General features: G+C 41.3%; 1 pseudogene; it reads right to left on the reverse strand.

Annotated features, from left to right (window-relative positions):
• Positions 1-28,949: 28,949 nt before the first annotated feature.
• Positions 28,950-34,990, reverse strand: LOC132238837 (nucleosome assembly protein 1-like 1; annotated as a pseudogene).
• Positions 34,991-72,089: the final 37,099 nt, after the last annotated feature.

The raw sequence follows: 72,089 nt of genomic DNA on the forward strand, positions 1-72,089 counted from the left end.
GCCGGAGGGTCAGTTTCCACCTTCTCGCATAAATATGTAGCCTGCTTTCAAGAAATCTATATATATTTTTTTGATTTTTTAAAAAATAGAAATATATTTGACATATGATGCGTAAATTTAAGGTGTACAACGTGCTTATTTGATAGATTTATATATTATGATATGATTGCTATTGTAGCAATAATTAGCACCTCTATCATGTCACATAATTATTATTTCTTTTTAGTAATCGGAATAATTAAGATTTAACAAAACTAAATAAAAACACATATATAAAAGAAACCTGTATGTGAAAATACCATTTTTAGTTGTGACTATTCAGCCTAGATAATACACCACAGATTTCAGTTAGAGTTTCAAAAATATAGTATTTTCAACAAAAAAATTTTTGGAAGTAAATCTGTCAGGAAGTAAGATAAATTTTTATGTGTTGCCTAGTTTAGGTTTTGTAAGGCTAGGTCCAATTCATCATAGATTTTGTGTTAACATTTAATGTATCAGCCTGGTTTTATCTCTGAACAAGTAGACTGAATTAGAATAACAATAATATAGAAGTAGGTATATTTTTTCTTTTAGTTTTTTTTTTTTTTTAACTTTTTAGATTGAGGGATGTTACCAAAAAGCAGGATTCATTATGCTGGACTATGAGGACTGGAACAAGAAACTTAGTGTTGGAAAGAATATTCAAAGGAGACTCTGATTAGAATAACATTCTACTGGTTATAAGCATAACTTTTTTCCATATAAATATTTGGGGAATACTCTGCTTTAAAAAGACTTTGAAGAAATTCAGTTTTGGAAGAAGATACTTTTTGCCAGTTCACAAAGGAAAATATAAATATGAGAGGTAAACAGTGTTTCTCTGTGCTCCTGCTGCTCTTACTTCCCCTCCTGCGCCTCGGAAAATGGTCCCATTTATATAAGTGTTAGCTGATAGTAGAAGAAATGTCATAGGCACATTCTCGAACTCATGAATTCGTTATCACACGTAGTCAGGCTGCAGATGTGAGGTGAATGTAATGCCCTTTTCTCTGGGTTCCCCCCCCCCCGAAAGATACACTCTGTTGTCAGGACGATTTCATTTAGACCTAGTTTCCCCAGATCTTTGAATGTTGCAGATGACTACCTCTGTTCTCTCCACATTCCCTCTCCTGACTTACTAGAGACTATAAATGTTATTAATTTGAAGTGTTACTCCACAGTCCGTCACCCTCTCTTATCCCATCCAACGAAAGTTGAGGTTTTCAGTTTGCACATTGGAAACAGCCCTTTAAAGTCTTTTTCAAGCTTGAAGCAGTCCCACTGCACAACACACCCCAAGGGGCTGAACGCAAACATCGGTCTTGTTTCTGCCCCAACAGCAGCAAACCTCTTAATGCAAACTTCTTGCCTGCGTTTCAGTATGGTTGTGTCCTTTACACCACCTTTCATTATTTTTCTCCCTGTTTAGCTTGATGTTTTCCACCCCAAATGTTCTTCATCACAACATATCAAATTCTCAGGGGAAGTTGGGGACGTCCTATGAAAACACTCTGGGTTACAGAATTCACTTGGGAAGTGTGGGGATAGGCGTGCTTTGGGATACTTAAGCAAATTCAAGGCCGTGGTAATTTCTTCACCTAAACACTGGACACTTCAGGATTGTGAAACCCAATTTATTCTGCCATTGCCATTGCTTGCTGGGCTGTAGCAATGCATGAAACTGCATCTGCTCTCTTGGATCCAGAAATGGGATCCGTGCATGGAGAATAATAGAACTACTCTACCAGCCTCTGGACTGTTATTAGATTAAATAAATACCTAATTCTGGCTTAAGTGACCCTAGCTTTTGGGACTCTGATACCTTAGCCTGCACACTTACACAATTCATATGAAAACTGAGTAGGGAAAACCATACTGTGGATTGTGCACCGTGTTTGAGTGAAGGCAGGAGTTGGATGGGCATATGGGTATCTGAGGCTGGGGGCAGGGGTTCAGAACTACAGATCAAACTAGTGAGGATGTGTCTTCTGATACATTGATAAGCTTGGCTCTCACCCACTCAGGATTTGGAAAGGTTTAGCTGCTGGAAGGCAGCTCTTAAAAACCTGCAGCTGTGCAGCCAGGTACTGACATTGGTAGCAACTTGTGCCTTGTGTGGTGTCACCATATCACTTCATGTCTTGTCTCATCATCTCAACTAAATTGGGAGTTACCTGAGGCCAGGCTCTGTGTCTCCCACTTGGGTATTGCTTATAGTGCCCAACATGTTTTCCATTTAATAGGGGCTCAATAGTGATGGTCTGTTACATTACTTAAGTGGGTGATACATACATTAGAGCAAGAGTTAAATAACTATAAGTGCCCAAGTCCATTGCTGTCTTCCTCATCCATAGAACTGAAAAGAAACAACTTGCAGGACCCTCTATTTCCTCCTTAATTTTACAGATGAGCAAACTGAGGTCTAAAGGGTAAAGTGATTCACCCAAGGTCAAGTAGTTAGGAGCAAACTGAGCACCACTACCCAAACCTCCTCTCTTATAAGAATAACTGTTCACTCTAACTGTGGTTCCATTCAGAAGCTGCTCATGGGCTAGCTAGCAGATGTAGGACTAGCCTGTTCTGTCCTCCACATTTAAAGCGGCAGCCATATAATAAAACATATTTAAAGGGAACATTCTTTTTAATATTTAAGCAGGAGAAAGTGATTTTTCCAGAGTAGTTATAATTTGGCAAAATTAGAAGGATTCTTTGGGGTAAAATATTTTTATTCCTTTGGAAGAGGTCTTACCTAATGGGCTCTTGCTTTATTTATACTTAGCTGGATTCCCGAGGAAGATCTCTAAGAGGTACCCTCACAGCAAGAAGGACTCCTGTAACTCTTAGCATTACAAGGCCAATGTTAAGATGTTTAACGATGTGGGAACATTTGGAAGGGGGTGTTAGTTGAACTCATAATCAAAATATTCAAGATAAAGTTTAGTAATAGTCCAGAGATAGGAAGTCAGATTGTGGCACTTCAGAGCCCTTAGGAATCCTGAGCAGTGTCATGTCTAATCATGGGAAGGCTCCCACTTAACACGGAGCTACAGTCTAGGACTCTGTACTTCCCAGTGCATCCCCTGTCTCTTTAGTGGGCTTTGTCTTCTGGAAAGTACTAGTGCATTAAGGAAGCAATGAACTGTTACTTGGATATATGACCTCTGAAGGGCTTTTTGAAAATCCCCACTGGACCTTTATTTCTCAGAGACTAACTTGGCTCATATGAATATTTAAATGTTTCCTAAAACTTGATAGCACAGGACATGGTTTACAATAAAAATAAATTTAAACATGAATGCTTTCTGACAAAGGGGTGGTGGCAGTGGGCAGTGCTGAGGAAAGGGAACCAGTGGGCACTTAAAACCTTAAACTTTAACAGGAAAAGTACATTCTGTCAGTCAAGCTTCAGGAAAAGTAGGTATCCACCGACAATGGTTTTTACAGATAGAAGCATGTCTAAATGAAATCCAATTATGTAAATGGCAAAGGTTTTCCTAATTTGCTTTCTCATTCCATCAGTAAACTTCGGTCTACTTGTTATTGCTTTTGGCCAAAGGCCAGTGCATGACTTACTGAGCAATGAGCAGGTTCAGTGTGATCTTCAGAAGAAATTACAATTAAAACAATATGGTTGTGCAGTGCATTCCAGAGACTAAACTAGCTAATGGGTTAAACAGGGTAAAGGTTTTTATTTCAACTAGCAGGCTTATCCTACGATTGGCCAGGGTCCTCGCAAACATGGGTTAACAAAGATCCCAGTGGCAGAGGGATCACTTACAGCAGGGGAGGGAGATTTGCTTTTCTTTCTCTTCCTGTGGGCTGATCCCGTCCTGGCTGCCAGTGTATGTCAGCAAGTTCACAGACTTTAATTCATTGTAAGCCCCAAGTTATTGCAAAGCAGCATACTTTCAAGGAGAGAAATCACAGAAATCCAAATTATATAATGGGACGCCATTACTAATCAAATTTTGTTGTAGTGGTACTGCCCCATAGTCATTAGGATGATGCCACCAAAACTCAACATTTCTATGGTAACATTTCCTAGATTTTTGGACACAATCTCTAGGACATTCTTCTTCACAAAAGCTTACCTTCGATATGTGGCAAAAAGGACCGAGGCTGGGCTGTCACCTGGGGCCTTCTAAACACTTGTTTTTCTTAGAAGTAAAATGTGAATAACGGTGTCAAACACTCTGCTGTTACAGCTGAACACTGCTGCCTCTCAGTGTCGTGGAATATGGTATGCCAAGCCCAGGAATGGCTCAGAGAACCCAGACCTCTGGGCATGAGTCAGTGAAGACTACGGGCTTCTATTACCTTAAGAAGAAGATCATGTTGGAGACATCTCATTTATCTTTTCAGGAGGGATCTGAATTGTTAGATTCTGGGTGGTTGGGAGGACAGTGAATTTGTATGCCTTGTCATCCAACTTGTTCTTCATTCTTCAGGAGAGAGATTAGGTGTAACCAACCTCTTTAAAACTTAGTGGCATAATATAGCAACCATTTTATTATGCTCATTGATTCTGTGAGTAAGGAATTCAGAAAGAGCAAAGGGCCCTTTCAGTTTCATATTGTCCAAAGTGTCTCAGACAACTGGGAATGTTTCAAATGGTTGAGGCTGAAATAGCTGGGGCTGAGGATCCACCTCCAAGATAGTTTCTTTACTCTGACACCTGACTGGGATGATTGAAGGATCCCCTGCTAGGACTGTTGACCTGAGCATCTCTGTGCGGTTTCTCCAGTATGGTGGTCTCAGGATAGTTGGCGTTCTAACATGGTGGCTTAGGGCTCCATTGTGAATATTCTAGCTAACAAATGGAAGCTGCATGGCCTTTTATGACCCCACCTCTGAGGGCACTAGCATTGCTTCTGGAATTCTTTATGAATCAAAGTAGACACAGGCCTTCCCCTACTCGTGGAGAGGAGACATAGATCCTATCTCTTGATGTGAGAAATGTCATAGAATTTGCACTCATATTTTTAAATTTCTATATGACATTTCAAGTTGGTCTGGGAAAGCTCCAAGCACCTATGGTGGCTGTGGGCTGGAGCAGTCCATTCATAAACAAATCTATTTCTTTTCTAATCCTACCCTAAGGTAGGGGACTGCCTCCCATACCTTAGGGTAGTTAGGGTAAAGCCTGAGTTATTGAAACAGAGACATTCCAGAATATGGTGACTCAGATAAGATAGAAGTTTATTTTTCTCTGATGTAATGGTCCAGATGCAGGTAGTGAGATTCAGAGAAGTTGTGCCTCTGCTCCATAAAGTCATGTGGGTATTCATATTCCTTCCATCTTATTGTTTTATCCTTCCTTAGGGTATTAGCCTCTCTCATGTTGTCAAAGGTGGCTTATCATCATTAGTTTTTGCCGGGGTCCGACCCCAGCAGGTCCAGGGGTTCCCAAAGGCGTAGACGGAGTCGGCGAAGAAGGAAAGACACGGAGACAGTGTTCAGTTGATCAGCAGCCTAGCCAGGATCTCCAGCCAGGATCTCCAGCCAAGTTCTGGTCTGGATCTCCAGAGAGGTTCTGCTTCGGATCTCCAGCAAGGTTCTGTAGCCATGTTCCCTCGCTAGGTTCTTCAGCCAGGTTCTGTCCAGGTTCTCCAGCCAGGTTCAGTCACCAGGTTCTAGTCAGGTTCTCTTGCCAATTTCTGTAGTCAGATTCAGTCCAGGATCTTTTGCCATGTTCTCTCCAGTGAAGTTCTTCTGTCTGTAGGTTCTGTGTAGGTTCTGTCTGTAGGTTCTCTCTTCTAAGGTCTGTGTCTCTTGGTTCTGACTTCTAAGTTCTGTCTCCTAAGTTCTGTGTTCTGAGTTCTGTCTCTTGCTGTTTTGTTACATCTGTATTTATACCAGTTGATTCAATCCTATCAATCTCTATTACAAAGGTTAGGGCGTTTCTTATCTCCATTCCAGGGAGTAAAGATTATGTAGCTTAAGCATGATTGTTCGTAGTTAAAGTGATTAATTGCCCGCCTGGCACTTAGTTGAGGGGTTTTATTCCCTCCCTAACTTCAGGGGAAAATCCCTACCTGGGGGAACAACCTTTCTCAGAGACCTTGGTTAAAACACATAGTGCCAAGAAGGTGAGCAAACATATTAAGAACAGTATGCCATATATGCCAGGTCCCTTGAAACAGCAAGCATGGACCGGCTCCCGGCAAGTTTTGCATTCTAGCATTTGGGAAGGGGCAAGAGAAAGTTGAAGGTAAACAACTTCCTTTTATGAAAATGACATAGAAGTTGCACACATCACTTCCATTCATAGTCCATTGGCAATAATTTTGCCGCATGGATATGCTTAGCTAACAAGGATGATGGGAAATATAGCCTCTGGCTTGGTGTCCATAGCCCTGATAAAAATTGTGTGAGTGTAGGAACCTATCAATAAAAAGGAAAATGGATGCTGGGAGACAGTAGTTTCTGCTATTAGCTTTTGAAATATCTCTGGAATATTTGTGAGGCATATTCAAAAACAGAAGTTGGCAAACTTTTTCCATAAAGGAGCAACTAGTAAATATTTTAGGCTTTTTGGGTTATATGGTCTCTGTCTATATTAGTTTTCTATTGTTGCTATAACAAATTACCACAAGCTTAGCGGCTTAAAACTCAAGTCTTTATCTTATGGTTCTGTAGGGCAGACATCTGACACAGGTCTTGTGGGCCAACATCACAGCTACATTACTTTCTGGAGGCTCCAGGGGAGGATTAGTTTCCTCCCTCATTGAAGTTGTGGACAGAATTCAGTTCCTTATACACAGGCTTCTACATCTCAGATCCAGCATTATGGCATCAATTCCTTCTCATGCAGCCATCTTTCTCCTTGGTCACAGCTTGGGAGAGATTCTCTACTTTCAAGAATTCATGTGCTTAATTTGAGCCATGTGAAGTAACATATTTGCAAGTTCTGGTTATCATGATGTTGATACTTTTGGGAGGAATCAACTTATCTGTTGTAGCTAACAAGAAGCCATAATCAACCTGTAAATGAATGGGCATGGCTGTGTGCCAATATAACCTTTATTTACAAAAATAGGCAGTGGGTGTGTTTGGCCTGTGGATTGTAGTTTGCCAAGCCTCTCTCAAGAGTATGGAAACCAGTTGTTGACTTAGGGCTCTCAGGCAGGAAGAAAGCTCCCTGGCAGTTGATATGCCATCTTCTGTGTTATCAGGGCAGCAGTCAATTGCTTCTAAGTCACCTTTATACTGAATTGTAATTACTTCCTTCAGTGTCTGGTTTTTATCTTCATATTGTGAGCATATTGAATGCAGGAACCTTGTCTAATTCATCTTTGTACCTTCCCTAGTGCCTCACAACAACTAACATTTAGTAAGTACTCAGTAAATATTCATTAAATAAAGGAAACCTTAAGTAATAATTTAATGAGGGAGACATGAGTTAAAACATACACAAACACAGGCATTTTTTGTGTGTGCTGGTAGAATCTATTTTCTCTGGGAAGATTCAGTTTTGATAAGGTTAAAATGTTTGGGTTTTATTCTGCAGATTAAGTCTGGCACCTATGAATTTCCATATGAGTTCCCAAAGATAGATCTTCAAAAAGCTTAAAACCAATTTTTTGTTGTTCTAATGAAAATTAAAGGGCAGAGCCAGAATTATACATAGCTGGTGGAGCCAGTAGTATGCATTTGACAGACATTAAATTTCTGCCTGCTTTTGCCAAAATAACAATGTGACCATAAGGAAATTTGAAAATGGAAATAATTTTCCTGAGTGTTTTCCCAGATATTGGGCTTCAGTGTGGGTTGAAAAGTGCACAGAAACGTTTTTGACCTGCCAAGCCATGAGTTCAGCTGTTGTAGGATCAACACAGAACCCTGATGCCATTAACAACATCTGAGGCTAAAGGGGGCCAGGAGTCCATCTCTATCTTATTGATGTAATGTGTTCTCACACTCAGAGCCTGTGGCCAAAATAATAACTTATAGGTGTATAGGTATTTGGAGTCTTTAACCGAAAGGCATTTTATATACAATGTATTAGAAGAACAACTCCTTTTATCCCAGATGTTCAATGAAACTAATAGGGTACTTTATCCAACAACTGCAGACCAGTCTTAGGTTGGAACTCAGCATGGATGCTTATTATTTTATATAACTATGTAAGACATGGCCATAAGTCTACTCTACCCAATTGAAATTGGCTCAAGTCTCTTAGGTAGACTGAAGAAAAAGAGCCTCGATTCTTAGTGTGAATGTTATGCATTTAAAAAGCTCACTTATATTTATATTTCCACTTTAAGGTGGTAGGTCTAGAATTCCCTAAGCTCTCTCTTAATCTATGAGAACCTTTTACATATCCTACCTTCATACTTTTTGCTTCCCTAGCTTCTATCAAACAAACCTCTTCTCCTCAAATTATTGTTGGTGGCACAACCAGCATGCCCATTGAGTCATGGTGCTTGCTAATAAAAACGGTAAGATATCAGACCAAAGACTGGCTTTCTGGGAATGCTGACATAAACTACTAAAATTACATTTTGGAGCACAGTCCTATAACCAACAACAGGGCCCTGCTCATGTCATAAAAGCTTTTATGCTAAAATGATCAGCCTCACTGAAGTCTACATACACTGTTTCTGTTACTTTCTCTGCTTTTCTCCCTGGTCCAATAGTATGACTCGTATAGAAAATGAAAGTCAAAGCTGTTTTTTAAAAAAGCCAAAGTCCCATCTGATATGATTTACCCTTCCTGATACTTTATTAGCTACCAGCCAGCCCCTTAACCCCTTATGTGAATTTTTCATGAAGTTGATATTTTTTCTGGCATAGCTCAGTCTTGTGATTTGCAGGGCATGTTATGTATTTCATACCAACTCCTCTTCCCTGAGTTTCCCATCATGTAGACATGCTCCAAAGTATTATCTGTTGAACCTGGATATTATGGTAGGTAATTATTTGAACTCCTGTGGTAGGTATGGGCAGGCCATATTGATTTAAACATACCTGGCTTTTCAGGCCTGGCCTGTGGCTCAGTTGGTTGGAGCATTGGCTGGTACACCAAAAGGTTGCAGGTTCAAGTCCCAGTCAAGGCACATACTTAGGTTGCAGGTTTGATGTCTGGTTGGGGTGCATATGGGAGGCAACCAATCAATGTTTCTCTCTCACATACAGATATTTTTTCTCTCTCTTTCTCTCTAAAAAGGCAATAAAAATACATATTCTCAGGTGAGGATGAAAAAGAAAGTACCTGGCTTTTCAAAATTACCTTCCAACAATATCCTTACTAATTTTAGTTTGATATTTTACCTTACTGTGGCAGGCTTTAGTTATTATTTTTATTATTTATGATCTAAAGTTATTTTTTATAAACTAAATGCAATTAAAAGAAGAGACTTATTAAGTTTTTGTTTCTGTAGGGTCATTTACTGTTAAGGGCTGGATTTTGCCTCCCATCACCCAATTCATGTGTTGAAATCCTAACCTCCAGTATTGCAGAATGTGACTGTATTTGGAGACTGAGCCTTTAAAGTGGTAATGAAGGTAAAATAATGTCATTTGGATGGACTCTAAACCAATATGACTGGAATCAGTGTAAGAAGAAATTAGATTAGGGTATAGACACACACACAAACAGAGGAAAAACCATGTGAGGACAAAACCAGAAGACTGCCAGCTACAAGCCAAAGAGAGAAGCCTCAGAAAAAAACCGACCATGCAAACACCTTGATCTTGAGCTTCTAGTCCGAGGAAATTTATTTCTGTTGTTTAAGTCACCCGGCCTGTTGTATTTGTTATGGTAGCCTTAGCAAACTGGTGCATTTACTATTAATTTTGTTCTTTTTTCCTAATGAACATTGATTATGCTTTTAATGTTTGTAAATTACTAGAGGCCCACTGCACAAATTCGTGCATAGGTGGGGTTCCTTGGTCTGGCTGGTGATTGGGGCTGATTGGGGCCATCTCGCCCAGTCCTGATCGGGGCTGGCTAGAGGGAGGGACCACGGGAGGTTGGCTGGTTGTGGGAAGTTGGCTGTGGAAGCACACTGACCATGAGGGGGCAGCTCCTGCATTGAGCATCTGCTCCCTGGTGGTCCGTGCACATCATAGCAACTGTTCGGCCGGTTGACCGGTGGTAACAGTCGCTTAGGCTTTTATATAGAGAGACTAGAAGCCCGGTGCACAAAAATTTGTACACTTGGGAGGGTCCCTCAGCCCGGCCTGTGCCCTCTCACAGTCTGGGACCCCTCGGGGGATGACCACCTAGTGGCTTAGGCCTGCTCCCTGGGGAATTGGGCCTAAGCTGGCAGTCAGACATCCCTCTGGCAGCCCGGCAGCCCTTGGGGGATGTCCACTTGCCAGCGGGGAACAGACCTAAGCTGCAGTCGGACATCCTTAGTGCTGCTGAAGAGGCAGGAGAGGCTCACACCACCACCGCTATACTGGCAGCCATCAGCCTGGCTTGTGGCTGAGCAGAGCTCCCCATGTGGGAGCGCACTGACCACCAGGTGGCAGCTCCTGCATTGAGCACCTGCCCCCTGGTGGTCAGTGTGTGTCATGGTGACCAGTCATTCCCAGTTGTGCTGCTGTTGGGGTCAATTTGCATATTACCCTTTTATTATATAGGATGCCTTAAGAGACTGGACAGCATGTAGTAGGCTACAGGGAAGTGAGATAATCTCAGGTAGTCTTCATGATTTGTTTTTAAGAGAGCCCAGCAGAGTGACCAGAAACTTCTATCATTACTAGTGTCATTACAATAACAATGGCCTTAAGCCATAACCTGAAGGATGATTTAGTATGGACAAGACTTTTCTAGACAGCATGTTTTATAGAATGAGTTATAAAGTGCTATCTTGGGGAAGCTCAAGGACTATTTTTGTGACAGACATGTTTGGTCCACAGAGCAGTTTAAAACAAATTCAGTCACTTAAAAATCCAAATTTCCTGCTGCTCTTAAAAATTTGGAATGTCTATCCTATTTTTCTGTGGACAAAACAGCTGCCCTCTTAGTTGGATGCTACTCTGTGCTACTCTCTAGAATGCCATTCCCCTCCCCAACATTTACACTTAAACCTATCTGCTTCACTCATTGCCCATGCTGCATGGTCCAGATAATGGAAATAAACACATTAGCAGCCCATAGGTGATCAATTCTGAGAGATGCTCATTGAAGAAAGGGCTCTGAGGTGAAAAGTTTCTGTGGAAACTCCACAGCTTTTGCATATACTTCCTTGGAGAGTTTCTGTATTTGCTAACATACAGGGTGGTACAAAAGTAGGTTTACAATTGTTTGTATGGAAAATAATACAATAATTAATAAATAATAACACAAGAATAAACTGTTTCATGTACTCACAACTGTAAACCTACCTTTGCCCTACCATGTATTAAGAGACCGGACCTGAGAAGTTCTGTAATAGAGAAATCTATTTAACTTTGTTTCCCAGCATTTTACTTTCCTAGTTGATGAAGAAATCCCATTTCTTTGAGTAGCATATATTTGAAATCCTGTAGAGTTAGTATTCTGTGGAACACACTTTGGAAAATGCTGACATGGATTCTTACAGTCTGGTTCCTCCAGAAGGCAGAAGAATGAATTACAGAATTATAATTCTGTAAATTATTAAATAATTTGCATATTCTTAAAAGAAAATTTGAAAAGTAAATATGGAAACAAAGTAAATGTAAATTTTTTTTTATTAAGGCGCAATATTTTTGTGATGTTATTTGACATACCAAGGAAATCTACATAAATGACCACAAACCACCAAATGCATAACCAATGTTATCTACTGTGAGAAGCAATCTTTTAAAAAGTGAAATGGAAGAACCAAGATGGTGGAGTAGGTAAATGCTGGTACTTGTCATCTCCCATAACCACATCAAAATTACAACTAAAATACAGAACAACCATCATTCAGAACCGCCTGAAATCTGGCTGAATGGAAGTAAAGAAGGAAGTATATCGAGAATGGTAGGAGGGGTGGAGGTGCAGATTGGGCTGGTCTAACACCCACATGTGGCATTTTCTTTTTTAATCAGGAGGGATATCTCCTCTGTGGAGGCCTCCCATGAGAAGCAAGGGGTCCCAGCCTCACACCAGACCCCCAGCCCAGGGTTCCAGAGCTGGGAAGAGAAGTCCCCATAACTTTGGGCTGTAAAAACCAGCAGGGATTGTGACTGAGTGATATGGAAGCTAGTGGAGACCCAGGCAGTCCCTCTTAAAGGTTTGGTGCATGAACTTAACTGGACTCAATTCCTCTAGGCTCCAGTCCTGGGGCAGCAGCTTTGGGGGAAACAGGGACATATGGGGAGGAACTGGATTGTTGGGCATTGGGGCAGGAATTCAGGGGTGGCTTTCTCCAAGATGGGGTGCTTACAGGAGTCATTGCTCCTGTGCTGGGACCTCCCCTATTTCAGAGCTGACTGGCAGCCATATCTGAGTTTCCATCAGCATGGCTCACACTGTTCACTCTGCCCTGGTGATTCCCTGAGATCCTGCCCCATCCAATTTGCAGCCCCATCCAAGCTGTGTGCAGCTGCTTTTCCATATGAATAGCCTGTCCTGGCTCAGGCTTCATACTTTCCTAAAATCTCTCAAACAAGCAGCAGCTGGTGTCAGCATGCCACATACCTATCAGTAAGAGGCGTACGACCTGGCACTAGCACCAGCCTGCCTTGCCTCACAGCTTGGCCTCACCTGGGCACTTACAAGCCCAAGATGAGTATCAGCCATCTGCAGATCACTCTGTAGCTCCCGCTGGGTAGCCCCAGGCAGTGGCTGACTTTGCACCTCCTGGGAAGCCCAGAACCAGTGCATCTGGTGGACAGTTTCAGATCATACCAGATTATAATCCTGCACATCCACAAGTGACATATTCAAGGGGAAGACTCAGTGAGCACCAAAGCCCCACAGAAGCAAGTCCTGCTCCATAGGGGTATCTCCTGCGCAGAAGCTCTTCCACTGTAGTCGCAGCCGATCCTCACAGTTAGTTGGCCTGGAGGTCAATTCCTCCCAGTGATGCCAACAGCAATCAAAGCTCAACTACAACAAAACTGTGCACACAGCCCACACAGGGGCACACCTAGAGTGCCTAGCTCAGGTGATTGGGGGATCTGAGCCACTGTGCCCTACAGGACACCTACTACACAAGGCCACTCTACCAATTCCAGGAGACATAGCAGCTCTACCTAATACATAGAAACAAACACAGGGAAGCAGCCAAAATGTGAAGACAAAGAAACATATCACAAGTGAAAGAACAGAATAAATATCTAGAAAAATAACTAAATGAAATGGAAGCAAGCAAACTACTAGATACAGAGTTCAAAACAATGGTTATAAGGTTGCTCAAGGATCTTAATGAGAGCTTTAAGGTACTTAGTGAAACTTTCAAGGATCTTAGTGGAAATTTCAGACATGAAAAGGACAGGTCAGAGGTTAAGCATACACTAACTGAAATAAAGAATAATTTACAGAGGTTTAGCAGTAGAGTAGAGGACTCAAAGAATCAAATTGATGCTTTAGAATATGAGGAAGCAAAAACAAAACAAAACAAAAAAAAAACCTAATCAGAAGAGTAAAAAGAAAAAAGAATCCCAAAGTATGAAGATAGTGTAAGGAGCCTGTGGGACAACTTCAAGCATACCAACATTCACATTATGGGGGTGCCAGAAAGAGTAGAAAGAGGGCTAGATATTGAAAACCTATTTGAAGAAATAATGACAGAAACTTCTCCTACCTGCTGAAAGAAATAAACTTACAAGTCCAGGAAGCGCAGAGAGTCCCAAAGAAGAGGAACCCAAAGAGGTCCACATCTAGACACATCATAATTAAAATGCCAAGGGTTAAAGACAAAAACAAAATCTTAAAAGCAGCAAGAGAAACGCAGTTACCTAAAAGGGAACACCCATATGACTGTCAGTTGACTTCTCAATAGAAACTTTACAGGCCAGAAGGAAGGGCAAGAAATATTCAAAGTGATGAATAGCAAAGACCTACAACCAAAATTACTCTATCCAGCAAAGCTATCATTTAGATTTGAAAGTCAAATAAAGAACTTCACAGACAAGAAAAAGCTAAAGAAGTTCATCACCACCAAACCAATATTACATGAAATATTTAAGGGTATGTTTAGAAGGAGGAGGAGGTAGAGGAGGAGGAGGAGGAGGAGGAGGAGGAGGAGGAGGAGGAGGAGGAGGAGGAGGTAGAGGAGGAGGAGGAGGAGGAGGAGGAGGAGGAGGAGGAAGAGGAAGAAAAAGAGGAAGAAGAAGAAGAAGAAGAAGAAGGCAGTTACTACATATCTACCAATAACTGAATCTAAAAATCAAAATAAACAGACAAGGAATCTAATGAACAAGCATGAATAAAATAGAACCAGAGACATGGAAACATAGAACAGACTGAGGAATCTCCAAGGGAAGGGGAGAGGAGGGTGGGAAGAAATTAACTAAAGATCTTATATGCATATTTGCATTACCTATGGACACAGACAATAGGGTGGTGAAGGCCTGGGATGGGGCAGGAATCATGTGGAGGGGGGCAAGGGGAGGGAAGAAGAGGGATAGCTGTAATACTCTCAACAATAAAGATTTAAAAAAATAAGTAAATAAAAGTGAAATGTTTTTGCTCGTTGTGAAATAAAAATAGATTTTAGCATTGAGAGAACTGTATTCCAATTACTTCTGTTGTGCTCCAGTGTCTTTGTTATTGCACCACAATGAATGCATCACTCTCTTCATATTTCAGGTTAATGATCTGATTGGACTGTAAACATTTTGTTAGACAAAACTTACACTCATTATACTTGCATTCATTTAAAACAAGGAATATGTGCAGATGAACCCAGATATCCTTTCGTATTAGCCATTTTATTAGAGTAATAATGCACAAATCCTGATTTGCATATTCAACTAAATGATTGCAAACAGTTTTTGACACATAAATTCACTGCTGTTCTACTTGCCTCCACTAAGTTTGACAAAAGTGAATTGGTCTATTTGAGTTATCCTCCTTTGATTTCTCCAAGAAAATCAATATAATAAAGTAATTCTTTCCTGCCATCCTCTTCTTTGCTAAGCTCTTCTGAGAACAGTCAGAAGGTGTTTTTCCTTCAATTATTTCAGACTTGTTTGCATTAAATCCTTTCCAACGGGCGCCAGTAAATGTGTTCCCTTAATAAGGATGTCTCCCTTTGAAATAAGCTAAATAAAATTTTACATTTAAGGTGAGTAAGAACCAGTTATGGAGAAAATTGTTCAATATCTGTTCTATTCTAATTTCTTTTTCCATGCAAAGCATGCTGCAGCTCTGTATGGAGGAACAAGTGTGATGATGTGACATGCATAATTCATGCTTCTGGCCTTCTCCATACACTTATTTTTCCATCAGAATTCCACATATTTAGGTAAGGTCAAAGATTATTCTTTACTGCTATCAATAAAAGTTATTTTTAAAGACAGTGACATAAAAAATGTAGACATTTAATTCCTCAGAAGAATGTTTGATTGTGGTATTCTCACTATACAAGATTTTTCTTGTAGACACTTTAGATTCTGTTTGTTTTGTGAGTTTTTGTTTGCTGTGTTTCATTACATGACAGGATTTCATTTATTTTACTGGATGGCATCCTTGTTTGCAAAGATTCCTAAGATGACAGCTCACTTATTTATTAGAAATTAAGGCAAAAATTATGCCACTTCATTCCCAAAGAGTTCATCATTCTGTGGAATTTCTTATATTGTTCTCTTTTCCAAAATGGTATTTTAATGATACAAAAAGTACAAGTCTTACACTACATAAAGTCAATTTCCTGTCCTTCTTTTTCAACTCCTTTCACTTACTCCTATTATGGCTATTTTTATACCTCATTAAGACTGCTGCTCTTCTCCATCTAAATAACCACAGGCATTTGCAGCCCATTATGTTTATAACTAAATCCATCATCTTCTTCTCCAAACATGTTTTCACCATGTAATGAGTTCTAGAAAGCCAGAAGCTTGAGTGCCATCTTTGATTCCTCATTCTTCTCTGCTTTGTACATCCAGACAACAGCCAAGTCTAGTCAATGCTGCTTTTCCAATGTCCCTCAAATCTATCCTCTGCTGCTTATTTACTCTCCATTGCCATTTCCTGGCCCAAGACACCACCATTTCTTTCCTGGATTACCATGTCACCTCACATTCACACACGTGTGCACATTTCTCCTGCCCACCAACACAGACTCAAAAATCTAAGCCAATTGTCAAAGTGGTTGGAGGGACTGTGGGAAACTTCCAGTCTGGCACGTTCCCTTGTCCAGCCTTCTCCATTAGTCACAGTTATTCAGTGTTTTCTATGTGGACAGGGCCACTCTATTAGGAGCTATGAAGAATCAAAGAAGTTATGATCTCTGCCTACAGATAATTTAGATAGTCTAGTAGGTTTTTAGTGGAGGGTGCATGTGGAAGGTATGTATGAAAAGCATTACTCGTGTCTTAGGCACTGTGGCAACATTTCTGCACTTAGACCTTTGCTGGAAAAAAATTGAAAGGAGCGTATGGCCTTTAAAATGTTCCTAATTTTCCACCTACCACATAGTAATATTCTCAACCATAAATTTTAATCTTTGCAATGATGATCTCAACAGTGAGGGTTGCATCTGATTTCAACAAACATCCAAAGGTCAACATAATACTAAAATTGTTTTATCTCTGCTCTGCTTGTCTAGGGTTATAAAACTCCCTACCTCATTCTGTTTTCTCCTCAAGATAACTCAGGGCTCTGAACTACAGCCACATCTGGGGAGGAGAATTTTGGGGTCACTTTGTGCAATTCTTTCTTAGATGCCTTCCCAATAATAATGGATTTTCCTGAGGATCCTGGACACATAATGCACACCATAGATTTATATATTTCTTCCAGATGGTTTCCAAGTTATCATGGAAAGCTTCTTTCTTTTTTTTATTAATTTTCACCCGAGGACATATTTTAGAGAGAGTGGGAGGAAGGGGGAGAAACAGAGAGAGAAACATCGATGTGAAAGAGACACATTGATTGGTTGCCTCCCGCACATGCCCTGACCAGGGCCAGGTATTGAGCTTGCAACTGAGGTATGTGCCCTTGACCAGAATAGAACCTATCCTCTATCCACTGAGCCAAACTGGCCAGGGCTCAGGGAAAGTTTCTTATCTACAGAGTTGTCAGCTTACCAATCTCCTCCCCTGCACCCTGACACACTCTGGTCACCCTCCCCTTCCACTCTGTTCAGAGGACTCCAGGAATAGAGCGGCACCATTCCCATTAAACAGGAGCAGAAAACTCAGATCAAATCTCCATGGTAAATCGGCTTCTCAGCATCTGGTGCCGTTTCTTTAATGAAGCCTTTTTCTCTCCATGATATGAATCCATTAGACACTGAGAGGCTGGAGTATGTAAAATATTTTGTTTATCTGGCCCTTCTCAAAGGTACTGTCTGTCATCATGGATGTCTGCAGTAAATATAGCAGCAGCACTAGATGTGTGAAGTGATTAGATTTATGAAGCACATAAACGGCAAAGCTTCTAATAACCATAATTCCTAACTTCAGTCATAATACTAGTATTAGTGTCATGCTTTCTGGAGGATTTCATGTTTCTAAAAATATCCTAATTGTGGTTATCATGTTTACCCTGTACTTCCTTTAATTTGAAAGTGAAGGGGCTCTGCCAGAGAGAAGCTAATGAAAACAGCCCATCCTTCTATAGTGTTTATATGGGCAGTGGGGCAAGATGGATGGCCTGTCTTGCGTGCTCTGCAATTAAATTAGATAAATTTCTCTGGGAAAAAGAGCGTCCACACTAATAAGGAACAACTGATGACAAAATCAAATGTGTGGGTGGGAAATAAAGGGTAGGATCTTTATCTTGGCTCCCACTTCCTATCCCCACCCCCTACCTCGGGGAGATTTTGTCTGAATGCCTTTAACATGATCTCCTTCTAATTATTTGGCATCATTTGAAAAACATTTGAAAGATGCCAACCATCAGTCAATTTTCCTTTTGACTCCGGCCTGAGATATTAGTTCAGGTGGTTGACATGATTTTCGGCTCATGAAGTCTCTCGTTGCCTTTTAGGGATAAAAGGAGGGCAGGTACCCTCTTAGGTTTATTAGAATACACACACACACACACACACACACACACATACACACTAGCAATGGCTATTTCTTCATCTTTGTAGAATTTGGCAGGTTTGAAGGAGGCTCCAGATTTAGCCATTGAAAGATGATTCCATACATATATCACTGAGCTTAAGACCCTGACAGGTGCCATAATGGCCTCTGGCCAGAGGCAGGGACACTTGTTTAATGGATATTTTTAAGAACTTTTTTTCTGAATAGAGAAAGAATAGATACTTGTCATGTAACATTCAAATGACAGATACGTAAATACATAATTTTACCCTCTAACGATAACCACTGTTAACAACTTGATGTATATCATTTAAAGCTCTTTTCTAATTATGTCCAAATACATTATCATTTTAAATAAGTGGAATAACACTCTACATACTCTTCTATGGCTGTCTTTTAAATTTAATAATATTTCATGGACACTTTTTTGGGGAAGCGAATACACATTTGTCTCAAACCTTTCAACTCTTCTATGGCATTCCATAGCATGGTTGGAAGAGAATTTATATACTGTTACACTACACTATTATAAATATTATAATGGCCTTCAATTTTTTTGTTTTTGCAAGTACTGTTTCCGAGAACATCTTGGTCCATACATCTTTAGATGCCAATGAGAATGTTTCTGCAGGATAAATTCCTGAAAGTGGAATTAAAATATTTATTGTAATCATCAAACTTCTAGGTTGATCTGTGTTAGAAAGATGCTTTAAAATTGTGTACTTTTTTTTCAATTTTGCCAAAAATATATGAAAGTTCTGGTTCTCCACACTCCAACATGGGAATTAGTCATTTCTGGGGTTATAAAACTCTAGTTTAAGTTATCCTTTTACTCTTTGCTAGATGCTCAGATAAAACTATTCACTGTTGGATTATTACTTGGATTAATAATAATATGGTGAATTTTTCCAGACAGATACATGTTCATTCTTTTATTATTCTTTATTCATATCCCTTTCCTATTTTTATCAGAATTTTTATCTTTTCCTTATTAATCCATAGATACTTTTTATGTTTGTGATAGCTGGAAATCATTTTCTAAGTGTTTTATTTATTTTTCAATTCTATGGTGTACTCTGTCATAAAGACAATCAATATTTTTTGGCAAAATCTATCAATCTTGCACTTTATGATTTCTTACCTTTGTGTCCTGATGAGAAGTATGTTGTTCACCTTAAGATGACAAGCATATTCCCCTGTATTTACTTCCACTAATTATCTAGTTTTTTAAAAAATGTTGAAATCTTTAGTAAATCATTACTTTATAAGAATAAAATAGATAAAAAATCTAACTTATTGTTTCTCTTCTAATGGTTGTTATTATTAGCCTCCACATTATTTAGTGAGTTAGCCCTCCTTTCCTTGCTACATTTAAATAGTCACTAAAGGTCCATGTAATCATGGATCTGTTTCTGCATTCCCTGTTCCATTAATCTCTCCACACCAGTATCATGTTTTAGTTATAGCACCTTTAAAATGTATTTGAATCTGGTAGTACAGATTCCTTCTCATTAAATTTCATTTCAAAAATTTGTCAGGTATTCTAAACATTTACTCAAGTTAAACTTTATTATTAATTTGTAAAGGTTGACTAAAATTGGAATTTTTGGAGTATTATTAACATACAATTTATTTTGAGAATTGTCAGTTTCTTCTAAGGGTATTTCTCTGTCTTTTCTCATTGAGTATGTTGTGGGAACTAACTGTTCTCTCCAGAGAGCAGTGTGAAAATGGTAAACGAAAGTAATGCCCTAAAAATATGGGTTTTGAGAAAGATAATGGTAATGATTGGCTAGAAAATGACAGTTAAGACAAAGCAATAGTGATATGGGAAAATGGAAAAGGGCATAAATGGAGGGAAGTAAGTATAGAGTGAGTGTATAAAGTGAGAGTGAGGAGAGAATGGAAGTGAGTGTAGGAGGAGGAAAGTGAGAGAAATAAGAAACCGAAGAGAAAGACTGATTGAAGTGCAAAATAGAAACAATGACCTATGGCTGGCTGGGCAGAGAAGGGCTAGAGGGGCTGTAGTGGATTCTATAGTCTCATTCAAGTTGGACTGGGCTGCACAGAACTTCTTGAGCAAGTGGCTCTGGGGATACAAAACCAGTGGTGGAGGGTGAGCCTGGGAAGGCAAGAGGTGAATGTAGTGCTTGTCCAGAAACAGTGCTGAGTTTGATCAGCATAGGGAGAAAGATAAATGGGGCAGAGTGGGGCAGGGTAACATGGGCAAGTAGGAAGGCCCATATCAGAAGATGGAGGAGGGATTTAGATGGAGCTCTACACAGGGATACAGGCCTGGTACAGATCCAGCCTGAACACAAGGGGCAGGGGCTTAGTTAGGAATATTTCTGACCACAATCTTTGTTAAGTCCCCCACCCACTCTCCACTCCTGCCCGCTTCACATTTCCTGAGGCCTGCTCCAGGGATATATGTGTGCAGCGTAACTTGCCCAATCTAGCTGACCTGATTTGTGCAGTGGTGGCACTTAACCAAAGCTGAGCCTTGCACTCACTTCACCAGGAGAGTTGGCCTGGACAGAGGGAGTAGATGGACCTTTTCCAGAGCAACTGCATTTCAGTACCTAAAGACAGTGACTGTACTTCAGCTAGAGGACAGAGGCAGAGAGAAACAATCTACTTTAAGAAAGACTAAAACATATACACAGCGAGAGAGCAGAGACCAATTCTTCCTCCTGGCTTGTTTTTGAGACTCAGCTGCATTCTATACTTTGAGCTCAATAGGATACTCTAGAATGGCCCCTTTTGTAAAAAAAGCTGGCTCAAACTGAGTTTGTGTTGTATATAGTCCTAGAAATCTTAAATAACACAGGGATTAAGGAATATAGGGTGGCAAAGTTATGGATTTCCTTTTAAATAAAAATATAAGTTCTAAATTAACGGACTGAAATATCTGGTAGAACTCCAGAAAGCAGGGTCAACAGGCTAGATCTAGAAATAGAAGTTAGGGCTCTGCATTCAACTAGACCAAACTTGGCAGCTGGGGCTCGTGGAAAGAGCATTGCACAGAAAAGGAGAAAGCCAGGCCCAACACCATGGAACTCCACAGCCCTGAATGAGAATTACTGGACTTCTATGGATAAAACAGGGTAATTGTGCCTGCTTTGTGGTCCTGGCCACAGAGGAAGTTTTTGAGATGTGTGGCAGGGACCAGGTGCACTCAGTGGGCTGTAAAATACTATTTCCATGGAAGTCATTGTTGCAACTGCTTTGTAGAACCTGTATGGTGACTCAGTGCTCTCTGGGGTCAAGGCTTGTAAGGTCAGTCACTGACTGATGTAGGAAGTAGGAAAAGGGGTATCGGATAAGGCTGGGGCCCTCTGCACCGCCTCTGGGTAGCACAACTTCAGAAGGTGCCATTCTTACTCTACACAGTTGGAGTGGTGCCCTCTGGGATCCAAGAGAGAATACCGTGTGAATGAGGCCCCCAGAGTTGTGTGATGTGGCAGTCCCGGTTCCAGGGTCACATCTAAAGAGAATGAACTCTCATGCTTGGAGTTCTGGCCGTGCATAAATGTAAAAACAACCCTCAACTGGAAGAATTTCTCTGGCAACCTCATCACAGCTGTGTTGTCCAAACCTTTGGGAAAGGGCGAAAACATTAGAAAAAGCATGGATCTGGCTGGTACTTGAAGGCATGCACCCCATAAACTGTGTCAGCACCCCATAAACATGCCACTTTTAATGACGAGTGCATATCCCTATTCACCACCATCATTTATTCTACCACAAAATCTCCCGGAACTTTGTTTCCAGAGTTCCTTTTATCTTAACCATTAAACTAGCCTTGGGGAGATATTGAGGTCAGTAGTCCTGGACCTGAGTCACATCTCCCTCTGACCTCACCTCGGTAGTAATCTAAATAGCAACAAAGGCTGTTGAATAATACTAACAACTTTGTAGAAGGCTTTCTGACCAGGCTGGCATATGCAGAAAGCCAGACCCATCAATAGTCCCATAATGGTTTATGAATGTTCACCCTGGAATAGGAATACTTTAAAACATCTGCTTTGGCGATAATTAACATGTATAGGTGTTTGGAAGTTAGAGGGTACATTAAAAAGACATGCACACCATGTGAAAAGAGGGGTGATACACATAAAAATTTGGTCTAATGCTAGGGAATGGTGTCAGCAAGGCTAAAGTTGGAGGTTATAACTGGGAGGGTTGCAAAACTAACATAAAAACAAAGAAGCACCCGATGAAATAATAGGTACCCATAAGGAAAAATGACTCAGAAAGAAGAATGAAAAGTAATTTTTTGGTCAGTGGGGAGCAAAGAGAACAAAAGAATGGGCCCCCTGCTGAGTGGGAAACCCTGTCCAGGAGCAGAGGTTTGTCCTAAGAGCTTCCGAGTTTCTATTAAGGACAATGTGCTTCAGACAACAAGGCCCAGGGAGAGCTTGGCTTCGGGGCGGGGAACTGATGTTCATGGGGGACCAGCAAGTCAGCTCTCAGATAAACTGCATGGATCGAGGGGGCCAGGCCAGGCTGATGACACCAAAGCACTAACAGGGACAGTGACTTGCAAATGTGAGGTGGGAACACTAGAACGAGTCAGCCATTTTCGAGAACTCATAGAGGACGGCAGAGGTTCAAAGATGGGAGAACAATTCCGTCTTGATTTCAAAAAAGATAACTCTGACAAATATAGAAGACAAAAATTGCTGATCTCCTGCCTAATTTTGGAATGGATTCTAACATGGTGTATAAGCCCCTTGAAGTAGAAAAAAGCTTGTTTACTAGGAAACTACATGGATTCATAAGAATAATTCATTTCAATGCAACCAACCTTTCTCTCCTTCCTCCTTTTTTTAAGTTAGAAGTTGACCAAGGGGATTCTGGAGATAAAGTATGCTTACTTTCCTAAAATGCATTTAATAGCTTTCATATTTTTTGTGAATAAGATGGAAAATATGGGAAACAATTTGTGTATAATAGTTATATCATTAAATTAAAAGAATATTATATAATAGGTATATTATAGTAATATAGGCTTATTGCCATAGATTGACTGTTTGTGTCCCCTCCAAATCCATATTGTTGAAACCTAATTCCTAAAAGATGGTATTTGGAGGTGGGGCCTTTAGGAGGTGAAGGCAGAGCCCTAATGAATGGGATTGTTGCTTTTACAAAAGAGATACTAGAAAGCTCCATTGTATCTTCTACCATTTGAGAACATAGTGAGAAGACATCTGTTTACAAACCAGGAAGTGGGTTCTCACCAGATACTGAGTCTGCCAGTGCCATGTCTTGGACTTCAGTATCCAGAACTATGAGAAATAATGTTTGTTGTTTAAGTCACCAGTCTATGGTATTTTATTATAGCAGCCTGAATGGACTAAGACATAAATATTATAATATATTAAGCATTATAGAACATTACATTACAATATGTTATTAACAGTAATATTTGATAAAATTAACATAATTAATATTATATTTTAATGTAAAAATATTGAAAATGTTTGAGTAAGAATGGAAAAAATTACAGTTAAGTGGCTAATGGGCTGCTTAATGGATTAGTGTCAACCACAGGAAGTAGAAAGGTGAAGTGTAGGATTTTTCAAAACCATCTGGGGAGCTAATTAGAAGTACAGATTCTGCCCACACCAGACCTATTGAATCACTGGGAGTGGGGCCTAGGAATCACCATTTTAATCAGATCTCCAGATGATTCTCAAGCACACTCACAAGTCTATATCTTTAGGCCTGACTTCTTCCCTGAGTTCTAGGCTTGTATACCCGACAGGCTTCCCAACATATCCACTTGGATATCTAACAGGAATTTCAAACATAACTTGCTCAAAATAGAATTCTTATCCCCCCCAACCTCATCTTCCTTCAGTAAATGGTACCTCTAGCATCTAAATACTTGGCTAAAATCTAGGAGTCATTCTCTTTTCCTTAAATCCTATATTGGCTTACCTCTGAAGGAAATCATGATTCTGTCACGTCTCACCATTGCCACCTCACCAACCCTAGTCTAAATCATCACCATCTCTCCTCTGGGTTACTGTAATTACCCTCTCCAATCTCCCTGTCTCCACTTTTGTTCCCTATTCCTTCTTCTTAGAGCAGCCAGTCTGATCTTTGTTACCCTGAAATAACATCTTACTACATGAACAACTGGTCCCATATGTCTTACTTTGACCTATAAGACCTCGACCTGGTTCCTGAGTATTTTGATACATGGCTCACTCTCTGACTTCCCATGTGCTGGACGGTAAAGTTTGTTTCTGCCTCAGGGCCTTTGTGTTTACTGAACTCCTTTGCATTTGACACAACAGCCTCTGTTTCATCTTAAGGATCGTTTTATCAGAGAAGCCTTCCTGACAACCACAATTCACCCTCTATTTCCTGACTGTTTTATTTTACTACCTAAAATTCTTAATGATCTATTTATTTGCATGGTTGCTATCTGAATTTCTTGATGGACTGTATACTCCATGTGAACAGGAAATGTATGCCTAGGACATTGCTTAGCACATCATAGGTACTCAATAAATTTTTATTCATGAATGAACCACTGGTGTAACAGGAGGCTGGACTTTGCCATCAGACCTTGGTCTAAATCTCTGTCCCATGTTGGTTCATGCTGAGCCTGTGTAAAACCCTGGTTCCTTTGAGACTTCTGCTGTCCTTCACCCATCATCTAATCATTTCCTCTTCCTACCCCATACAACACCTCTACTAAAGACTTTTTCTGCTTCAGAATCCTTTCTCTTCCCAGGGACTAGCATGACCCAGGGGTACTTCACTGTGCTTTTGTTGAAACAGCCGGCATTATAGCATCATTCTCAACAGTGGCCACATATTAGAATCATCAACGGAGCTTTAAAACAACACCAGTGTTGAGGTAGCTAGAGGAGTCCTATACAGAACGGTTGAAGGGACAAGTGGTAAATGGCATGGAGAAGAAAAGGCTTGTGGGATGGAAGGAAGGAAATGAGCTGTCAGGAATGTCTTCAGGCCTTTAGGGGACCATGATGTACAAGAAAATATATTCATGATATGTTGCTCCAGAAGGTGGTATTGGAGCAAATGACTAAACGTCATGGGAAAATATTTTGACTCTGCTTAAGGAAGATCCTTTTGGAGATAAACACAAGAAGAGAAGAAGCTGCTCTAAGAGCTTTCTCTCCTGAAACAATTAAAGGCAAGACTGACTGACTCCTGGGCAGCGAAGCGATAGAGGTCTCAACATTCCAAAGACCAGGAGAGCCTGTGACAGTCCTAACCCACCGGTACAAGGGGAAGTGGTTAAACAGTGACATCCCTGACGTCTGCTGCTGGGGATGTGGGTGTGTTTGGTGGTGTTGCACAGAAGACAGTTTCTACATGATGAAGGGAATCCATTTTTATCTTTTATTTCAAGTAAGATGTGACCGTTCTCAAACCAAAGAAACCTGAGGCATACAGTTTATTGACACAGCAGACAGAGGATGTTGAGGCTAGAGCCAGTGATTGCTGGCCTATAGAGAAGAACCAGATATTAAAAAACAAACAAAAAAAAACACACCCAAAACCCGGACAGCACCAGCCCGCCCAGGAGCAGTCAGGCTGGAGGGCTTGTTGCTGCCTTCAGCAGAACTTTCTATGGAAATTATCTGAGAAGACGTTAGCATATAAAGGCTGTGCTTCCCCAGAGTACACACCTTTACATGAAGACTTAGCAGCAGTGGCCCTCCCAGAAGCAGGATGTGAACGTGGCTGTGCTGAGAGTGTGGTGAGATCCATGGGATGCAGAAAAGGACCACTTACAACAGTCTTCTGGGAATAATGCAGACTTCTTTGCGGGGAAGATCCATATACGGCAAAATCTCTTCATTGCTTGTTGTGGAAATATTACTGACAAAACTCGATTAAATAAAAGAACACTGGTTTGTTTTTAAACCTTTGGGGAGGCAGGGGAGTACTTATGGGAATTTCTAACACTAGTGTTAATTTTCTTGTAACCCAGACTTAGAATCTAGTTTAGCATTTCTCCTTTTTACCTCTCATCAGTTCCGGGATTTATTAGGCCCCAGTTCAGGCAGAGGGATAGGCCATACTACTTACTTTTTGCTCTCCTTTTTTTTTTTTTTTTGACAAGGTTTGCCTCGATACATTTGTTAAGAGATGATATGGAAGAGGGAGTGGGACTGTATTAATTACCTGCAGGTCTGCTTAAGTGAACTGCGACACTTCATTTTTTTTCACCCCTCTAGGTGCCAAAAATCACTAATGAAGCCAGTAAAGGAATATGGTGTGTTGATTACTCTCTTTTCAATAGGGAAAGAGAAAGCAAACAAACAAAAAAACCCAACCAAACAAAACCCTTTATTGTTCTGAGCTCTTACAGATACTTTGTCACTGCTGATTGTTAATTACTGTCAGATTACACTTTGGGTGATTAATTGACCTTTCTTAGCCAAAACAATAAAGGCCATTTTACTAATACAGCAGAAAGCTCAGAGCACGGTTTGTTACACTGCTTTCCTGTCACTGGGTGATTGTTCACTTTGCCCCCCTTCTCCTCACTTGTGACCACACCCACTTGGGAAATAATTCTACAGGTACTTCCTCCACTTCATCACGGGTCCTTACCAGACGGCGTCAAGTCTGTTTTTGGAGTCATTAAGACAGATGGTTTTACTCTGAAGACGAGTCGTTTATCTAGGAAGTGGAAGAAACCTAGTAACAACGCACAAGACAAGACTATTCTTATTCTCGTTTCTAAAATCTTTCTGGGCAGCAGTTCACCTCTGCTTTAAGCTGGCACAGACTTCAAGTCAGAGCCTGAATCCATTTCCCTGGTGCCGCTGGCATCTCATAGGGAACCGTTTGTATACTCACAATGCTGGAAGGGATGAAACTATGGGCTGTCCTGATTTGACCTTATTCTAGAACTCGCCACGTAGCCATGAAGGCAGATGTACACACAGAGTTTATTTGGGTTGCCCAGGGTCCTCACTCAGGCAGCCTGCACTCTGACATGGCTCTTCTTGTTGGGTAACTGCCCTGTCAGAATGCAGGTAACTCTCCATAGTAGGTTCTGCCCCAGCCTTTCTTCTGAGCTCCACATTTCCATCTGCCTCTCAACTCTCCAGTGGAAAATGGCTAACACAGAACCCCTATGTTCCCTTCAAATTTGCTTTTTCTCTTGATTTCCTTACCTCAATAAATGGTGCCTCCAGTCACCTAGAGCCACCTGGGTGTCTGAGACACCCCTCTACTTGAGTACACGTTCGGATTTATCCACTGGTCTTGTCACTTCTCAACAACTCTTCGTCACCGCTATTACTGCCTTATTTCATTCTCTCCCATCCTTCATTATTTCTCACCTTGACTTCTTAATCTAGTCTCTGACTCCTTCAATCTACTTTTCACCTTGCCTGCGGAAGAGTGATCTCTGAATGGAAAATCTGACTCCATCATTCTGTAGCTCTTTAAAATTCTTCAGTGATTGTTGGCAAAGCAAAAACTCCTTAACAGGGCATAGAAAATTCACTCTAATCTGTCCCATGCCTACCATGCACGTGGGACTTTCTGCCTTTCTAGTTTTAGACTCTTTGCCTGGCCCTCATTGTCCTACCTTTCTATAACCCCATGCTCCATTGACCACCTCCCATGTCCTACCTTTCTCTCTCATCCCCACTCCTCTGCTGGATACCTTTCTCATATAGAGTCACATGAAGTGGGGTCTCTCCTGTGAGCATTTTCTGAGTCTCCGTGTAGATTTTCCTTCTTATGGTGCTCTGCTCCACCCTGGACTTGCTTCTGGCACAACACCCTAACAGCACATGAATCTTATTAGTCGAAGGTCTGATTTTCTCATCATCTGTAAAGTCCATTATAGAAGGGTATTACTTGCAGGTTTATCCCTATAATACCAAGCACAATACCTGCACCTACTGTGTTCAATTAACACATTACTATAGAGTAAACAATGGATTAATATTATTTTACAAGGGCAGTTTTAGGAAAAATTCTTAAATAGTAATTTTTCTTCTTGTTCTTTTTTTACTTCTCTTTTCGTGCTTCAGAGCCTAGGTATTTAATATGTTTCTGCCAGTTACATATTATTTCTTCACTCCCTCCCCCACATGCTGTGATAATAGCTGAAAAACAAATACAGAAAAAAAATCTCCAACTGTATAAAAATAGGTATCAAGAACTAATGTTTTACTTTTTATTTTTATTTTTTTATATATTTTATTGATTTTTTTACAGAGAGGAAGGGAGAGAGATAGAGAGTTAGAAACATCAATCAGAGAGAAACATCGATCAGCTGCCTCCAGCACATCTCCTACTGGGGATGTGCCCGCAACCCAGGTACATGCCCTTGACCGGAATCGAACCTGGGACCTTTCAGTCTGCAGGCCGACGCTCTATCCACTAAGCCAAACTGGTTTTGGCCTAATGTTTTATTTTAAAAGATACTATGGCTATGATATCTTTCTTATTTTATTTTAGGCTGTAAAAACAAAAACAAGCAAGCAAACAACAAAAACCTTGAAATGGGCTTGTCAAATGATGAAAATTCATCCCTTCCAGAGAAGCAGAAGGCAAGACTGCTTCTTGCATTCTGCTGTGTTTTGAGGCTTCTTTGACTCATAGTCTGGATCATTTTCCTCATCTTCTTCCCCTTCCTTATCTGCTTCTTCACTTCATCATAATCATCTTCTTCAGTGGCTTCTCCAGTAGAGTCTAATATTGATCTTGGGATTATATGAGCACGTAAAAAGTGACCAATTTCAAAGTCCGCAGCAAGGATAGCTTCAGCAGCATCATCCAGATGCCCACTCTCAGGTCCTATATGTCAACACTTCATTTGTGAAATATTCGTTAGGTTCAAAGTGAAATTCTAAAACAAAACTCATAAGCTGGCCAGCATCTGAGAACTTCACTTTAATATCTTTCAAATGCTTCAGAATTGGTTCATCATGTTCCTGAAACATATTACTGAGTAAGGCACCATTCTTAAAATCAGTCAACCGAAATTCAGGAATTCCCTTGGGGTCCTTTTTTCCCTCACCCCTTTTCTCATCTTCAATTTTGTCCTTTTCTTTCAGCGCCTCTGAAATTACATCTTCCTCATCTGGTTTCCATTCACATTTTTCCGTAGGTCCATAAATTGCATTAATGATCTTGAATTGCTTATCAAATAAAAGCTGATAGAGAACAGCATACTTTCTTTTAAGATCATGAACTTCCTCATAGGAGTTGGCTTCTATCTGTGCACATTTAATTTTAAGATTTTTGAGAGCATTTCAGTGGATCCTGTTGGTGTTTCTACCAGACCATCAAGTCGTTCTTGGAAGGCTGCAAGAATCTAAGGCTTTTGCATCATCTGTGTGCTTTGATTTTTGTTTCTTCACCCGTTTTTTTTTCTTGTACTTCTTCAACATCATCCAAATCTTCATCAAGTTCAGACTGTTCCTTGTTGTCAGTCTGTCATGTTGTAAGAAATCCAAGTATCGTAAGGCTAGCATAGGGAGCCAGGCAGTGGGAGCTGCGTAGTCAGTGACTGGATATGATATCTTAATTCAAAGTTGTTATGAACTAAGTATTTGCATCTCTCCTCCTCCCCCAAATTCTATGTAAAGTCCTAAGTCTCAAAGTGATGGTATTTGGAGATAATTAGGGTTAGATGAGGTAATGAGGGTGGGATTATGTGCCCTTATAAGAAGGGATACTAGAGCATTCTCTCCACCCTTACCCTGTGCATGTGAGCACACAGTGAGATAGATGCCTGCCACCCACAAGCCAAAAGACAAAGCCTCGGAATGAAATCACTCTGCTGGCACCTTGATCTTGGACTTCCCAATCTCCAGAAACATGAGAAAATTCTGTTCTTTAAGCCATCATGTCTGTGGTATTTTGTTATGGCAGCCCGAGAGAACTAAAGCAAAGGGAATATTTTAATGGGAGACTATTATGTATTAGGGTAGACTGATGGGGAAATGTATTTTTGCAATAGCTCATCTCTCTGTTCCTCTCCTCAAATCACACCATCAGGGAGTTGCCTTGAATTACAATAAAAATCTAATATAATCTGATATATCCACTAGGATTATTAAATCTGGCCAAGTCTGAGAAAAAAAAGTTAAGTTCTTATAATTCTGAACACATTTCTGGGGTGGAATTTTTTTGCACTAGATTAAGAGTTGATCAGGGAACCACTTTCTCTTGAACAGGTTTAAGATGAAAACACATGTATCCCAATGCTAGAAATATCTGTGAAGTGGTCTGATTGTGTAACTGCTCTTTGTAAGCTCATGACTCTTGGGCATATTGCATGGGATAGGTCTAATTTCTCTAATCAAACCTAGAGATAGTGAGGACTGCTCTTAGCTTAACAGGAAACGGAAAATTGACAAAAAGGAGACAGAGAAAGTTAGCAAATCACAGGATATAACCCTTCAATGTAGATTATTACAAGGTCATGACTGAGACATTCTTTAGAAAATGGTGCTCAGCTCTTCCTACTTCTTATTCAGCTGTGGTGATGATGGTAACTTTATTTGTCCTCTACATTGACCACCCCACCTTTCTCCTGCCAAGAAAGCAACTTGGTAACAGGTGTTGGGAGGGGGGAAAAGTGGAGCAAGATTTGAGATGTCCTTTTGTGCTTTGGTGTGAGCCAAGATGGCATTCCAGAGCCAGCCAGAGGCCGTGGTGAAGAAACAGTCAGTGCCAAATAAACAAGTCACATTCTCAACTTCTAGCTTGAAAGGGCAGATGTTTATGTCATTTTAATGGCAGAGTCCAAATGACATCCATTGCAATTATCATCTTATTAGATCTTCCTTAGACTTGGAAAAGAATTCACCTTTCTCTACTGCATTTGTTTGACTGAAGTGTGTTTCATGTTTTAGTATTGCTAGGGAATTAGTACACAAATAATGGCAATGCATTTCTCACACACATGCATACCTGTTTATTATGATCTGTTTAAACTAAAAATCATCAGGAATTAGGTATCATAGCACTCTCAAGTCTCACTGCAAGTAATTCAGTTTCTTCTAGTTCTTTCCAACCAGTTCTTTTTTTAAAAATATATATTTTTTATTGATTTTTTTACAGAGAGGAAGGGAGAGGGATAGAGAATTAAAAACATCGATGAGAGATAAACATTGATCAGCTGCCTCCTGCACATCCCTTACTAGGGATGTGCCCGCAACCAAGGTACATGCCCTTGACCGGAATCGAATCTGGGACCCTTCAGTCCGCAGGTCGACGCTCTATCCACTGAGCCAAACCGATTAGGGCTCCAACCAGTTCTTATTAAACTGTCAGTGGTGAAGGGCCATTTAAAAAATTTCCAATCCTTTGTAGATCCATACTTTTGTAAAATACAATAAAAATGAATTACAAAATACAAACGTCAATTTTTTATTACTAGATTATCAAATTGCTATAAAATTTTCTCAATGTTTGCTCCCTATTTTTCTTCTTACCTGTCACTGACCTGTACCACATGTGCAAATGGCCACATCTTGAGTAGTGTAGACAATTAAGTAAACAAACAGGCCCACAGGACTTCTCCTTTGCCTTGTCATCCGGGCAGCGGGCTCATTATCTTAGAATTGCCCAGAAGTTTCTGGTCTATTAAAACCTGGGGGCTTTCATCTCCGCCCCCAACCTCTGGAATCCCTCTTTCCACAGAAGGGCAGTGCTTTGGAGACATTGCTCCAGACGAACCGTTTTCAGTTCTCCTTCTGGCGGGAGCTGATGTTAGCAGGCTGGCACCCATGTAATGTCAGTGAGCCGTGCCCTAGGAAAATGCAGCATGGGTGGTGTAATGTCAGGTGCCTTTTACTCCAAATGACCTCTTCTGTGTACTGAGGCTTTTCAGAAGGAAAACCAAAACACACGGAAGTGGTAAAAACAGCAAGAGTTAGTAGCTAAAAGTTATGAGATTTAGAGTGAGGCCTCAGGGGAATGGGACAGAGGTCACAAGTAGCAGGAGATGGGCATTCACAGAGCAGAGAGAGCAGTAATGACAGGGATGTCTGGGGTTGACTTTATTAATAAGGATTTTAACACTTTGTAATAGTTTACCTCAGTGGTATGATAACGAGATGGAGTCCACGAACCAGGCCTTCACCCACAGCCTGAGGAAAAACATGGGGCTTAGACAGCAGAAGTCATCTTCTATTTGGGAAAAATTTAAAAAGGTATATATTAGCGTGACTCCTTTAAACCAAAAAATGTTATTTATCAGATTCATGATATTCTTTATTGTCCATCATGTAGTTGGGCAACTATTCTTTAACACTCTTGCTTTCAATTTACTCAGCACATTTCTTCTTAAGAATTCCAAATATTGCCTTGGCCAGTGTGGCTCAGTTGGTTGGGACTTCACCCTGTGCACCAAAAGGTGGTGGGTTCAATCCCCAGTCAGGGCTCATAAGGCAACCAATCGATGTTCTCTCCCACAGTGATGCTTCTCTCTCTTTCCCTCTAAAATCAATAAGCATATCCTCGGGTGAGGATTAAAACAAAAAGAATTCCAGGCCGAAACCATTTTGGCTCAGTGGATAGAGCGTTGGCCTGCGGACTGAAAGGTCCCAGGTTCGAGTCCAGTCAAGGGCATGTACCTGGGTTGCAGGCATATCCCCAGTGGGAGATGTGGGGGAGGCAGCTGATCGATGTTTCTCTCTCATCGATGTTTCTGGCTCTCTATCTCTCTCCCTTCCTCTCTGTAAAAAATCAATAAAATATATTTTAAAAAAAGAATTCCAGGTATTTTTACCTATGTTATTTCATTTATCCACACATAGTTGTTGAGTTATAATTATTATTCATTTATACACTGAGTGGCCAGATTATTATGACCACCCATCAGTACTTCGTTGGGCCACCTTTTGCCTTCAATACTATGGCGATTTTTGGCATTGACTCCACGAGATGTTGAAAGGTGATGTGAGGAATCTGACACCATGCCTGATGAATAGCACTGTCCAGTTCTGTGAGATTTGATGGTTGTGGAACCAGCTGTCTGATGGCTCTTTTAACTTCGTCCCACAAATGCTCAATTGGATTGGGATCTGGTGCCTGTGGGGGCCACCTAAGCAAGGTAAAAGTCTCCCTCATGTTCTTGTACAGAAACCACTCCTGCACAATACGAGCACCGTGGCATGGCACATTGTCTTGTTGGAAGAAGCCATCTCCATTGGGATATGCCATCAACATGATAGGATGAACTTGATCAGCAATGATACTTAGGTATGTTGTGCTATTCAGACATTTATAATGATCTGGCCCTCTAGCAACTTCAGCGTGAAATTATAGCTAATTTGCCTACAAATGTCAGGTGGTCATAATAATCTGGCCACTCAGTGTATATCCAGTCAACATTTCTTTATAGAGGTTAGCAATCTACAAAGTGAGTAGGAGCCATAGCAATTTCTTCAAGATTTGTGAGACTAGACTTCAAGAAAGAGAATATACTTGATCTTTTATATATTTTTAAGATTTAAAAATCCATTATGGGCTTTGGTACACGTTCTGAAGTAAAAACAATAAGACCATCTGTGCTCTTTCCATATGATAAACACTGTTTGCTAGCTTCATCATAAGGAAGCCTGTGAGGTTTACCAACAGGGAAAAACTTTGGAGTGCTTTTGAAGCAGTTGCTAAATATGTGTTCATGATTGCTTTGCATTTGTTGTTAATGTAGGTTCTACATGGGACCTGTCAGAATTAAAGAGATTTTGGCTGAAATTTGTTTTCCTGTGAGAATCACTTATCCCCATGTATAAATTTGCCCTGATTCAGTGCATTTCAACCCAGTTCTGTGAGATACTCATGGTGCACAGAATGCTGTGAGGTGTTGGGTTCTCTCCTGAAGTTAGGGAGCTGAGAGCAAGATCTCCCACTGAAGAGTTTAAATGAAGTTGAAATAAATGAATGCAATTTTCTATTCCATACATATTAAATTGTGTCTTATATACAACTGATGCTCAAATATATGTACAATTATAATCATAGTGTGAACATTTTTATTTTTTGGCTTCCCAAATCTGAATCCCAATTCCTGTGTTTGAGGAATTTCCCACTTTAGGGGCAAGGTGAGAGTCAGAGCCCACCCCCACTGTGATGTTGAAAATGCTGGATACTCTTTTTCTCAGTACCCCTGGGGCTCAGCCCATTAGGCGCCCATGCCTGAGATTTGACATCCAAGGGTAGGGGTGCAAAGAAGCAGGTGTGGTGGAGAAATCATCCTAGCGCAAGTGCTGGTGATGGCTGGGGAAGGGGAGGCGATCAATGTTTAATGGCTTTGGCAGAAGAGTGTTTGGCTGGTTCTAAGGGTCATTTTGGTTCTTGTCCTGGCTGTGGACACACAGTTTTCCTACCTGTTTTCTGCGTGTGGTTTTCCAGTCTTCCCCATGATTCTGTGAGTGACTTAATACATTCTTTTCTGCTTAATCGTTTGGAGTTGGTTTCTGGTGCTAGCAATTAAGAGCCCTGATACACTTTTAAATATGAAAATTATGGGAACTTGGTTATTGGTAAAATGTGTATTGTCCTCATTCCAAGTAAACTGAAGGAACACTTGGTTTTAGAGCATTTCTTGGAAACTTTATGGCAATTCCTGAAACTTAGTTCTGGCCACTGGAAGGTAAGCTAGGTGAGTTTCGCCCAATGGTGGGTGGAACAAGCAATGTGGATTGTTCTGGAGTGTTCATACAGCCCCTGCTTGGGTCCTCCATGAAATGCTGTTGTCCAGGACCTCCACTAGCCCATTCAGTGCTTCTGAGAATTGGAAACAGGGTTTCTTCTTGCCGGTGGGCACAGCCCCTTCCAGGATCACATTTGGCAGGTGGACCTGGTGCTGCATTTTTGTCCCCCTTCCCTCTCAGTCAGGAGCTTGCACAGGGCACACTTTGTACAACGGTGTACTGTAGTCCTGCTGCCCTCCACGGTCATGCCTCCAATATTTCCCCAAAAGTCGACAGATGTTGAAGACTTCCTAGTCTCAGACCTTAGAAAGTTTACAATTGAGTTTGGAAGGTAAGATAAAACATGAAGAAAGACTAAGTAACATTAAAAGAGTTTAGTAACAGTTTAAGACAGGAGAATAGGACTATATTAGCCAGGGTTCTCCAGAGAAACAGAACCAATAGTAGACAAATATCTATATCTATATATCTATATCTATATCTATATCTATATCTATATCTATATCTATATCTATATCTATATCTATATCTATATCTATATCTATATCTATATCTACATCATCTATCTATCTATCTATCTATCTATCTATCTATCTATCTGTCTATGATATTTATTATAAAGAATTAACTAATGAGATTATGGAGGCTGAAAGTCCCAAGATCTACAGGGTGGGTGGTGAGCTGGAGACCCAGGAGAGCTGATGGTGTAGTTCCCATCCAAAGGCTGGCAGGTTCAAGACTCAGGAAGAGCTGATGTTTCAGTTCAAGTCCAAGACAGGAAAAGTCAGTGTTCCAGTTAAGAGGCCATCAGGTAGGAAAAAATCTCTCTTACCTGGGGGAAGGTTAGCCTTTTTGCTATATTCAGGCCTTCAACTGATTGGATGAGGCTCACCTATGTGTACCTATTCAGATGTTAATCTCATCCAAAAAGCACCCTTGCAGAAATGGCCAGAAAAATGTTTGACCAATATCTGGGCATCTTGTGGTCCTAGTCAAGTTGACACATAAAATTAACCATCATATCAAAGATTGTGCATAATTAATTGCCCCATGATTTATACAGATAATAAATACTCTGAGATAGCTGAGGGGGGTGAGGTCACTTCAGTCTGTGGTAGCCTTGGATGGCAGATAAGTGAAGACTGATAAATTTGGGATCAGAAAAAAGAAAGGTAAAGCCCTATCACCACCACTTCCTCCCCCTAAAGCAACAACAACAAAAACACCAAAACCCCTTCCAAAAGATAAGCCCAAGCTCCATAGCTTGAGTAGAAAAGTCTGCACAATTGGAGTCAAATCCAGTCATTTTGGTCTCATTTCTAAGAAAGCTCTCCTTCTGAGCCGTTCTGTCATTCCCTTCAATCCTTCAGCCAGCATTTACTAAGTCCTACTGCATGCTAGAAACTATGGCCAAAATAGTTGATTCCTAGTCCCTCCCACACTCCTTGTCTCCCACTCATGTTCTTCCTCCCTGGAATGAACCTCCTTTCTACCTCCTTTCCTCTCAAATCCACTCTTAAGATCCATCTTTATCATGTAACCCTCCATTTTTTATTATAAACATTTACTGCTCTGAACATGAATACAATAATTTTTGGTGCAATTCATTAGACAATAGATAAACTATTTTATTTCAAACTGTTATAAAAATGTTTTGTTTGACTTTTTAAAAACATGTTTTATATTTCTTTCATCTCTCCACTGGATTATAAGATATGGGACCAAGTTTTCTAATATTTAGGTGTCCCTTGTGAATGCTTTCAAAGTAAGCATGAGATGTTTGCTGCTTACAGTCAAAGTTTTAGCTAGTGATAATGTAAAAAAGGGCACCTTGGCCCTTGTCATAGTGGCAGGTACACAGATTCAGAGTTGAGACACCTCTCTAACCCAGCAAGATCTGCTTGGGCAGTATCTTCTCCAAAAGAGAAAGAAAACTTGCTCAGGTGGTCATAAAGGTGATCCCTAGTTTAAATTCCTCTGGAAGAATGAGGAATAAATGAAAGGGAGTGGCTAGCAGGGCATATCCCCAGAAAGCACGGCCTAATTAAAGTTCACACTGGAGTTCCTTTTAGAAGCAGCATTTCTTAATTGCAAGAAATACATAAATGAGTTTCCGAAGGAGCTTTAGTGCAAACTAAAAGGCCAAGTATTGAGCAGAAGGAAGGAAAGGAAGCACATTATTTTCCTGTTCTGCGTGCTCGCAAACCACCTAGTTATCTGACAGCTTTACAATTTCACTTAGAGGTCACCAATGATAACTCATTTCCTAATGCTGGACACTTAAGTAGAAGCAGATTACTGTGGAAGAGTAGAGTAAATAGCAATACTAATAAAGCCAAGCATCAATTTTTCATTTCCAGCCCAATCACTAAACTTTTACCAAAACTGCATGCGATACATTGTAAGTGTCCTTATATATCAATAAAATTGATTTGAACAAGTTGAATCAAACCCACAATTAGAGTGAAATTGGCAACACTAATATGTGTTAATGATAGGTGGGCCACCTAATTTTGAGAAATAGTAACGATTAGAATGCAGCCTTGACCTTGTCTGTTCGACTTTTTAGTAAATTTAATCTAATCTTACTTCTGGTTTTGGCTAAGATAACACATGTTTGATAAAAGGAGCTCTTTCTTTGGGTTATAAACGGAATATTCTGTTACTGCTTGAAACCAAATTACTCAATGAATTGTTTTCCAACTAGAACAAGGATGAACTGCCATATTTAATTTGGTTCATTGCATTCTCTTTACAAAATCCTTGTGACTAGATTTCATTGGCCAAAGCAAGTCTTATGTGGCTGCTCTGGAGGCCAACAGGGGTGGAGATATATAATTCTCCCAGGAGGAGTCACATCACAAGTCAGGTGTCCAGCCCTAACATTTGTGGGCCAGGGATGTAAAATCTTTTCACAGAGAGGGCAAGAACATTTTTGAAATATTATAAAATCTGCCATAAAACATGAGTCCATTTTCCCCCCATCAACCTTTCAAAAACTCTTCAAGAAAATACTTTTTTTCAAGGCTAAAAGTTCTTCATTCCTTTTATTGTTTTCTAAGACATAGTTCTTAGTTCCTTTCCATCCTCTGAGCATGCTCTACTTGCACTTGCTGGCCTAGGAAGCTTCAAGACTACAGGGACTGTATCTGTTTTGTTCCCCACTAGATCATCAAGGCCTAGCACGATACCTAGCACATAGAAGGCACTCAGTAAATATATATCAAATGAATAAAATGTTCCTTTTAGTTTGTGACCTGATAAATGCACGTTGTAATAGAAATATCACCACCTTATTGTAGATGTTGTATATCTTTTAATATAGTTTAGAATCACATGCATGTGATCACATGACCCTGATTCCATTGTTGACTAAAACATTTTCCGTAGTTGTTTTCAAACTTTGGCTCATCATATATTACTAGAGGCCCAGTGCATGAAAACTCATGCACTGGTGGGGGGGTCCCTCAGCCCAGCCTGTCCCCTCTCACAGTCTGGGAGCTCTCAGGGGCAGGAGGCGACCTGATGATCAGGGGAAGGCGACGCCCCCATCACACCTCTGCTGCTGCCACTGCCGGCAGCACAAGCCTTGGCCGGCCCTGGTTACCTGAGCCTCGGGTGGCCCTGGGCAGCTGGGCAGCTGCCATTTGAGGTTTGCCTGAACTTTGGGCTGGCCCTGGGTGGCTGGGCGGCTGAGGGGACTGGTGACTCCGGAAGCAGGCGCGCGGAGCAGCCAGACCTGTCTTGGGGTGGGCCTGGCTATGTTACGTGCCTGTCGCCCTGGTGGGGCTGAGGAGACTGGACGCCGCCATCTTGTAGCTGTGGGCACCGCCATCTTTGAGGGCGTGGTAGTCAATTAGCATATTCCCTCTTTATTGGCTGTGGGCACCGGCATCTTTGTAAGGGTGTGATGGTTAATTAGCATATTCCCTCTTTATTAGATAGGATTGTAAGATTGGGTTTTTGAACATATATATAGATCTTGCTATTTTCCTACTTATAGTAACAGCTTATTCCATTCAGTCCATCACTCCAGCTGCTTGGTATTTTTTGTAATCTTGATTTAGTCACCTAATATATTTACTATTCTCATAAATGTCATATGCAATCATATGCAAATTAGGTGACTTTACCTTCCATGGCTTTGTTCAAGACACTGAAAAAAACGGAGCAGGAAACATCTTCCATGGAATGTTTTGTGGCAGGCTATCTGAAATGTCCTTCCAATCTATCAGTCTGTTATTGTAAACTTAGTGTTCTTGGGGTTGCCCAGACAAGCAAGCCTGTATGAGCCCTTCGCACTACAGGAGTCTGACTCTGGGCTCCGTCATGTACTAGCATACTACTTAACATGTGTGAGCCCTGGTTTTCTCTATGTATAATGGGGGTTGGTGCGATTGGAGAAGGTAAGTTGGATTCTGCACAGTTATATATGTGAAATGCTTAGCTCTGTGTCAGGTTCCTAGTAGGTGATAGGAACCATGTTTCCTTCCTTTTCTGCTCCTTCGAGTATCCTGTATGCAGCTCTTCTTGGATTTCTTTTCATTGGGTTCAGAATTACTAGTAGAAGGCAAATTTACCGAGTCCCTTGATGCAAGTACAGTCCCCACACCCAAAAATATCCACTCTGGGTGATGGAGCATAAATGTAACACCAAGCCCGTGAAGTGTCCATTCTCAAGTATCCAGGAATCTTGGAAAAGTTTTCAAATCCATATATACTCCTAGGAATGTCCCTGGATATTTACCTAGGAGAATAACTAACTCTAATGAGACTCTTGGACTCTACTTTTTCTTTTCCTTTAAAAAAAATAAGATTATTCTATATCATTGCACTTTGCTCAGGCAGATCCAAATTAGTTTGAGCTGGGTAACAGAGGGAAACACAAGAGGAATTTGGCTCTGGAAATCCATGTTCTGGAAAACCTTCTTGTAGCTATAAAGAGGAGCTTAGATGAGCTCAGAGTGGGCTCTGGGGATTTGGGGATGTTTTCCTCCTCTTCTATTCTCTTGATCTCAAATGTCAAGTTAATTTTAACCTAAACTTCTGACTCATTTTAACTAATGTAATACCTACATATATGTTCAAGACTGCACCACAGTAGTAAATTTATGGTCTAACCATTATTCTTCACTTCAGCTAGATGTGGAAGTACGCCTAAGTTTCAGTGTGTTAAAGGCATTGCACCTCACTTTAAGTACCTTTTTTTAAAAAAATATATTTTATTGATTTTTTACAGAGAAGAAGGGAGAGGGATAGAGAGCCAGAACCATCGATGAGAGAGATCGATCAGCTGCCTCCTGCACGCCCCCCAGTGGGGATGTGCCTGCAACCAAGGTAAATGCCCTTGACCAGAATCGAACCTGGGACCCCTGAGTCTGCAGGCGGATGCTCTATCCACTGAGCCAAACGGGTTCGGCACTTTAAGTACCTTTTTATTTGTACTGGTTTGGTTATTCAGTCATCAGCCTCGTTAAAGTCCTGCTTGCGCTCAAACCACACAGCTGGGGCCAAGGACTCAGACCTACCCTGGGTCCCAGTGATAAAGGTGCTTTATAACACATTGGCAGACTCACCAATATACAGCTTGAGACAAAGGTGAAAGCATTTCTAGCTGGAAGGAAAGTGCAGGAAATAAGAGGGCTGGGCCTGGGATCACCCAGTATGAAATGTTTAAGCTTTCAGGAAGTGACATGGATGGGAAGGAAAGTAGACCGTGACTGGCTCTGAGCAACTGAGATAAAGACCTGTTTAAGTGAGGAGCAATGGGCGGCCTAAAATCTGTGCTGTTTATCAGACAGTTTCTATTATTTTTGTGCCTAGTTTTAGTGGATTCATAAATTTTCTTTTCTAGAGTTTTGAATTTAGTTATATGAGATAATGATGAATTATTTTGTGGCATTACATCCCTTATGTGATAACAAACAAACAAATAAGCAAAAAATACAGTTGGAAGAGCTGCAGATCACATCAGATAATCTAAGTCAGATTACAATTGTTAAGAAACATCATTTTATTATATGATGGTTGAACTTCATGATTTGGACTCCAGGAATTCGAAATTTATGAAATGGAGGCAGAGGCCTCCCCAGTTTATCTTACATTTAAAGAAAGAGAAAGGATCTGGGGAACAGAAATGATGGAAGTGGGCTTTCATATGAACCTCATTAGGAAGGCATGCTGTTGCCAGTATTTTAGGAGCAAAAATTTATGTAGAAAGTTACTAGGATACTAATTGAAGGCATTATTTTCTATTCATCAGAATAAATCTGTAAGCATCTCTGTTTCTAATAATTTGTAAGCCTTTGTCCTTTATTGTGTGTAGTAGTTTTTATTTTATAAGATATTTGTTTTCAGTGGGGGTGGCCTAGAAGGGGTCAATAGGGGAAAAAAGGGGGACACCTGTAATACTTTCAACAATAAATATTAAAAAAAATATCTATTTAATTCAGACTAGGCTATCATGCATTAGTCCATATCAATATTTTATCTTACACTAAGGTGTCTATTGAGGGGTTTATAAACAGACTATTTTTAAAGATAGTTGGGATGTGGTCTTTCCTACTTAAAGGAATAAATTTCTGTACATGGAAATGGAATAAATACACTTGTTACAGAAATTATTCTAGAGCATTTAAGAGATTATATTAAGGAAGAGGCAGCAAAAGTGAGAAAAGTAAAACAGGATGGGAGGTAACCCATGGTGAGGTGATGAAATAAACCTGCTAGAGAGTTGGTGAGAAACCATATATTGTACAGTATTTTGGTAACTTAAGAATGTACCAGTGAAAAGGAAATAAACTACCAGACGAGAATGAGAAGAACAGTGTCCTTAATAGTACCAGCAGTTGAAGTGAATTTTAGGGGAAAGTATTTAGTCACATACCTGGCTGTTCCCTGAGATATCACATTGCAGCCTCCATTTTCATTTCAAGTAATGGAGTTCAGACAAATGCTTTGGATAGTGGCAAGGGATTGAGAGGATTATGTAAAGCGGTGCTATTGAAAATCTCAGTGCAGAGATGAGTTCCAGTCGTCCAGCTTCCATTCTGGAGACCAGAAAAAAATAAAGATGACTTCATTACCCAAATGCTCAAGTCAATGCAAAATGTTGGGTAGGCTGACAGACGTCATCTCCCGCTTTTCCTCGCTGGATGAATAGTGAACCACATGTGAAAAAATTAGAAGCAGATGGCTCTAAAACTAATGCCTCCACTCCTCTGGAATATGTGTGTGTGTGTGTGTGTGTGTGTGTGTGTGTGTGTGTGTGTGTGTACTCATATTCTGTACATGAATACATACATGGCTATGGCATAATACATATTGAAGAACTACCATTTTATCTTTTTATTATGTACAATTTCAAACATACACAAAGTAAACAGAATAGTAAAATAAACTCCCGTGTACTAATCACTCATTATCATTTTCTGTCCTTCTTGCTTCATATCTACCTCTACTCATTCCCCATCCCCTATTCAATAATTTTAACTTTTTCAAGATAAAACTTACATAACATCAAAAAGTTTTAACTCTACAATTTTGACAAATGGATATAACCAATGTAACCCACAGCATCATTTCATTTTAAGCCCCAAGGTTTTCTACAGGGGTCTGAAGCAAGACTTGGATCCCACTTTAATGTCAGAATGGCCAACTCAATGCCAATGGCTTAGATGGCATAATCATGGGGTACTGGATACATTAAAGGGATGGCAGGGTAGGGAGGGATGAAAATAAATATATATGCTAAGAAGAATTTAGGAGCAGAAAAGGAAGAAAGTGTACCCTGCAAGTAAAGGAGTTGGACTTGGAATAGTCTATAAAAAGAAGATGAGCAAGCCGTGAGAGAGAAGAGACTTCTTAACTTCATGGGCTCCATGAGGAAAAGAAGACACTTCCTACTTTTCAGCTTTTAGATGACAATTACAGGAATACCAGGCTTAAGATGTTACCTTGACCGGAAGTGTTTTAAAGCTTCTCCACAACCTGTTGAAAAGGCCCAGGATGGAGTGTTGCTTATGGTGACACGGAGACTTCAGTGCACGTCTCCCCTCCACCCTACACACCGCACCTTTGGCATGGCATCCTTTTTGTTTCCAGCATGACTCCCTGACCTGGACATGTTGTTGATCATGACTGGTATTCCTCTCAAATCTTACAGCATTTGGGGAAGATAAGGCACTAGCAGATGCATAGTCCAGGAGAAGGCCTTATGTCCACTCTTAGGGTGCCTTTTCCTATGCTCCTTCTTCCCACACCAATTCCCTTTTTAGGGCAGTTGTCTAACCTTTAAAACCCACTCCTCTCTTCTACACAGTCCAGCCAACGCAAACTCCTAGAGGGAATGCATCAAAATGCTGCATTGCTTCCTGGTGAATTCCATCACCCTCGGTTGTTTTCTCTGGATCCCAGATACATTTGCCAGGTGATTTCTTTGTCTTTGCTCCAAGACAATTCTGGTGATTGGACCCCAGTGCTGTAGCTTGGAACTTTACTCAGAATTGATTCCAGATGGTCCCTCAACTTATAACCTTTAGGTTTTCCTCTCTTCCATTTGGTTCTGGATTGATGGTGTGGGCCAAAAACCATTTTTAGTGGTATCATCTTCCTTAATGGTAGGCAAAGGCACGAAAATTTGAGCAAATTGCTATGAATTAGTATAGGAGGTTTAAGGGTAGGAGACAAGACCATGTTTTCTGTTGATAGAATAATTTTAGAGTTTTTTTTTCTTAAAGGCATCTGGTTCCCATGTCTGTTGATTTCCCCAAAATAAACATAATGTGGTAAAGCTTTAATATATGCACCCTATTTTTTTAATATACAGTAAATGTAAAGTCAAGTTCAAAGACTCTACTCTATGTCCTCAAGGTGGTACCTTGCTTTGTAGCTTGAGGAAAAATGAGTTTTAATGTATTTGGTGGGGCAATATGAAGGACCAATATTGATCAATGAGGTGTTATTCATTTTTTAATTCATTTTTATAAGCTCACACATTTGGTTAAGAATATTAGATTTAGCACATCGATCTAATTATAGCACCTAAGCAGAATTTTGGAGGCTAAGCACAACCAGTAGAAATGTATTTAGAAAAATTTTGTTTTTCTTCAGTAAACTCTCATTTAGCAATGCAAATTTTAAAAATTTACTCAGAGAGTATATATATATATATATATATATATATATATATATATATATATATATATATATATCACAAGCATACAACGATTCTTAGGAAAAAAATGAGTTTATTTTGTTTTCTTCCAAAAAATTTCCAAGAATTGCAGCATTTGGTAAATCTGTATATATTTTTTCTTTTTAATGGTTTTGTTTTGTCTCTTCATCCCCATTCCGCTCTTTGACTTTCTAGATAAGAACACCCAATATTTCTTGGTCTATAGCCACCTAAAACTCCTCTAGCCCCTTGGCCATTTTAAAGAAAAGTCTGGCATATTTTTTGTTCTATTATTCTTTGTTTCCCTCGTTGAGCAACCCTGAGGTTTAGTTTGTTCCTAGTCCTCCTCTCCTGCTCCCAGTACTTCAAAAGCACAATCAGATCTTTGCTAAACTTAAAATACATCTTTTTTACTACTCAGTGATACTTATCATCTTTTATTTTTTACACTGCTTACATGTTCCTCTTTTTCCCTCTGCAAGGATTGACTTTTATGGTTCTTAAACTCCTTTATTCTTCATAATATTTCCTCGTCTCCTCCTTTAAAAAATTCTAGTGCCCACTGACTGCTGGCAGCTTGATTTCCGATGGATTTACTTTAGATAAACACACAGCACTGAAGCACTTTTGAATTGTGCATGAAATCTATGTCCAGATTTAGAAAAAAATAATAAATTCGCCAGCCATGCGCCTTGAAGGGTCTGCTTTGTTTATTCCTTTCTGTAGCTGCGGACCACTGCTGATTTAGTTTGGATTCATGGGGGCAAATGAGCCTTTGAGGGTAAAACTATATGTCAGTTGGAACTGAGCTGCTTTTACACACTTCAGGGGCAAAAAATGCAAAATAATGAAAGCCTGGCATTGGTGTAATTGCTGGCGGTAGGATAGCTGAGCCAGCTGAAGGCTGAGGATCCAAGTATTCCATGACTAAACTAATTCCTTGTTTATTTCTACCTGATTTTTTCCTTCCTGGCCACTAACGCCATTTTCATAATATGTAGTGACACCGATAACCTGTATATTTATATGTTAAATCTGAATCTATCCATAGCATTGTTAACAGCAGAGTAGAATAAATACAGACTGGTGATAGTGTTAAAATAAGCTTCAGGCATTCAAATCTTTACCCAAATTTAATAATAGCAAAAAATGTGTAATTGCTGTACCTCTCTCTAATTTAGCAATATCTGTGCAAGTGTGTGCAAAATCATGGTTAAGTCTCTCCATCTTTGGAGGAATTTTCTTGAATACATTCTGTAGATCTGCCTAGCGAGAAGAATCTCTACATCCAGCCATTTCATACTCAGAAAAAGCTGCTTTCCTCTTATAAGACTCCTTGCTTTATTTGGAAGAAAAATTTTAGAGGAAGTTGGGAGGATCTTGATGTTGCTGCAGTGGAGGTAGGCCTTCATGTCCTCTAACGCGAGGCAGGCATGGTACAAGGAAACGCAAGTTTCTCTCGGCGTGGATCATGAAGACAACCCTTCTAAGAGATACGCAGTTACCGAGGATTTGATTGCTGCCCCATCCTTCACTCAAAATCCATCCCAAAGGAAAGGAGGTTGGCTTTTGTTAGCACTGAGTCCGCTCTTTTTTTCTTCTGAATACAGAAGGTGGAGGACACTGTGGAAAGAGTGCCAGTCTGTTTTTATTTCTTTTTTTAAGAAAAATATTATACTCTGGAGAACTTTTTCAAGACCCTTCACCTTCAGATGCTGCCAGCTTCAAGGTCAGGTTTAGCTTAGTTTATCAGCTCTAGAAACGGGAATCAGGCAAGCCAAAACTACAAGAAACAATTTCAACCATTGCTCCCATTCTGCCTTTGTGAATTTGGTAGGTCCTATAAAATGCGAGCGGGAATTGGGCTGCTGGAAGCTGGCACCTCCCTTTCATTCAGCCCAGTTGCCCGCTGGAAGAACAGGGCTCCGCATGAACCCGGTTTACAGTGAATGAGGCACTTGTTTACTTTCATTCATGTTTCATTAATTTCTATGATCAGTGTCCAGCATCCTTTACTACATTTTGTGTCATTTGTTACCACTGCCCTGAGTATAAACTTGATACAGACTTGGTATGTTTATGGGCCTGAGCTGCTCAGGACTATAGTATTCAGTACTCCCTGGCCTTCCTCCAGAAGTTTGCTTTATAAACTTCACAATCATATGAAACGAGCTCCTAGAAAACCAAGCCCTTTATGTCAGACAACTGTGTCAGGCTTTTTGCTTTTCTCTTCTAGCAGATGCCAGTGGATGATGGATCTTCTCAGGTGGGGGGTCCAAGGAAAACCCCACGTGATTGACAGAGGCCCACGTGGGGTCACTCGGGTCAGACCTGACATATGATCAGGTGAAAATTCAGCTCCAGAAACTTGGAGAAGACCTCAGGTCCGGAAACCATTTTAAAAGAAAATTAAACTTTCTAAAATGGTTTAAACACATGTTTTTAATACTTGTTAAATGTCTTTTTCTTTCTGGAAAAGACATGCTTCGAGAAAATGAAGAAAAAGGTAAATATTTGGCAAAATAATCTTTTATACAAATGCCCCTGGGTCAAAGCAAATGAAAATTGTACATACTACCCAGCTGGCCTCTGTTCTACACCTGCATTTTGTTTTTCTTTCTTCTCTCTTTATTGTCTATACAATAGTTTGCTTCATGTGATTTCTTAATTAAATATTTAACAGCACGCAACTGTGGAGGTGGGGTGGTGTTATGCTGTGTTTCATTGCAGTCGTCTAATGTTTGTATTTATACTTTGTGGTGTTAAACCGCACGGAGGGCTCTCTTCCACGCAGAGAGGGAATGCATCCCAAAGAGAGGACTTCAACCTCTGCCAGCTCAGAGAACTAACCTATTGCTGTGCTAACACGGAAGCCCTAATGTGTCCCATTCAACTACCTCTTTAGGGCAGAGCTCCCTTTTGCTTAGTGGGAAAGGATGCTTTGTTGCTTTGTCATTTATTTTAGAAAGGCTTATTTGTCTTATATAGCGTGAAGAGGTAGGGATAGAAATGGAGAAGCAGTCTACAGTGACAGGGCAATAAGACAGCTGATTATTGGCAAGAGAGAAATCCTCACTGACCTAGCAAGCCAGCTGGGCTTGAGAAGGACTTGGCAGCTTGCTGTGTATGTGGTGATAGGAGGGTGTCAAAGGGTGAAATGCCAAGGGCCTTTAAATTGGCCCAGGGAATTGAAAATCAGGTAATTAGAGAGATGGTTTGTTCAAAGGTGAGTTGCATTTGGACAGGGATTTTCCTGTCTGCAGATGAGTGACTGCAGTGGCAGAGCTAGAGAGGAAATTGGGGGGCCTTGCCCTGGGTGCAGGTGGAAGAGCCAGACACGAAGTGAACAGCAAGCAGGACTCTGTGGCCTTCTGCCAAAGAATAGAGCTGTGCTTCCTAAACCCGTTTAGGGCCTGGGCACATTGAGAATGTGATGAAGGCTTGCTGTGGAACCTCACTCTAGAAGAGGGTTTTTCAACCTTGAATTAGTGACATTCTGGACCAGATAATTCTTTGTGCATTGTAGGATGTTTAGCAGCATTGCTGGCTTCTGCCCACTAGATGCCAGTAAACACCTCACCACCTCCCAATAACCCCCACCCCAAGTTGTGATACCACTAATGTCTCCACACATTGCTAAATGTCTCCTGGGTGTCAAAATTGACCTTGTTTTGAGAACCACTGCTCGAGAAATATACAAATGTGGCCAAAACTTCCCAGAGATGAGAGTATGCTGCCTCTTAGAACCTACTCATGATACTTCCTAGGGTTAATAATATTAATGTTTCTCTAGCATTTCCTGTTCTGAATTCTCAAAGAAGCTAAATCTCTAATGTCACAGAATGGGTCTAAAAGCCACAGGGAGCTCACTTTACCAACTTTTGGAAAGATATGGACAATTTTTATCCAATAAAAAATGGGAGGTTCTTGAATTTAAATTACCCATCTCTGGCCACACTAAATTACTTAGCTGCAATGTCATGGGGTACAAGAACCCAGGTTCCTTATTTCCTGGGACAGATACATCCTCGTGCAGTGGTTCTAGGCTAACAGCTATGACACTTTGGTGTAGTCGCTGTGGTTAGTAAATACATAATTGCACTGCACTACATCTTTCTTCCATGCTTCTTTTCCTTTATACTCTACTCAATGGGCCCTCGGGTATGACTGTCTTTCTACCAGGTACTCCACATATATAAGTGAAGGGACTTTCCTGTTTATAGTACTGCAATGTAGCACTTCCCACAGGAAAGTGGGCACTATTGTCAGTGATACTTGTAGGTGAACAGAGACATCTAGGTCTGTAATGATGAGTAGGGTGGGTGCCAGCTGCGGATGTGTGGCATGCTGCCTGGGTTAGCCTTGATGTGGGAAGTCAGATGTGGCCAAGGGGCAGGTATGTGTATTTCTCTCCAGGATGTTTTAGGTTCACTTAGTGACTGTTCAGCTCAGTCTGCAATACTTGTTGCCATGTAAAGAGCTGAATTGATGACAGTAGTAAGTGCATATGCTTATGTTTTGTGTAATGGGGGTATTTTCTGAAAATAGTGTTTTATTCACATAAGTTATTGCCAACTCCCTTTCAAAAACATGGATGCTATATATCAGTGCTTCTTAACAGTGGTTGTACTGCCTCTGGTAGAGAAGGGGAACAATTTAGAGATGTAGGGGGACAATTTTGGTTGACATAATGCATGGGAAACTGCTGGCATTTATGAACAGAGGCCAAGGATACTGTATGTTAAAGATTTGTGGCATGATCTACATGAATTTTGGATGTCTCACAAGATTTGTTTATAATGATCTGAACTTTGAACCTAATTCAATTTAATATAGAAGCACAAAGTAGTTTTGCTCAATCTTAATGATGACTGAAATTTCCAGGAATACAATTACCATTTAATTGAGAAGAGATTGTCCTTTTTGTTTGGAAATTTACCAAGAATTTTTCATTTCCAAAAATCATGTTACAACTACTAATTTGAGTTACTCTGATATAATATATTTGTATTAGTCTGCATTGGCATAGTCACATTTATGATATTCTGTATATGTTAACATAAATATATAAATACTAGAGGCCCAGTGCATGAATTTGTGCATGGGTGGGGTCCCTCAGCCTGGCCAGTGTTCAGGGCTGATGGGGGCCATCTTGCCCAGTCCTGATTGGATCGGGGCTGGCCGGCTGGGGTGAGGGACTGCGGGAGGTTGGCCAGCCACGGGAGGTTGATTCTGGGAGCGCACTGACCACCAGGGGCCAGCTCCTGCATTGAGAGTCTGCCCCCTGGTGGTCAGTGTGCATCATCGTGACTGGTTAACCGGTCGTTCGGTCATTTAGTCACTTAGGCTTTTATATATATAGATATATGGTGTGTGTGTGTGTGTGTGTGTGTGTGTGTATCAGTTTGTGGCTCCAGTGGAGGGACCATCATTTCAACATAGATCCTTAACTCTCATAATTATTTTAAATCATAAAGAAGCACTATAGCCCTGGCTGGTGTTGCTCAATTGGATGGGTGCTGTCCTATGCACCAAAAGGTTGTCAGTTCGATTCCCTGTTAGGGCACATGCCCAGGTTGTGGGCTCCATCAAGTAGGAGACGTGTAAGAGGCAGGCCATCCATGTTTGTCTCTCTTTCTCCCTTCTTCTAAAAGAAAAAAAAAAGAATAAACATATTTTAAAAAAGAAGCACTATAGTTCTCATCATAGAGTATTGTTTTGTAGTGACATGTTATCACCTTTAGCTATGTAGTCCACTGTGAATTTACATTTTTCTGTAGGGAATATAAAGATTGCATAATTTTTTATATGAAGCCACACCTTCAGCTTCAACCTCACCAGACTGCAAAGTGGGACATTCTGATGCTGAATTGAAGGAGAAGAAGGATTTCTCCAGCTCAGTGAAAGCAAGTTTCTATTTTCCCTGGCACCTCTCTCTCTTTCTCCTTTGACCCGTGCTGGACATGCTCACATCTTCCTTGTGTCCAATAGCTCTCCCATTTTTAATTTCCAAACAGATGAACTGCTCATGTCAAATAACAAAATTAATGAGGATTAGGTTCCAACAACTCTTACTTTCCTCAGAATGATCCTCCCATTATATGTTTCTTTTAGGTTATATTTTTTCCCCATTTGAAGTTGCTTAAGTTTATGATTACCATCCTCATTTGTCTTGGGGGAGGAGAAATTCTTGGACTCCAGGACATGATAACCTCTACATTTGCCATGAATACCTAACCCTTTCTTTATGTGAGATTTTCTTCCTACTTTTAGTGACTCCTTTATTGGTATCATTAACTTATTCTCCTGGATCTAGTATTAGCTATGATTTATAAGGAGAAGTGTTCAAATAAGATTGCTTTTACCTGAAAATTGAAAGGACCTCTAACCATTTCTCTAGCAAGAATAAAAGCAGTTCACTTTATTGAATACTTACTATATGTTAGGCACTATTCCAAGTTCTTGATGTCTATTGATTCATTTAATTCTCATAAATAATCGTGTGAGGTAGAGGCTATTATTATTCCCATTGTGTAGATAAGGAATTTTGGAAAAATTAAATAAATTACCCAAGATTTCACAATTAATTAATGTCTTTCTCTGTCCATTAAATGTAAGTCATTTAATACTCTAAATAGAAAAGCATCCTAGAGAAAAATAAATTGAGAAAGTATAAGACTAAATCCATCACCAAGACATTCCATCAGAATTGTGGTTGTGGTAGGCCTAACTTTTCCCTAAATATTGGCTTGCAATCACATTCTCATTATTCATATCTAAACTATATATAGCAGCAATATGTCATCTAAGAAGGATGACTGTAACAGTTGATGCTAACAGATTTCAGTGTAGGTCTCCTTTTCCTTTGGCTGCTGTCCTATTTAATGGGTAAATTATTCCTAATCAGAAAACAGAAAAGAATCATATTTAAAAGCAAGTTATGTAGTTTCTCTGAGGATAGATATCTGATCACAAACATATGACGCTTGCTTGTCTTATATTTAGGGGGGGAGGTTGGTTGTTTATATTCGCTCAATTATTTATTTAGATTTATATGCACTCATGGATATTTATTGTATATTCTATGGATTATAATCCAGTACTGTTATGATTATTATATTTTTATTGCTCAAACTGTCCCAGCTTTGGCCATTGGGAGCTCCTTCAAGTTGGCTTCTGTGTCCTTTCAACAGGATTATGACTTTTTTTGAACACTTCTTTACTTTCTCACACCATAAGATGCTCCAGGCTCATCTTGTATCTTTCCTGTCCCAGCTCTAGAACCAGCCACTTCTCCAAGGAATCCTGGTCTCTTTTCTCAGAGATTTTTATGGCACTTTCCCGATATTTGTGGTTTTGCTTTCTTCAGTTTTAGTCACCTGCAGTCAACCATGGTCAAAAAATAATTCCAGAAATAAACAATTGATACGTTTTAAGTTGCACACTGTTCTGAGTAGCATGATGTAATTTCTCCCTGTCTCACGCCATCAAGCCTGGGAAATGAATCTTCCCTTTGCTCAGCATATCCACACTGCATAGGATACTCACTCACTGGTCGCTTAGTAGGCTTCTTGGTTATCAGGTCCACTGTCAAGGCATTGCAGTGCTTGTGTTCAAGTAACCACTATTTTACATAATAATGCCACATTCACGTAACTTTTATTACAGTATATTCTTACAATTGTTCTATTTTATTATTAGTTATTGTTGTTAACCTCTTATTGTGCCTAATTTATAAATTAAACTTTACCATAGATCCATATGTATAAACAAAATATAGTTTCTTAAGTTATAGTATATGTGCGGTTTGGTACTACCCACAGTTTTAAGCTTCCCCTGGGGGTCTTGGAACATATCCCCCAGGAATAAGGGAGGACTACTGTATATTCTTAGAACAAAAAGGAATACAACAAAACAAACAAAACCCAAGGAAAATGAGATTAAACTGTTTCAGTAATCATATTGTAGGTATAAATGTTGGTATGGCTTTCCAAGACTCTTCTAGAACATTATGTGATAAAGCAAATGAATAATTATGTTGGTGTCACTGTGTATCAAGTTTTTCAGAGTGAGATACAGGTGTAAGATCAGTGAGGTTAAGTTAAAAACTCTGTAATCTTGAATTGCAATTGGAATTAACACTTTAAATTGATGAGGTATTTTATCTTAAAAAATATATTTCTCAGTTCTACCCACTAAAAAGGCCAACAAACAATGACCTATCCATTAGCAATGAGCACCTTTAGTGCACAGATTGTCATCTCTAAATATAATTTCCCATATTTAAGAATGAGCATTTCTTGGAGACATGGCTGATAGCCAGAGGGCAGGAAATGTACAAGATACACCTGGAACATCTTGCCATAACACAGAGCAGGAAAGTTATCAAGCACCAATTTGTGTTGTGCCAGTAGTCAACTCAAATAAGTTTCCATTGGCCAAATATGGGTCAATTTGAACAACAGTAAGTAATAACTATAATGAATTGAAGTACATAAAATACATTTACATACATGAGACTAAGAATTAAAAACATGAAACATTGTTCAACTTTGGAAGATGCTAAGGAGTCAATTCACATAGTGGATGAATATTTTTTTATTCTGCCTTTCTTTTTTTTAAAATTCTTTATTGTTGAAAGTATTGCATATGTCCCCTTTTTCCCCCATTGACCTCTCCCAGCCCGCCCCCACCCCCCAGCCCAGGCCTTCACCCCCCTATTGTATGTGTCCATTGGTTATGCTTATATGCATATAAGTTCTTTGGTTGATCTCTTAACCCTCCTCCCCACTCCCTTACCCCCTCACCCCCCACCTCCTGCCCACCCTTCTCTGCCTTCTCTCTGATGTTTGACAGTCTGTGCAATGCTTCTATGTCTCTGGATCTATTTTTGTTCTGCCTTTCTTTTATGAGTTGTATCTTGAAGTAACCAAATAAGTGATTAGAAGAAATTCTCTTTATAAAAGCATACTAGGTACTAAAAGAAGGAAAGATAGAATTAGAATATCCCTAATAAATTAAGGCAGTGAGTGATCATCTAACTTTCTGATACCAATTTTAATGTGCATGCATGTTTGGTTGGGGGGTTCCCCACATACCACGAAACATTTCTCAGACAGCTGGGTATCCTACAAATCATTTCAGTTCTGACACTATCTACCTGGAGATAGCAGCAGATACCACAGGCTAAGGCAGCCGTGGGCAAACAGATCTGGCCCGTTTGAAATGAATAAAACTATTGAAAAAAAAAGACCGTACCCTTTTATGTAATGATGTTTACTTTGAATTTATATTAGTTCACACAAACACTCCATCCATGCTTTTGTTCCGGCCCTCCAGTCCAGTTTAAGCACCCATTGTGGCCCTCGAGTCAAAAATTTTGCCCATCCCTGGGCTAAGGGTTCAGTCCTACAAAACTGAGCCCACCCCACCCCTCAGATGCCAATCACAGGCCTACTGGCTATAGATAGGGGATTCGAACCACCTTCTCCTTGGCTTCTATTAATTTGCTAAAGAAACATTTTACTTACTAGATCAATGGATTATTATAAGAGGATACAATCAGGAACAGTCAGATGGAAGAGATGCATAGGGCAAGGTATGAGGAATAGGTGAGGAGCTTCCATACCCTCTCTGAGTGAGTCACTTTCCCCACCATCTCCATGTGGCCACCAACCAGGAGGCTGTCTGAACAATGTCCTTTTGAGATTTTATGAAGGCTTTATCACTTAGACATTCTTTATTAAATCATTGGCCATTGGTGATTGATTCAGCCTTCAGCCCCTCTCCCTTCCCTGGAGGTGGGGAGGGGAGGTGGGAGGTGAGACTGAAAGTTTCCACCCTCTGATCACATGGTTGGTTCTTCTGGCAACCAGTCCTATCCTTTGTGCTTTTTCAAAAGTTACCTCATTAACATAACAGAAAACACCTTTGTCTCTCTCATCAGTTAGGAAATTCCAAGAGTTTTAGGAACTCTGTGCCAGAAATAAGAACAAAGACCAAATATATATATTTCTTATTATAAATCACAATATCACATCATCAATGACTGCTAACATTACAGAGAGTAAGCCAGATAGTATGTTGAAATACACAACACTATCTATAACATATTCTTGCCAAAAATTGAACCCAAGTCTAATAAATCCACTAGAACTAACTACCAAATTACAGAGAACAGAGGAAAATGTTAAACAACACCATGGAATGAATTCAGTAAAACCTAGACTGTGGGTTTTAACATGTACATAAATTGTATGTGTACATAAATTATAAGAACAAAACAGTAGTAGTAGCAGGGATCCTATAGATTAAAATAAACTTAAGAAATATTGCATAAATGCAATGTAGAGTCTTATCTGGATCCTGATACAAACAAAATCATGGGACAATTAGAGAAATTTCAACACTGACTACATAATTGATTATGTAAGAAATTGTTAATTCTCTTTTGAATCCTATCTAATAAAAGAGAAAAATGGTAATTGGCGTACGACGATACCCTTTTCATTGGCTAATCAGGGCTATATGCAAATTAACTGCCAACTATGATTGGCAGTTAACTGCCAACTAAGATTGGCAGTTAACTGCCAACAAGATGGCGGCTAATTTGCATATGTAGGCACAATACAGGGAGGCGAAAGGGAAAGCAGGAAGAAGCCCCCTGCCACTGACAGTGATCGGAAAACCAGGGGGGAGCTAAGAGCTGGGGGGCAGGGCAAAGGCGGCCCTGGGGCCACCTTTGCCCTGCCCCCCAGCCATGATTGGAGAATCAGGCGCCTTTGCCGCCCTGGCCAGTGATAGCAGGAAGTAGGGGTGGAGCCAGCGATGGGAGCTGGGCACGGTCGAAGCTGGCAGTCCCGGGAGCTAGGGGTCCCTTGCCTGGGCCTAAAGCGGAGCCCACGATCGCGGGGCCACTGCAGCTGCGGGTCCCCGCTGCCCGGGCCGGACGCCTCAGCCAGAGGCGTTAGGCCTGGGCAGGGGTGGAGCCTGCAACCGCGGGGAGCTAGGGGTCCCCTACCAAGGCCTGACACCTCTGCCGGAGGCCTCAGGCCTGGTCAAGGGGCCGATCCGGTGATTGGTGATCGGAGGGTGATGAGGGTCAACTCCTCTGGCCGAGGCATCAGGCCTGGGTGGGGGGCGGAGCTGGGGGTTGGGGGGATATGATGGTCCCCTTGCCCAGGCCTGAAGCCTGGGTCGGAGGCGTCAGGCTTGGGCGGGGGTGGAGCAAGCGATCAGAGGGAGATGGGGGTCCCCTGCCCAGGCATGATTCCTGGGCCAGAGGCCTCAGGCCTGGGCGGGGGCCAGAGCCAGTGATCAGGGGGAGATGGGGGTCCCCTGTCCAAGCCTGACACCTCTGGAGGAGGCGTCAGGCCTGGGCAAGGGGCTCAGGCGATCGGAGGGTGATGGGGGTCTACGCCTCTGGCCGAGGCGTCAGGCCTGGGCAAGGGGCCGATCCTGCTATTGGAGGGTGATGGGGGTCAACGCCTGAGGGTTCCCAGTATGTGAGAGGGGGCAGGCTGGGCTGAGGGACACTCCCCTCCCCACACACACCCAGTGCACGAATTTCGTGCACCGGGCCCCTAGTCAATAATAATTTTTGGTCATTTTTTAAGAGTCATTTACAGTGTGGAGGAAAAAGGGACCACATACTAAACCTGACAAACTCAGGGGAGGCCTGCATGGTGGCTCTTAAGAACTCAGAGACCTAAAGTAACCATATAGGATAGTCTGAAATTAAATCTTTCTAACTAAAAGTGAGTCTTGGTGGGTAGTCATGTCCTAGGCCAGTATCTTCCCTGATAAAAGTCAATTTTTCCCTTAACTGAGTGAGCCTGTGTATTGTCTTTTTGCATCTATGATAACATACCTTTGGAATGTCAGGGTAATTTCCTTTTCTCCAGGGCACAATCTCCCACCAGAGCCAGAGACCATAGAGCCCCTCATTATTATTATCATGTTGTTAACTGTCCTATACCCACCTGTGTAAAAGTGATACCATTGTAATTAACCCAGTTATTAATAACAGGAAAGGAGAAAAGGGAAGGCCAAATAGTATAGGCATGTCATTTGGGCAGCTTCACCAGGAAGCTGAAGCTTTACATTGCCCAGGGAGCCACCTGTCTTTTCCCCACAGATCGCTGGGGGCAAGGGATTAGACAGGGGGAAAAATAGATGCATGCTCATTAAAGTTGGGGCGACATTGGAAAGGTACTTGACTGTCAGTCACAACTGGGAACAGGTCATTGGCCAGAATGGGTGTGGCCACTGCAAGGGCTCAAAATTTGGGATATTTAATCCCCTAAACAAAGGAGCTCGCTCTCTTGGCTCTTGGTGTGTTGCGCTTGGTGTGTTGTGGGGCTCTCATGCTCCTGCTCGCCTGAATTCCCCCACTTGGCCCACAGCCACATGGCCCACATACACGATGGACTAATGGACTGTAATTAGCCTGATCCTGAACTGGACCTGGATGATACATGGAAAGAAAACTCTGGACACTGGCTTTGCTTTTAGCTCTACTGAATCCCCAGCTATGCTTCTTCTATAACTGAATTAAGGGACATGGCACTTTGGCAACCCAGGGATGTAATTGCAAATAAAAATCACTCATATTGCTGTACAGTCTCAGAAAATTCTTTTTCTCTAGATATTGGAAGGAATCCACCCCCTGGCACTCAGTGAGGAAGATGATGCCCCAATTTCCCTGATCCAGAAAGTGTGTCTATTTGTTTTACTTTCTATCCAACCCCAGAGATCCCCCCCTTTGCTTTCTCCTGCCTCCCTAATCTGTCACCAGTGGATTTTATGTAACCCCCTTACACTTCCTCCTTTGATTGTAATGCATAAAATAAGGTGCAAAACTACCATTCTCTGGAGTATTTTCTCGATCTATTGAGATTTACTTCTTGGCAATTGTTGTCAGTTTGGCTCAAATCCTATATAATAAAAGCCTAATATGATAATCGACCAAACAGTGGAATGACCAGTGGAATGACTGGTCGCTATGATGCGCAGTTACCACCAGAGGGCAGACACTCAACTCAGGAGCTGCCCTCAGCCCCCAGGCCCCAGGCCAGCCAAGGCAGGTGCAGCGGGGGCCCCCTGATCCCCACAGATTGGCCCTGATCACTGGCCAGGCCTAGGGATCCTACCTGTGCATGAATTTCATGCACCAGGCCTCTAGTAAACTCATAAAAATTCTTTCTTACATTGACAATAGATACATACTGAAGTAGTTGTAGAGAACTGATGCCTGGAATTCACTTCAAAATAATCCAGGGGAGGAAGAATTATGAGAATACACTTGAATCAAAATTGGTTCAGAGTTGAGTTTTGGTGAAGCTGGATGATAGGTACGTGGGTTCATGATATTATTCTCTCTACTTTTATACATGCTAGAACTTTTCTCTAATGAAAGGGGGGAAGTAGCTGGAGAAGCCTAAATTGAAGATCTTCTTGGTCCCTGGTTTCAGGAAATATAATGCCCTCAGTTCTCAGTGAGGTTTCCTCCTATAAGTTGCTCAGGTATTTCCAGGTATAGAGACTATATCAGCATTTAAATAAGGTTTGGAACCAACTTTGTGCCCCTCCACTTGAAAGAATGAAGAGAAGCCTCAGAAAGAGTGTTTCTGATGATGGCTGTAACAAGTTGTCATAAATGATGTGGTTTCAAACAGCACAAAATTATTATTTTATAGTTCTGGAGGCTGTAAGTCCACGACGAGTTTCACTGGACTAAAATCCTGGTATCGGCAGGGTTGTGTTCCCTCTGGAGAGCCAGGGAAGAATTTGTTCTTGCTTTTTCCATCTCCTAGTGACTGTTTCCATTTCTTGGGCCCATGTCTGCATCATTCTGATCTCTGCTTCTGTCTGCACATCTCTTATTCTACTGCTTTTCTATCCTTGCATAAGGACCCTTGTGATTACATTAGTCCCACTTGGATAATTCAAGATAATCTCCCCATCTCCCAAAAAAACTTAACTTAATCATATCTGCAGGGTCCCTTTTGCTATGTGAGGTAGTATATTCAAAAGTTGTAGTGATTAGGTTGTGGACATATTTGGGAGGCGATATTCTGCCTACTACAAAGAGAAATGAAGAAGTTGGGAAATCCTATATAATAAAAGGCTAATATGCAAATTGTCCCCTCAACCAGGAGTTCGACCAGGGGACAGGGCCGACTGATCAACCGCCTGTGGCCCCTCCCCCTGGCCTGGCCCAATCAGGGTTGATCGGGGTCGGTCGGCCAGACCCACCCGTGCACAAATTCATGCACTGGGCCTCTAATAGTATTAATAAGAGAAGGTATAGCAATCAGAATTCAGCCAGGAAATAGGAAACATTTTAATTTATACAGAGGACATTTAATATGGAGAATTTGTTACACAAGAAATGGAAGATCTGAAAAAGTCAAAGGATGGTGAAGTACCTCAAAACTTGAAGTACAGTTTGTACTGAATTCTTGTCACTTTTGTACCATTGTAAAGTCAAAAAAAATCTTAAGTCAAACCATTCTAAGTCAGGGACTGTCTGTATTGATGTTGGGGTTAGAAAAAAAAAATCTTAATAAGTACGGGAGTTTGCAAATATGGAAGTTATGGGTAATGAGGATCTACTTTACTTCCCAGGACAGAGGGATGATGTAATACCCTGGATTCTCTCACCCTCTAGTCTTCCACCAGGGTTCTCTGGCTAAATCAGTTGCATGCGAGTCTGGGAAACAGAGTTAGCAGGAAAGGATGGAGAACACATCTGATTACAAAGAGGCAATGCACAGCACAAATGGTTTAAAGAACTAAGATTTGGTGGTGAAAGAACTAATGAGAAGTTATTCAAGGAACTTAATGATTCCCTTTAGATTTATAGACCTTATTATAGAAAGGATGATGACAGGCTGTTTTTAATTTCCATAAAGCCAATGTCAATTGACTTATTAAATTAAAATAGAAACTATGGATAGAAGATTTATGAAAACTCTTCTCCCTGTAAGGATTGAAAGATCTAGAGATACTTTAGAAAGGATGAACGAGGAACTGCCTTCCTTAGAAATGGTGAAGGATTAGGCACCTATTTATCTGCAGTTCTTTGGTAGCCAGCTTACCTGGTGCATGCTCTGTGGGTCTGAGCCAGCCCTCACTATAATTCTGTTTGTGGTTAATAGCACCTTGAACTCAGAAGAGTGGCAAATGCCGTTGCAGCTGCCTTGCTGTCTGGGATCTGAGAAAGAAAAAAACAAAAACATATACCAAAAAACACAAACTGTTGTGGCAGAAGGTTGGTGAATAGAAAGCAAATCAACCAAAAGATCATTTTAGCGCAGAGCTGGTGGCTTACTTGAGTAAGTGATTTATGACACAATGTTTTTATTTGATCTGGCATTACAGGGATAAATTATTGAGTGCTAATTGTATGTTGATAAGCTGTTCCTGCTTAAATTTATTCCTTCCTCAGTTTGTGTTAATTGGGGCATATTGGAACAGAAGGGGAATTGCCCACTTACTGCCTGGTTTGGTTTATGCTGTTGCTAAAATGCCAAGTTGTAATTGTGTCTTCACTCTTATTTATACTCAGTGAAAAAGGGAGCTCCTACGGGTGGACTTTTTTTTTTCCTTCCTATTAATGCATATATCTTTTCCTCATCCATGAAATGTTAAAGAATAATATCACTCCTATTTACTTGTTCAAATTTACTCAAGTTGTAGCAGAAGGTAGGGTCAGAGGTGGACTGGCCGAAGCCTAGGGGATTTTAAATGCATATTTTATTATTTGAAATTTAAATCCTTTTTAGATAAAGCCACCATGGAGGGGAGGCGGTAAACCTAAGTTTTTCCTGCATTGGTGGCTTTATTTCTAACTAATCTCTCCCCCCTCACCCCCCACTATCTCTTCTCTCTCTCTCTGGACTTGAGTGGCAATGGAGTGGCAAAGGCCAGCAGTGAGAATCTATGTGCCGTGTAGAGATGTAGGTGTGGGTGGGAAGCAGGGAGTGGTAACTGCCAGATATTTGGGTCTTGTCTCTCAAGCATCTTTATAATAATTATTCTAACTCCAGGGAAGTTGAGTGAGTCCAGATTTTAATAACTCAATACAGATACAAAACAGCAAATGGCTCTTATAAGTAGAAAAGCTGGGTTGAGATGAAAGGAAATCAACAAGAGCAGAGGAAAGAGTAATATTCCAAATAGGCACACCAGATTCAGGGCACCCGAGGGCTGTCCATGTGAGTTACTACACATGGCCCAAGGGTGGGCTTGTAAGCACTAACCTCAGACACAGACCTCACTCTCTGCCATGGTTTTATGAATTCCACTGCATGTGGGCAGGTGTGTACCTGGCTGTAAGCCAGAAAGAGGTGGACCCTGGCTATGGCAGAGACAGTGAGTGCCACTCTCCAGGCCTGTTCCTGGGACCCAACACTTCTCCATACTCTGCTATAACTGTCCTCCCTCTCCCAGTTTTATTCTTTAAAAAAAATTATTCTTACCGATTTCAGAGAGGAAGGGAGAGGGAGAGAGAGAGAGAAACATCAATGATAAGAGAGAATCATTGATCAGCTGCCTCTGGCACACCTCCTCCTGGGGACTGAGCCTGCAACCTGCCATGTGCTCTGACCAAGAATCAAACTGTGACCTCCTGGCTCATAGGTTGATGTCAACTATTGAGCCACACCAGCTGGGCTCCCAATTTTGTTTTTAGATGTTGTATATAATTTCTTTCTTCTGACTCTTCTCCCTTAATTCAAAATAAAATAGTTCCATTTAGTCATCATTTGTGCAGCTTTCCTAGTCAAAATAGAAAGAACCTTGTTGGCCTCTGTGTAGAGAGGAGAGCTAAGGATTGGGTGAGTATAGGTACCTAAGGATATCTTTCTCTGTCAGTACATAATTGGCTAGTTTACCCACCAAACTGTCCAACAGGTAGAGATTGTAAAGGCAAGACCATGCTCAAACCTCAGGGATAGCTCCAGCTCACTTACATGGCCATTTGACTCTTGGTTAGTTAATTAAAATAAGGGTCATAATTACAGGGAGATTAGTTAAAATGTCACTATCACTGTGATGTACTTCCTTGGGGAAGGAAAACCAACTAGGCATTGGTAGTTCTAGTCTCTACTACAGCATGCTATAGGAATAGCAATCCTTAGAGGTCTTGGGAAGTAATGGGAAGAGAGCAAAAGAAGAGACAGAGCCCTGGGTTCTAGCTCAGCATTCTCTATTGGCAAGACTCCTGCCATTTTCCCAGGAATCTAAGAGTCTCCCAAGGGAGATTTTGGTACCCAGGGAACTGGGTCCAGGAGCTGGAGCCTCTCAGTAACAGGACTGCCTGAGTACTGAGACCTGGAGGGGCAGCCACAGCAGCATTCAGAGGACAGAGCATTTGGAGGAAAAAGCAGGGGTTCAGATCTCAGAGGTGGCATCTCAGAGTTGGATGGGAGACATTGGGACAGCCCAGTGTGCATTGTCAGTAGGTCCCACCCCATGTTATTTTTTTGGTTCTCAACCACCAAGACTAGCCAATGGCCACCAATAGTGTCAGATTGAAAGTAGGAAGCCAGAGTGAGAATGAAACTCAGAAAGGTGAAGTGACTTGTCTAGGGGCACGTGGCTGGAGGTGGCAGAGCCAAGACTAAATCCAGTTCTCTGAACTTCCAGCAATGCTTTTCTAATATAACCTACAGCCCACCTGTGACATCTCCAGGTTCATTCTGACCTTGGGTGAAAGGGATGCTGAAATCACCCCAAGCAACCAAACAAGGAGACAGGAAACGAAAATAGAATGCCAGAGTTATTTGAACCCTGTATGAAACCTTTTTTCTATGTTTTCAATGAGGTAAGAATGATAGGTGATGCTAATAAAATTCCTGAGGAAAAAACTGGTAGTTATTATTCTAGCAAATAGAAGGCTGTGGAGTTCCTGCTCCATAGAGCTGAAGGTTGACATTCTACGGACTCCTTTGCTTTTCTTGAGAATTCCTAACCTTCATGAATTCCTAACCTCCTGGGTCGTCGTGGTTACGATCTGGCAGGTGTAAGTTTGCTAGACTTTGCTTCTCAGAGCATGATCGCCAGACCAGCAGCATCAGCCCCACCTGGGAACTTGAAAGAAATGCAAATTCATAGGCCCCACTCCGGGCCTATAGAATCAGAATTTCAGGAATGGGCCCAGGAATTTGTCTTAACAAGTCCTCCGGGTGATTCTGATGTACACTGAAATTTGAGAAGCCCTGCGATGGAATAAAAAGGAAGTGTACACTAACAGAATATAAGAAGCAATACAAAATAATGGTTCAAACTCTGACAATTACTAGTGAGGAGATCTTGAGCAAGTGACTGTCTTTCTGTGACTCAGTTTTCTTGATTGTGAAATGGTTGGGTGCCGGGAGCCGGTCCATCCTTGCTGTTTCAAGGGACCTGGCATATATGGCATACAGTTCTTAATATGTTTGCTCACCTTCTTGGCGCTGTGTTTTAACCAAGGTCACCTCTCCGAGAAAGGTTGAATCCCCAGGTAGGCATTTTCCCCTGAAGTTAGGGAGGGAATAAAACCCCTCAACTAAGTGCCAGGCGGGTAATTAATCACTTTAACTATGAACAATCATGCTTAAGCTACATAATCTTTACTCCCTGGAATGGATATAAGAAACACCCTAACCTTTGTAATAGAGATTGATAGGATTGAATCAACTGGTATAAATACAGATGTAACCAGACAGAGAGAGACAGAACTCATGAGACAGAATTCAGAACACAGAACCTACACAGAATGTTCTCTAGAGACAGAAGAACTTCGCTGGAGAGAACATGGCAAAAGATCCTGGACAGAAACTGGCCTCGGAACCTAGAGACAGAACCTAGCGAGAGAACATGGCAAAAGATCCTGGACTGAACCTGACTACAGAAATTGGCAAGAGAACCTGACTAGAACCTGGTGACTGAACATGGCTGGAGAACCTAGCAAGAGAACATGGACACAGAACCTGGCTGGAGATCCTAAGCAGAACCTCTCTGAGGATCCAGACCAGAACTTGGCTGGAGATCCTGGCTGGAGATCCTGGCTAGGCTGCTGATCAACTGAACACTGTCTCCGTGTCATTCCTTCTTCGCCGACTCTGTCCACACCTTTGGGGACCCCTGGACCTGCTGGGGTTGGACCCCAGCAGTTGGGTCTCCCACAGGTAGTTGGGTAGCTCAAATGAGGTCATGCGGAAAAGTCGGTATGTAGTACCTTGCCCCATATTTAGTGGTATTCAGTACATTTCACTTATTAGTCCTATGATTATTATAACTCCAGACATCTCTAGCCCATGGTGTGAGTTTCAGGCCCTTCTAGAATCTTCCTGTGTTCTCTCTCTCTCTCTCCCCCTCCCTCCTAACCTCCTAACCTCCCTCCCTCCCTGAGCTTCTGCAGTGCCATCCAAACTGCTATGGGTGACTGCTGTGGAGCTGGGCAGGTGAGCTCCCGAACACCTTGGAGAATGGATCTCTAGCACCTCACTGCTTCCTGATTCTCAATATGAAATCAAGACGGAATTAAACCATATTCAGTCCTACTTCATGCATTGGGAAACAGATAGTGGGACCTCATATTCTGAGCCAAAGTCAAGACCCATTAACAACAAATATGAATCTCTTTAGGTAGAGAGGGAGGCCAAATTCCAGTGTTGGGACTGTCCTCAGAATTTCAGAGTCTCTGGTCATGTTGGGTTAGATGATCTCGTCCTGGCCATTCCTTGAGGTTACTGCCACCATGTCCACACAGCCACTCTCAGAGCAAGAGGCCAGCCCCTCTCCTGAGCAGAGCAGCTTGTCATTGCCTCTGCCTCACAGCATAGACACAGGAGTGGCAGGCTGGAGCAACAGCTGCTGCCTCTCTGGGGCCCACCGTAATGTCTCTGGGGGCCAACCCAAGCCTGGATGAGCCTTGGAAAATTAGTGAGCAATTCTGACTAGTTTAATTTTTCTCTCCTAAGAAATTGAGAGACCATGTCCTCTTAATCATCTTTTGAGAAGAAAGACAAGAGAAAAGAGAGACATTCAAGAAAACAGAGCAATTAATCTGTTCATTCATGTTCAATACATGACTGTGCTCTGAGTACATCCATTTCTGCGTTTTACAGATGTTTATTAGGCACTCATTCTGTGTGGAGCGCTGGGGACACTAGGGAAAATTAGGAACATTTCTGCCCTCGAGAATTCTGCAAGCTGCTGGGGAGGAGGAAACTACCATTTGGTGAGCATTTCCTGTGCCCCAGGCATTGGGCTAAGTATGTAATCCTCACAAGAACCCCATGAGGTCTCTATTCTTATTCCCATTCTATAGGTGAGGACATGGAGGTGGAGGGAGATGAAATGATTGACATGGAGTCACCTATTTAGAAAGTGGCAGGGCTCTGAGATACAAAAGTCCTTCCTTGCTTCACTCTACCATGCTGCTTCTGTGGGAGTGTGCTCAGCCATTTCAAGCACAAAGAGCAGGAATGTTAAGTACCATGAGGAGGTGCAAGTTCAGAGGACCCCTGGCAGCTCAGAGGGTAGAGAAATTGCTCCTGGTTGCCAGGTGTGTCTTGAATCTAAGGGAGGGCTAGGGACGGGGGAAGCAGGTGGAGGAGAGTTCCTAAGCAGTGCTCTGGGGAAGCTGGCAAGAGATGGTGTGGGACAGGTGGGCCCTGAGTGTGGGGAAGCAAAAAGACCAAGCAGCCATTATCTTGGGTCAGGCCTTGCCCTCAGTGTGATCCTGGCAGTACTAGTTATCAGATAGGACAGGACAAAACTTGAAATGTGACTTTCACTTCCAGATAAGGCTGCAATAAAACCTTGTCTATGTGTTACCCTTGCTTTCATGTATCACCATTACCTGCCCACCTACCCATATTCTAAGTGCTCACGTGTGCATGAAATGCTTCACATTGGTCACAGAACAGGTCTGAGGGTACTAACACATCTCCTCACGCAGCCCCGTTCCCACCAACATCACATGAGGATGTCAGGCAGGTCTCAGGTGCGCTGGCATGTATTATGTCCCCTCACACAGCAGGGAGATGATTCCCACTTTATGGATGTGGTCACTGAGGTTCAAAGAGGCCACGGGGCGAAGGACCTGGCTGGTGACAGTGGAGCACGCGCTTTCCAAAGCCGGTGTCTTGGGGCCATGTGGCCAGTTGACAGGTTTCTGAGACAAATACAATCTGTGGTAAATTTAGTTGATTTAAATTAATCAAGTAAAAGTTACACAACTGTATTGCCACAGTTGAGGCAGCATGGGAAAGGGGCAAAACAGACTGACCATAATGGACACACAGTCCTTGGTTCAAATCCTGTCTCCACTTAGCCTTTCAGGGTCAGTTGGCTTTCCTTCTCTGAGCCTTTCTTCCTTCATTTGTAAAATCAGAATAGTAGTCCATACTCTATAGCAGTGGTCGGCAAACTCATTAGTCAACAGAGCCAAATATCAACAGTACAACGATTGAAATTTCTTTTGAGAGCCAAATTTTTTAAACTTAAACTATATAGGTAGGTACATTGTTATTAACTTAATTTGGGTACTCCTAAGGCTTAGGAAGAGCCACACTCAAGGGGCCAAAGAGCCGCATGTGGCTCGTGAGCCGCAGTTTGCCGTCCACGGCTCTATAGGATCATCAGGGTGTAGTGAAAGAATTTATGTTTAATATGTACTTCTGTTCTTGACAAATAATATATCCTCCTCTGCCCTGGATTCTTCTCCGGCAAATGCTTGCTTCCAAATTAACTTGTTTGGACCCATAAATATTGACCATTTTGATCTGCTCAGCAGTATTATTTTATTTACTTGAGATTGTATGGATACCCAAATACCTTGTTTTATGGCCAGGCACAAGGAAGCTGGAACAATTAGCATGGTGCACAGTTCTCTTCCAAGAATGCCCAGTGACCCAAGTCTGCATGGTTGGCCCTTTGAAATTGCCTTGGCTTCATGATTTCATGGAAGTTCATGTGGCACAGATTGACTGGTGGTTCACTGACTCTTTTCCCTTTTCCTTTCAGCTAGACTACATTTCACAGTCTCCCTAATAGTTAAGCGATTATGTGACTGAGTTGTGGCCAATGGCACCTGGGTAGAAATGATGGGGGTGTGGAATGTGAATGAAAATTCTGGCCTCTAAGAATTTCCCACAAATCTTCCCTTCTCTTCTCATCTGCTGCCGAATAGAGGATCCAGTGCAGGACTCCAAGTCTATAGAGGATGGGGAGCCACTAGATAGAGGGAACCTGGGTCCCTTAATGACTACATGGAGCAGAGTAACTGTCACACTCCACAACCTGCATTGGTCTGAGAGTGAGACATAAACTTTTACTGAGCCACTGAGAATTGGGGGGCTAATTGTAAAAGTAATTAGCCTGCCCTAAAAAATATAGCTTGCTTATGACTTACTATATTTTCAGCCATCATTAATACTCTCTCTAAATGACCCTATGTAATCTAATACCCTGGGAGAGGTAATATATTTCTTTGCATTAGCTTAAGTTAATTTATGAGCTAAGCCTGCCAGGTGCAAACAGCACCCTCCACATATATGGCACAATTTATATCTGGAGCTGAGGTGGGGCGATGGCTTGCACAGTGGTTCTCAAAGCATCAGTATCACTAGCACCTTGTTAGACATGCACATACTTGGGCCCTATCTCAAATCTACTGGGCCAGAAATTGTGAGTGGAGCCCAGCAGCCTGTTTCACCAGCATCAGGTTAACATTTGAGAACAATGAAGAAGGACTGCTGGAGACCTGGAGATCACATCCGGGAACAGCAGAACAGAGGGAGGTTCACAGCAACTGCTCCCATGCAGACCAAGGGCACCGGGTAAAGGCGACAAGGGGAGAGACACCAGAGCTGAGTACCTAACAATCTGTGTATGACTGTCTCACCGACTGTGGCACTGAGTTTCAGAATTTGGCTCGTCACTCCATGGAGGTTGAACGGCTACACCTGAATTCTCAGTGTGAGTCTGCTGGGTCTGCCATGAGCACATGCCAAGGTGCTGCGGGGCTGGCTTCCTCGGAGGACACTCTCCTTGGTTTGCAGGTGGCTGCCCTAAAGCCGCCTCTTCACATGGTCGTCCCTCTTTGCATGCACACCCCATGTCTCTGTTTGTGTCCTAATTTCTTCTTATAAGGGCACCAATGGAGTAGGGCCCCACCCTAAAGACCTCATTTTAAGGTAATCACCTCTTTACAAGCCCTATCTCCAAATACAGGAGGGACAGGGGTGGGAGGGGGGTGGGTCGAGGTAAGGCTTCAACATATGAATTTTGAGAAGTCACAATTCAGTCCACAACAGCTGTGAAAGCCAGAGTATTGCTACTTTATTATATGCCTATCTCTCTTGGAATTAACGCCTTTGAATAATCCGGGAGCCAATGATAGCTACATGCTAAATTTAACATAAAGCTTGCTTCATTTTATTCTAACAGTGACATTAGAACTGAATTAATACTTTGGCAGTAAGTTGGCTGATTAAAAATAGATCCAGGAAAAAGTAATGCAAAAATAAAGGAGGCTTATTTTAAATAGAGTTTCCTGTGCCTCCCGGGCAGCTGGATATTAATTTGTAAATGAATGTAGAGTGTTTGGCAAATAGGGGCTGTAAAACAATCTTAGAATCTATTGGAAACTTGCATTTTGTCCTGAGTTGATAATCAGTTGATGCCATGGTAACTGGAGAAATTATTTTTCTTAATATTTTGGTCTTTGGAAATAAACAGGAAGGTACTTGTGTTAGGATAGAAAAATGCATTCCTTTGAGATGCTTTTGAATCTGTTTGACTTGTTAGTCACTCTAGTAATTATCTTAAATAATGACTGAGCAATTAGCAGAATTTATATATGTAGAAAAATAGAACGGGGGAGGGAAGGAAAACCAGCAACTCTTCTTAAAACTCATGTTTCTCAAGCTCAAATGTTTTTTTCCCAGAGAAGTCTTCAGCATATCATGACCACTTTCTCTTTCATCTCATTCTCTATGCACATTGGTCTCCCCTTACTCTACTCCATCCCCTTCATATTAACTAGCAGAGGTCATGGGCTGGGTAACCTTGCTGCCAAGATGAGCCTTACCTTAGGAGCTTCAGGTAGTCTAAACGTGGGGCAATTTAGCTGCCTTTAAAATCCCACTGAATGAACTTTCTTATCACTTGTTAACTGTCAGGGCAAAGTTCACTGAAAAACATTCTCACTGCTAGTCTGTGAAATGGTGGTTGTGAAGTCCTCTGCATATGGGCACATTAGCCTGTGCTCAAAATATGCTTATGGGGCAAATTCTGATATGATTCATGTTGGCATCATTGAGCATACATTAGTGGAATTTGCATACATATAAATTTGAATAATGTTCAAGGACATTAAATGATTTCAGATTTAACGATGATCATAGCTAACATTTATTGAAGTATTTTATGCCAGACATCATTCTGAATATCTAACATAATATTAATTAATCCTCAGAACAGCTCGATGAAATAGGCCCTATGATCAGACCCATTTTACAGATAAGGAAATTAAGGCACAGAAAAGTTCAATAACTTGTCTGAAATTACACAGCAGCTCATAAACAGCAGAGCTGGGGTTTGGGCCAGGTAGGCTGCCTCCAGCGCCTGTGCTCTCGTGCCTCGTGCCTCGGGTTACACGGCTGTAGTTGTCAAGCGCACTGAGGCAGGAAAATGGCTTTGCTTTGCTATGGCAGGTTGTACTAGTACACGAGCTGAATGGAGTCTTCTTTCTTAAGAGACCTTTGGCAAACTGATATTCATCCAAAAGTATTATTTTGGGCAGTTTGAAAACAAAGCATGAGTCCATAGAAGGGGGACCCATGGTTCATCCCTCTGTCACCTTGGAGAAACTTTTATGCATTTGTGCCTGTGCGCATTAAACAAGTGTCTGTCGAGGGCTGTTTGCTGGCCCCCTGAGAGCTACAGTTTGACCTGGAGCACAGCAGTGGTGAAGGGCCCAGACTTGACGACTAAATGACAAACAGTACAGTCTGACAGCACTGAGAAAGTGAAGGTCAGAGTGGGGAGCTAGGTGAGGAGATGGAAAGAATTCACAGAGGCAGTACTGAGTGAGCTGAGCATAAAAGATGAATAGAATGTCACCTTTGAGTAAGGAGGGAGCTGGTGCGCCAGGGCATACAGGGGAGGGGCACGGGGTGTTCCTCACTGGGAGGTAATGAGTCCCAAGGGCTGGGACTCGGACTTTGTCCTGGTGGGGTGCAGAGTCAGCAGAGGTTTGTAAGCAAATAGTACCCCAATGACACATTTGCTCTTTGAGCCATTTGTCCAACTGGAATGTGGATGATTCATGAAAGCGTATTTATTATTCTAGAATGCCTTATATTAACATGGAAGAAGTGGCGGTCTTGGTGCCCCAACTTCCCTACTCCCTCTGTCTCACCTGTCCTACCTGTTTGCTGGTGTTTCGAATCGCACAGTTAGAGATGTATTCCTTTGTTAAATCTCCTATCACTTATAGGATATTCTCATAAGTCACTTAAACATTACCACAGTAGCATGGGCGAGCAGCTTTCCAAGAGCAGGAGTTGGTGAGATATGAAGGGAAGAGGGAAAGGAGGAGAGCCTAGAAGAATGGAACTGGGAGTATGACCACATGGAAAAAATATAGCAGTAATCCTGAGCTGACTTAGACTCAGTCACACCAAAGGGTAATGCAGTATCAGGTCAACTGGAAATGATGTGGAGATGTGAATGGTTTTTGAATCTTTAACTTATTAAATACTTTAAAACCACTAATATTTATCTAATATAAGATAAATCCTGGTCAAGACTGTAGCTCTCAGGGGCCCTTAACAGTTTTGAAAGGCCATCAAAGGGATAGTTGCAGACAACAGAATTCAGCCCTGGCCAATTTCAGCCTAAAAGGAGTTCATTAAAGGAGACCCAGCAGCTCATAGCTTCTCCAGGAGGCTTGTGAACTGGCATGGAAGCTCTGTCTTAGGCATGAATGGCGACCAAAGCCATGCAGCAGAACTGGTCTAGTGGGGACCCCTCTGCTTCAACTTTGGGCACAGATGCTGCCTCAGGCACTGCCAGCACCACTGTTGTTGGTGCTGAAAGAGTCCACCCGAACCACCCGAACAGCCGAATTGCCTCTGGACACTGCCTCCACTTTCACCAGAATGGATTCTAGAAAATGCCTTTTTTAGATAAGCTTCCATGGTAAAGTGGAGCAGGGTGCATCAGATCAGTGAGCGTAGGGTGCATGTCTGCTACTGGTACGGGGGCTGAAAGGTGAGTATCTGGTGCAAATTGTGATAGGTAGACTCTCTGACCAAGACCCATGGGGGTGGGAGGGCACCCTCAACCCTGAGGGCCAGGGGCTTTGATGGGAGCATGAAGCGCAATAGAATGACAAAGGCCAACCACAAAGAGGAGCTTTTGCATATGCTTCTGATGCTGCCTAAGAGTTGCACAGGACAAAGGGAACTTTGAACCTTGCTACTAGTAGCAATGGCTGTTAAATACCTGAAATGTAGAGCCTTTAAGTTTTTCCTCATCCACTAGTCAAAAGCCAGTGCAGTGATGTCAAAATAAGGGGAGGAGGGATTTCTCAGTTTTAAAATAAGGTTTATGCTTTAACTTTGAACTTAAGAATTTTCCTGCTCTCTTTGTCTTCAAAGAGACATTTCTGCCATAATCCCGAAACCTAGTTAGAAGTATACAGATAAGTCTTGAAAAATATATGGTGTAGCAAATAGTTCTAAGGATATGTCTTTTTATATGTCTAAAAATGAAGCCATAGTTATGGCAATAAATTTTGACTTGATTGGCTAGTAGCTCAATCAGAAGGGGCATGTCATGTGACCATGATGACAGGCGTTCATTCATAATTTGATGATTTCTTCTCCTAGAATCTGGCAGCCTGACAGCTCAGCACCTGCTCAAGCCCAGCAGTCAGCAAGGAGTCCCTCACAGTAAATGAAAAGCTAGGGGTATAAAGCAATGTTTTATTAGTTGACACTTTTAAAAATTTCATTGTCCAAGTTTGTTAAATTCAGCCTGAAACCTTGAAGGTTTCAGACCCAAGGGCCTCATCATTCTGCATAGAGCTCAAGGAGTTGTCTGGAGAAACAGTTTATTTTCTATAATTTTACAGAGGAATATAAAAGAATAGGTTGTAAAGAACATTAATAATTTAGTGTTACAGTGTCTCTAAAATTTTCAGTATACATACCCACTTTAGGAAAATCTACCTTACAAAATTGAAAGCATCGGTATATAAGGATATATTCACAAAGCAGTATTTATTTCAGTATTGTTTGTAGTAAGGAAACAAACCCTGGATGTCCATTAGTAGGGGAATAGTTGAATAATTCTGGTACATTTTACTGTGAACTATTATGTGTATGTTTAGAAAGAATGATTTATATCTGTATGTATTGATTTCAGGGGTGCCCATGTATATCGTTAGATTAAAGAAACCATTGTAAAAATGTGTATAGAATAAGCCCATCTGTATACATATATATGTTTTTGTATGTTTATATTTGCTGGGTGAGCATTGCAAAGTATGTGGAAGAATACAAGACAAATTGTCACTTTTGCTAGAGGTTAGGGGTCCGAGGACTGTTTAATGTGTTACAACAAGCATTTATATGAGTATATGAGTTTTGATTAAAATACAGTAGAGAGAATACAGTACTGAGCCATTTAGGATTTGGTGAGGATTGAGTGAGATAATGTTTATAAAATGCTTATTATAATCCCTGGTATATAGTAAGCATTTGAGAAATGCTGGATATTATTATTTGGGGTTTTTTTTTTCTGTCTGGACTGGTGTAGCATACAGCAGTCTGGCCCGTGTCTTCCTCCACACTGTCACTGATTGCCTTCAGTGTTCCAGGCTGCTTGTAGTCTCTGTCATCTTAGGCCTTTGCTCATACAGTTTCCATTCCTAGAGCCTTAAATTTCCCCTGCTTCACCTGCTTAGATGCTTTGCATCCTCCAGGGCTCAGTTCAAGTCCCTTCCCTGACCCAGAAGTGAAAGTCAGAGACCAGTCCTCTCTGGGCTGTGTGCCCCACAACACAATACTCACCAC

This window comes from Myotis daubentonii, chromosome 7, assembly GCF_963259705.1.
Source record: "Myotis daubentonii chromosome 7, mMyoDau2.1, whole genome shotgun sequence".
NCBI classification, from domain to species: domain Eukaryota; kingdom Metazoa; phylum Chordata; class Mammalia; order Chiroptera; family Vespertilionidae; genus Myotis; species Myotis daubentonii.